We start from the raw sequence: 72,089 nt of genomic DNA, 5'->3' as shown, positions 1-72,089 counted from the left end.
GATAGCATCAATCGAGAAGCTGATAAACACAGCAGGAAAGAAAGGATTCGAGGAATATATTCCAATAGGGTTCAATGCAGAGGGGTGAGAAGAGGCACATGTGGAACCTAAAGTTAAACGTGGACCAATGATGCGAAATGGCCTGTATTTGTGTTGTAGACAAGGGGGTACGATTGAATGGCCTTGGCATGCCCCACTTGGTGAGGCGTCGAGGCCGGTAAATCTTGCGAGAGACCTCGCACGACTTGTGACGCTCAGAGCATCAAGCGAGATCTTCCAAGGTACACATATTTAAATGAACCATCAGGCTCATTTGAATATGTCGGCGCCCAATTCTCCCAAGGCCCAGGAGTGAATGCCCATGCCTGGGAGACCTTGCGCCATTTATTACTGGTCCACACAAATATGGACAGGGTGTAACAGCGCCAGGTCATTGGTGGCCCCAGGGTGGGAGGGCTCTGGGCAGGGTGGTACGCTGGCACGCCCGCTGGCACCCAGGAACTTGGCACAGCCAGCCTGGCATCTTGGCACTGCCACTCGGGCACACTGGCAGTGTATGTTTGGCACTACCAGGCTGCCGGGGTAGCAGTGCCCGGCTGGCAGGTTTCCCATGCCAGAGATCGGGCCCAGGGGTGTCCTGCCCTTCCAAATTGGGGTGAAGGGTGGGCTCAAGGACGCCCTAAGAGGTCACTTGCAGCAGTGGATGGGTCCGCAGGGTGTGGTAGGGTGTCCGAGGCGGATCGAGAGATAATAATCTTTATTAGTGTCACAAGTAGGCTCACATTAACACTGCAATGAAGTTACTGTGAAAAGCCCCTAGTCGCCACATTCCGGCGCCTGTTCGGGTACACAGAGGGAGAATTCAGAATGTCCAATTCAGCACGTCTTTCGGGACTTCTGGGAGGAAACCGGAGCACGGGGAGGAAACCCACGCAGATCGGTCGGCATTTAAAAATGGCGCCCCGATCGCTTCCTGCACTCCGAGCTCAGTTTGTCAGGCAGGAACTGAGGTAAGTGCAGCCCGCCAAGAACAACAAAACCTCAGAGTCCCGCTTGATAACAGGGTCGTTCTCAGCACTGTAGACCCTGAGAAAGATTCCACTATATCTACCCAAAACAAGACTCTGTTTTTTGTGCGTTAAATCGTGCCGAAAATATATCTCATGGTAATACATCAAGGGTACTTATTTCCCATTTTTAGGTTGTCTTTTTTTTCATTCTCACTCTTTGCTCCACCGTGATTGGGTTCTCCGTTTGTTTCACAGTGATGAGGCGAAGGACAGTGGAGGGACAGAACCCCCAGCTCGAGCTGCAGTACGAGGCCGGGGAGAGCGGGTAGAGGATGGCAAGGAGGCATCCCAGGTAAGCAGCTGCGACGGGCGGCCAGCCCGAGACAGGAGAAGCTGGAGGGGAGCGGTGCCAGGCTGCGGGCTTGACTGCGGGGCCAGCCAGGGAGAGGACAGCCCAGTGGGCGGCGACACCAGACTCCAGGGCCCCAACCCCAGCTGGGAAGAACATCGGCAGGTCGGCGTCGAGGGAGGCCCAACCGGGCACTGCCAAGCCAGGCCGGGGAGAGAGAAAAGGAGCTGGGGCACTGCCATGCGAGGCTGGGGGGAGGACCAGGGAAGCTGGCTGGGACTCATCCCAGGTTGTGGAGAGGTAAGAGTCAGCAGCTATCAAATGGAACGGAAGAAATTGCATTTCTGTAGCACCTCACATGATTTGATGGTGTCCCACAGTGCTTTATGGCCAACGCATTGGGTTTGAAGTGTTTTCAATTTGCACATAGCATGATCCCGCAAAAGTACATTAATGACCAAATAAACTGTTTAGTGAACGGAGGGAATAATATTGGCCTGGATTCCGGGGGGGAGCACTCCTTGGGGGGCGGGGGGTGGTGCGGGGGGGACTCTTCTGGGAGGGAAACTATCCTGGGGTGGGGGGACTTTTCTGGAGGGGGGAGGGGGAACTGCCTGGGGTGGAACTCTCCTGGCGGTGGGTGGGCATAGAACCCTCCTGGGTGGGGGGGGGGTAGAACTCTCTTGTGGGGGTGGGGGGGTGAAACTCTCCTGGAGGTGTGGGGGGGGGACTCTGCTGGGGGGGGGGGGGTAGAACTCTCTTGGGGGGGTGGGGCGTGGAACTCTCCTGGGCGGGTGGGGGTAGAATCCTCCTGGGGCGGGGGGTAGAACTCTCTTGTGGGGGTGGGGGGGTGAAACTCTCCTGGAGGGGTGAGGGGGATCTCTGCTTTGGAGGGGGGGCGGGACTCTCCAAGGGGGGGGCTATCTCTTGGCTCTTCGAAATAGGGGCACATGGTTTTTTTTCAGATCCAGCAGAGGGAGCAGACATTTTAACGTTTCACCTGAAAGGTCGCACCTCTGCCATTGCAGCACTCCCACAGTACTGTACTGGGGGAATGGCGGCTTAAACTTCATGTTCAAAAACAAACAAAAAGGGATGCATGAAAATAGATTAGACATTTTAATAGAAAAGGGAAACCAACAACCCTTTAGCAACACATAAGTAGTGAAAAGGTAGTCCAAGGAAGGGTGGGGATGATTAGCAGTCCTCAACAAAGGAAAGTCACCCAGTTTCGATGGGCTGCATCTCAAGTTACCCGGAAAAGTCCGAGTGGAAATTGCAGAGGCCACAATCTTCCAATCTCTTCGGAGATTGGCGTCATAAAACTAAAGTGTAAGTGTTACACTCCTGCGTGAAATGAGGGGATAAACCCAGCTACAGGCCGATCAACCTCATGTCGTTAGTGGGGAAACATTCAGGGACAATAATCCGGGACTAAATTAATCGGCATTTGGAAAATCACCGGCTAATTAATCAAAGGCGGCATGGGTTTGTTAAAGGCAAATTGTATTTGACTAATGTTTTGAAGGAGTAGAGAGTGCTGGTGGATGTGGCACAGCTGACGTTGGATAAGTGGAATGTCAAAGAGCGTTTGACAAGGCACAAGACCAACTATCAGACTGGTTAAGTGGAAAATGAGCTTTAACGTAGATAAATATGAGGGGAGGCCTTTGATCAGAGTAACAGAAACATCGCCAACACTTTCTAAAATAAGAAACTGAAAGGGACAACAGGGCAAAGGGGAAATTGGGCACAGGCTGAACCAATCACTGAAAGCAGCGTCGCACAGAAAGATTTTCAAGCATGTCACCTAAGGTCTTTGTGCTGACCAGAGGCCTGTAGGTGACCCTCCCTCCTCTGTCTGAATGACACTCAGCGTTGACTCCAGCAGAACGCCGGAGTTCAGAGGTCACAATCTCTCACACCACCGCCACCATTAGAGAGTTGAGCTGAAACCCACCCCCCACCCCCGGGTGGATTTACAAGAGAAATGAAGCAATAATTCCACATCGGAATGAGCCAGAATCCCATTGCAGCTGGGAATGCATTGCAGAGTCGGCCGCCTCTCAGTCCCCGAGGTGTTTCCATGTCGTAAATCTGTAGCCTTAGCTGTGATAAAGACCGAGGATGCGTTTCTCTATCCAGTGAATTCAATTAAAATTATCGACTTTTCTTTATATCTTCATTACATCTCTCTTCATCAATGTGAAGGTTGGTGGGTCAGTGAAATGGAATATTATACAACCCTTCACCTAGTGAACATGTCAAGCATTTCAAGATCAAGTGTAGAGTAGGCCATATCCAGTGCTCAATACTGTAGTGCCGTACTCAATAACAACTACGTCCAGAGAATGATGCAGAATTGACAACACAGAAAGAAGCCATTCACCAACCCACCCACCAGTGCTGCACACAAACCTCCTCCCATTCCTTTACATTTCACCTTTTCTGCATTTCCTTCTATTTCTTTCTCCCGCATGTATTTATCCAACTTCCCCGTGGGCAGCACAGTAGCATTGTGGATAGCACAATTGCTTCACAGCTCCAGGGTCCCAGGTTCGATTCCCGGCTTGGGTCACTGTCTGTGCGGAGTCTGCACATCCTCCCCGTGTGTGCGTGGGTTTCCTCCGGGTGCTCCGGTTTCCTTCCACAGTCCAAAGATGTGCAGGTTAGGTGGATTGGCCATGATAAATTGCCCTTAGTGTCCAAAAATTGCCCTTAGTGTTGGGTGGGGTTACTGGGTTGTGGGGATAGGGTGGAGGTGTTGACCTTGGGTCGGGTGCTCTTTCCAAGAGCCGGTGCAGACTCGATGGGCCGAATGGCCTCCTTCTGCACTGTAAATTCTATGACAATTCCATGAAATGCATCTATGCTGTTCACCTCAGCCAACCGCTGTGGTGATAGACACCGCATTCCCACCGCTCTCTGGGTAGAGGGGTTTCTTGTGCATTCATGATTGGATTGTGGGACCCACGGAGACGGTCCGGCAGATCTCCCCCGGGGGCTGGTGGAATAGGAGCCCCCCCCCCGCCGAGGGACAAAGGCCCACCAGCTAGGAGCTCATAGAATAACCTGTGAAAAGCCGGCCCGGATGGGGACTGGAATGGTCAGTAATCCCGGTTGGGACCTTTGTGCTGGAGGCCAGGTTGGGACCTTTTCCTTTGGCTAAAAACAAACTCACCTTCCCGAGTCTGCTCAGCTTTTACAAAGACTATCTTATATTTATGCCCCCTTGTTTTGGTCTCCCCCACAAGTGGAAATATCCTCGATAGATCTACTCTGTCAAACATTTTCACAATCTTCAGGACGTCAATTAGGTGACCTCTCAGCCTTCCCCTTTCTGAGAATAGCCGAGCCTGCTCAGCCTACCCCGAGAGTTAATAACTCCTTAGCTCTGGCCCCGTCCTTGGAAATCTTTATTGCACCTGATGTGTTGGGTAAGCTGGGTCTGCGAGGATTGCGTTTGCTGCAGCAGTGAGAGAGACAGGCTTCCAACACTTGAAGAAATACAACTCGATTTTATTGAACTCTTAACTATCATACATGCTTTAACTGTGGGTTGACACTATGCTGACTTGACTGGAGACCTGAGGCTAACCTGACCAGACTATCTCACTACCACATGGTGTGTGTTCTAGTTGCTGCTCACTAACTCTGACTGTCTCAGAGGCTGGATCCCGAGAGAGAGCGGGAAAACTAGTGCCCTCTGGCGTTATAGTGGTTGTGTCCTGTCTGGTGATTGGCTGCTGTGTTCTGTGTGTTCACTGGTCATCCTGTGTGTCAATCACTGCCTGTCTGTGCACCATCATATACCTGTGTGTATATAATGACAGCACCTTCCTGCGGTGCTTCAATATCCTTTTGCCAACATTGAGATCTGTGCACAGCACTCCAAGTGTGGCCTGACCAAGTTTAATATAACATCCCTGCCTTTCAATTATGCATCCCTAGAAATGAACGGCAGTATTTGCATTTTTAATGTTCATAAAGCCTTTAACGAGAGGAGAAAAGATTAAACCCTGAGCAGGGAGTAGAGAATCCCAGAAATCTCAAGGCTGGAATAGTCCAGAGGCTCGAGGGTGGCTCAGTTGTTAGCACTGCTGCCCCTCAGCACCAGGGGTTCGATTCCCTGCTGGGTCATTCTCTGTGCGGAGTCTGCCTGTGTCTGTGTGGGTTTCCCCCGGGTGCTTCGATTTCCTCCTACAGTCCAAAGACGTGCAGCTTATGTGGATTGGCCAGGATAAATTGCCCTTAGGGTCCAAAAAGGTTAGGTGGGGTTATAGGATTACGGGATAGGGTGGGTGGGCGCGATGGGCCAAGTGGCCTCCTTCTGCACTGTAGTGATTCTATAATTCCATCAGTCTGGCTCAAAGGCATCTTTTGGTTCCATCTGGTGTGTGTGCGGCCCAAGAAAGTACTTGCCTCTATTCTCCTTGGAGATCTATCTTACTTGTGTCTGCAACTTGCCTCAGTGAATAATTCAGATAGCCAGCTGACCAACGAGAGCTCTCTGCCCGCCAACTTCAAATACCCCAATCACATCTTCAGTCTTCTCATTTCCAAGAAAGGATTCCCATATCTTTGTCCATTCTCACATTCTGTATTTTCCAACCGCCCTGCATCATTTTAGCCACTCTCCTTTTGTACCTTTTCCAGCTCGACTCCACCCTTGCTGTAGTGTGGAGTTCAAAATGGTGCATGGTTCTCCAAATGTAGCCTCGCCAATGCCCAGTTGTACAATGACATGTTTACTGTCTTTGATCTACTCTTCATTCATCTTTTTCTGTTGAACACCATTCCTCATTTGGACAGCAGCCAGACATTAACTTCATGTGTTGACGGATCACTTTTTGTTTATTTGTTTCTGGGATGTGCGCAACATTGGCAAGGCCAGTATTTATTGCCCATCCCTAATTGCCCTTCAGAAGATGGTGGTGAGCTGACATCACTGCAGTCCATGTGGTGTAGGTACACCCACTGTGCTGTTAGGGAAGGAGTTCCAGGATTTTGCCCCAGCGACAGTGAAGGAACGGCCGATATATTTCTAAGTCAGGGTGGTGAGTGTCTTGGAGGGGAACCTCCAGGTGGTGGGGTTGCCAGGTATCTGCTGCCCTTGTGCTTCTAGATGGTAGTGGTTGTGGGTTTGGAAGGTGCTGATTAAGGAACCTTGGTGAGTTACTGCAGTACTTCTTGTAGATGGTACACACGGCTGCCACTGTTCGTCGGTGGTGGAGGATTTGAATGTTTGTGGAAGGGGGAGCAATCAAGCGAGACTGCTCTGTCTTCGATGTCAAGCTTCTGGAGTGTTGTCGGAGCTGCACTTATCCAGGCAAGTGGAGAGTATTCCATCACACTCCTGACTTGTGCCTTGTAGATGGTGGACAGGCTTTGGGGGGGACAGGAGGTGAGTTACTCACCACAGGATCCCCAGCCTCTGACCTGCTCTTGTAGCCACAGTATTTATATGGTCCCAAGACTTTTGTCCTGATTTTCTGAGTCAGTATTTTACATTAATTCTGGAATGTATTTATCTGTTATTTCTAACATTGAATGCCAGCCCTGCCTATCCATTTTTCTAAACAGTCTCGATGTTCCTGTAGCTTCTCTCTATCCTCCTCGGCATTAACTATGACAATTACTACTTTCCTGCTACTGCTCCTCTACGACTATTCCTATTACTACTCTATTACTAATACTACCACTGCCATTTTATTACTAACTAGTACTACTACTATGTTACCATCGACTACAACTACTCGGTGAGGGTTTTAGGGTTGGGGGAAGGTACAGAGTTAGGGAGAGGTGAAGGTTTTAGGGTTGGAAGAGGGTACAGAGTTAGGGAAAGGTGAGGGTTGTAGGGCTGGAGGAGGGTACAGAGTTAGAGAGAGGTGAGGGTTGTAGTGTTGGAGGAGGGTACTGAGTTAGGGAAAGGTGAGGGTTGTAGGGCTGGAGGAGGGTACTGAGTTAGGGAAAGGTGAGGGTTGTAGGGCTGGAGGAGGGTACAGAGTTAGGGAGGGGTGAGGGTTGTAGGGCTGGAGGAGGGTACTGAGTTAGGGAGGGGTGAGGGTTGTAGGGCTGGAGGAGGGTACTGAGTTAGGGAAAGGTGAGGGTTGTAGGGCTGGAGGAGGGTACTGAGTTAGGGAGGGGTGAGGGTTGTAGGGCTGGAGGAGGGTACTGAGTTAGGGAGAGGTGAGGGTTGTAGGGCTGGAGGAGGGTACTGAGTTAGGGAGAGGTGAGGGTTGTAGGGTTGGAGGAGGGTACAGAGTTTGGAAGAGGTGAGGGTTGTAGGGCTGGAGGAGGGTACAGAGTTAGGGAGAGGTGAGGGTTGTAGGGCTGGAGGAGGGTACAGAGTTTGGAAGAGGTGAGGGTTGTAGGGCTGGAGAAGGGTACAGAGAAAGGGAGAGGACAGGGTTGTAGGGCTGAGAAGGGGTACTGAGTTAGGGCAAGGTGGAGGGTTGTAGGATTGGAGAGGTACAGATGTAGGGAGAGGGTGAGGTTGTAGGCTGGAAGGAGGGTACAGAGTTAGGGAAAAGGTGAGGGGTTGTAGGGCGGGAGGAGGGGGTACTGAGTAGGGAAAGGTGAGGGGGTTGTAGGGCTGGAGGATGGGTACTGAGGTAGGGAGAGGTGGAGGGTTGATATGGTTTAGAGGAGGGTCTGAGTTAGGGGGAGGTGAGGGTTGAGGGCTGGAGGAGGGTATAAGTTAGGGAGAGGTGAGGGTTGTCGTGTTGGAGGAGGGTGCCTGAGTAGGGAAAGGTGAGGTTGTAGGGCTGGAGGAGGGTACTGAGTTAGAGAAGGTTGAGGGTTGTAGGGCTGGAGGAGGGTACTGAGTTAGGGAAAGGTGAGGGTTGTAGGGCTGGAGGAGGGTACAGAGTTAGGGAGAGGAGAGGGTTGTAGGGCTGGAGGAGGGTACTGAGTTAGGGAAAGGTGAGGGTTGTAGGGTTGGAGGAGGGTACAGAGTTAGGGAAAGGTGAGGGTTGTAGGGCTGGAGGAGGGTACAGAGTTAGGGAGAGGAGAGGGTTGTAGGGTTGGAGGAGGGTACTGAGTTAGGGAGAGGAGAGGGTTGTAGGGCTGGAGGAGGGTACTGAGTTAGGGAGAGGTGAGGGTTGTAGGGCTGGAGGAGGGTACTGAGTTAGGGAAAGGTGAGGGTTGTAGGGCTGGAGGAGGGTACTGAGTTAGGGAGAGGTGAGGGTTGTAGGGCTGGAGGAGGGTACTGAGTTAGGGAAAGGTGAGGGTTGTAGGGCTGGAGGAGGGTACAGAGTTAGGGAGAGGAGAGGGTTGTAGGCTCCTGGAGGTTAGAGACAGGGAGGGACATGATTGTAGCTGGAGGACGTTAAAGAGATAGGGAGGGGTGAAACTGGATGATGGGAATTTTGAATCTGAGGTGTTCAGCAACAGGAGCTGTTGTGTGTGAGCAGACTGACTAACACAGTGGACAGCAGCAAAGCTTCTGATGAGTTGAGTGAAGGATTAGAGAATGGCCAAGGGAACATTGGAATAGTTGAGTCTGGAGGTGGAAAAGGCATTGGTGAAGGTTTTAGTTGCCACTGAGTTGAAGGGGAGGGAGAGGCTTGCTCTGTCATGGAGGCTGAATGCCAAGTTTGCAATAATCTAGGTCCACGTGGATTCAGCAGACTGAATGGCCCCCTCTGTGCTTTAACCATTTCATGATTGAGACAATGGCCGGGGTGCGAGATGGGTAAGGAAACCAGCAAATAATATTTCACCTAACTTGTCGTGTATGGGATCATGCTGTGTAAAAAACTGACTGCTGGGTTCGCCTACATAATAACTGTATGATTTGTAAGTAGTTCACTCGATGTCTTGCAAACCTAACAAGATGTTGTATAAAAGATCACCGAGATCAGATTCCTGGCCTTGTCCAGATTGATTCTCACCTTGGTATCAAGTGGAAATTTGGGTCAGCAAGATACTTCTGTACATTGATCTCATTGTTGCTGAGTAAGAGTTAGCTAATTGATGAGAAAGATTAGTTATTTGGGAACTGGAGAGATTCCAGGCAGTGCCATTGCAATGCAAGCATCAATCAACTGAATAATGGATGAAGACGCACTGTTGGAGGGATGTGTTGCTGATGGATAATTGTGATGGTGGTGTAAAACAATCTTGTAGGCTGGAAAAACACGAGTGACCAGCGAAGCTGAAACATTGTCTTCCCTTTCCATGTTTTAGACTCTTCCTCTCTGGGAGCGTCGCCACGTAAGTTTCACACCTTCTCCTGCGATTTTTCAAGCTCTCCCTTCGCAGTTGTCAAGAGTTTTGGAATAACCTTCCTGAAGGCTGAGGATAAATCCCTCTCCCGCACACCATGAGGCACTGGTCAACCATCACCCTTTCCCCTGGTTCCTCTTGTCAATCTGGAAACATTGGTGACGGGGAGGTCTGTTGGGAGAGTCCTGTGATGGACAAAGAACCCGACAAGGCTGGGGACGTGTTGGCTTTTCCTCTTTTAACTGCGGGGAAGAGCATTGCAGCCAAATCTTAATCCTACTTCCCCTTGGCGTCCATACAGGCACGTTCCAGAAAGGATCACTGGATAGTGATTGACAACAAAAACCCTCACCAAACTTTCTTCAACAGCATCTTCCAAATCCGTCCCCTGTACTACCTAGACAAACGTGGGTAGCAGACACATGGGAACACCAACTTTGCAATTTCCCGTCCAAGGTGCACACTATCCCTGATTTGGAACTGTATCGCCGTTCCCGCACTATCGCTGCGTCAAAAATCCTGAAACCCCTTCCCTAACAGCACTGTGGGTTTACCCTTGCACCCCATTGGCTGCAGTGGTTCAAGGTGACCCCCCACCACCTTCTCAAGGGCAATTAAGAGACAGGAAATAAAATCAGATCTTGTCAATGATGGTCACGTCCCATGAATGAATAAAAAAGATGTAACCCTCACACCCACCCCACCCACATCCCATCCTGGCTGAGTAGAGTTGATATGGCACAGAGGAATCTTTAGATGAGGAAAAACCTAAAGTCCGTCTAGTTTATCTTTTACAATCTGGGAATCACGTAATGCAATGATAATGTTGACAAATCCTAACGATCTATCTCTATGAATTAGTCTACAGCTCTGATTAGGAATGAACCCAGCCTGTATGGCTCAAGTGCCATACTCGGTCCAATGTATTAACCAATGCCTTCCATAATTTTCTCCCATCTCCATTAAAATATCTTTTCCTTCCTGTCTATTCTGTCTCTCAGCCTCAGGCAACAGCAGTGGGTGGCTGCTCATACTACCAATAGGAGCCCGCTGCAATCGTCTTGGACCAGGGGCGAAGAAGGAGGATCATGTCCCAGATCACGAGGACTCTCAGGCTCTGAAGAACCTTCTTCTCAAGGCTGGAGGTGGAATATCGAGTGGGCTTCACTCCGAAAGCAGAGGCTGGGACAAAGGGAGGGCAGGGGAACTTCAGGCTCAACACTGACTCTTTGAGAACAAAAATAACCTTTAATTTCCTGTGTACAGGTTAAAAGTGTCACAATAAATGCTTCTCTCCGGATGGGAAAGCTGAAATAATACATTAACCACACACCATGCAAATTCAATCATTGATATCTTGTTTCCAGTGAAACCTGTAGCAATAGATATCTGAGCCCTTGTACAATAGATCAACCATTATTAATCATTACCATGTCAGGAACCTCCCTACTGAATAATCATACAGCACAGAAGGAGGCCATTTGGCCCATTGTGCGTATGCTAGCTCTTTAAAAGAGCTGTCGTCCCACTCCCTGCCCCCGCCCCATCCCATTCCCCAGAGCCCTGGGCATTTTTCCTTTTCAAGTATTTATCAATTCCCTTTTGAAAGTTACGGTTGAATTTCCTCCCCCCACCTTTCAGGCAACGCATTCCAGATTACAACAACTTGCTGTGTAAAAACAATTCTCCTCATTCCCCCCTCCTCTCTTCTCCACCAATCCGCCCCCCCTCCCCCCCCTCATCTTTCTTAGTCCATTATTTTAAATTGGTGTCTTCTGATTACTGCCTCCCCCTCCCCTCCGGCTGTTGTCAGGTTATTGAGCGAACCTACTAGTTTGTACAGCAATTATCTTTTGAAAACACAAATAACACAGGCCACTGATAGGACATGACGTTTGTTTTCAGCTTCCCACACAAGGTTCTGTCAGATTGAGAAGCGGGTGATTGAAGCAGAGGGTGATAACTTTTCAATTGTAATTTCCCTCCGTGACTGTCATTCCCACATTCTGGAATGCTCCCCCATATCAGCAGGAAATGGTCACTGGAATATTAAAGCGTGGCTGCCGATCGTTATTTTTATCGCAAGATATTTGGGGAATAAAAATCGGAGTAAGTACAGCCACCAGGGTGTCAGCTAATGAATTGGAGCCAGGGTTGGGATTCTGGCTAGACTCCGCCCAAACAGAATGGATATCGCCAGAGACTCAACAATCTCTAGCTGCGACTGACTGTAACAAACAGACACATGGCTGGGACTCCAGCGATGGGCAGGGTTTCCACCGAGTTGGGATGACTTAGTGATAGGAACTGGGCGACAGGGGCAAGCTGGGCCGAAGGGTCTGTTTCTATGACCGTTCATAAATGGTGGGCATGTCCCGATTCCAGGGTTTCCGTCCCCATTCCCAGATGTCTGATTTTCGGGAGTGCCTTTCAAGGATACGAGTTGATTCCATTGAGGAAATCATCATGTCCAGCCTCTCTGTACTTTTCAGGATTTTTAAAGAGCCGTGGTCCCCAGCCCCTCGGGAGGGGGGAGGGGGGGGGGGGGGAATCGTGAACCCCAGTCTGCATGAGGGTCGTTTTAGAAAAGTAAGGTCAATGTCCATCTCACGCCCCCTACACCAAGCTACACCCCCACCCTGTCCCCCTCTATAGCCCCTCATACCCACAATTCCTAGCTCCACTATCCACCCAGCCCCCATGGTCCCTCATAACCCCTGTTCCAAGTTGTGTCCCTTCGTCCACCCCTGACGGCCCCTCATTCCCCCAGGCCAAACTCTGCCCTTACACCCGTGCCCCCCCCCCCCCCCCCCCCCCCCCCCCCCACCCCTCACTTCCCCTGTGCCAACCTGTGGCAAATCCATGTCTATTCACCCACTATACATTGTGTGGAACCAACAAACCCTACAGTGACAAGAGTATGTATGAAAAAATAGCTATTAAAAAATTAATTTATTCGTAATGCTCTACTATGCTTAAAAATAGTAACTTGCTCAGAGGCACTATAGGTGTCAAGCATCCAGACTCTTTAAAGTGTTGATCAGAGAAACCAAAAGCCCTCTTACATACTTATCCTTGTCAAAATAAACATTGTGAGATTGACTGCAGATTTCAGAGAGCCTGAGCAATGTTTTCCCTAGTTCCCTCAGTGTAAAGGATGTCGGGTCTCTCAGCCAAGCATACATAATGAGGCTTGGCTCAGAGCCAAGGCATCCGTTACTATTGTCATTGGGGGTCGGAGGTGCCGTCCAATCCAATGGATGGGGCATGGAGCGTGTCGGTATGACAGGGTGTGTGAGGTGAGGGCTAGAGGGCCTTCCTGTTTCTCATTGGGATGACATCCCACAGCAATGTGGCAGTCCCTTCAAGTGGCCAGCTCCATAACTAGTGGCCCCCAAACCTTTCCTCAGCTCAACTGGCCCAACTCTAGCATTGGAGGGCGGGGGCAGGGCGACACAGGGTTATTCCCAGTTACTTCTCAGTAGCCCTGAGAGCCCGAAGGTCTGTCTGATCTTGACAAGCAGCTGGAGGAAGGGCCGATAGATATATAACATTATAGCCCAGAGTTTCTAACTACCCTCGGGGTTAGAGAGACCGGCGTTAGAGAGGCTGGGAGCAGAAGCAACTGCACCAAACAGAGACCACGCAATGATTATTATTTTCTTCAATTACCCCCTGCCTTCGGAACAAGGAACCATGGATGGTACCAAGATTCCAGTTGCCCCTGTGGTCCGCAGTTTGTGACGGCCCTCCATTAGAGTACTGCACCATCAGAGAGGGTGAGGGAGGCAGGCCAGCTTGTGACGGCCCTCCATTAGGGTACTGCACCATCAGCGAGGGTGCGAGAGGCAGGCCAGCTTACAAACACTCACTCACACATACTGAAAAAGACTTGGAAACTGACTCCAATATAGATGGACAGGCAGACAGAGACCGATCTTTACCGGGGTGAGATTTTTCCAGGCAAAGGTGAATGGAGCTTTAAACAAGCCAAGGCATAGCTTGATTTCACCAGGATGCCCACCTGGAAGCCGGTCTTATTGACAGGTTCGGCTCTCTGTCGGGCAGGGCACGCAGCAGCAGGAGGTATAACAGAGGCCCTTCCTGCTCTACATAGTAGAGATTGTGAGATGGGGGTTGAATGGGGCATTGGCGTGGGGAGGGGGGGGGGGGCATGAACCCAGGGGGTCAGGATGAGAGCGGCAGAATTGGGAGGGGGGTCTATATCTGTGGGAAGGTCCAATCGCCAGAAATAGGCGCCAGTGATAGCGGTGAGCCTCAGATCACAGGGAGGGGGCAAGGTTAGCTCAGGGGGCTGGCAGCACGTTCTCTTGCTCTTCCTGCCTCACAAGCAGTGCTGGTAAAGTTGTTAGCTTTTCCCCAAACTTGTGCTCACCTCGCTTTAGCTGCCATGTTTCCTGAGGCCGGGGCTGAACCTGGAAGAGAGATGAAATATAAGTCGCGCAGCCTTGTTAAACATTGAAAAGGCCAAATCCCCCATGGGTCACCCAGGCTTGCTTCTGTTTAATCTGAAAATGGACAGGTTGGAAGTTTGAAACACTTTTGCATCCCGCCTGACCACACCCAGACATTTTTGGGTGTTAAAAGTCTCCTCATCCAGGTGCAAACACACAATTAGAGAGGTGGGGGGGGGGGGGGGGGCTGTGTGTGCAGGGAGACTCTCTGGCAATGCAGTCAGAGAGAGATGGAAGTTTTCTCTCCAATGACTGGGTACAATCACTCTCCATCACTATTACAGATTCAGAGAATATCTACAAAATCAAAGCCTTCAAAGTATTTTGTGGAATTGTGATATACCAAAGTGGCAACGGTGAAACATATTGGAAACAAAAATCATTTCCCCTGAGAGCTGTAGTTTTGTCAAGTTGAATAATGTTTGTGAGGGGTGGGGGGGGGGGATTGATCCAAATTCGTTTTGTAAACGAGTCACGATATTTCTTTTTTGAATAATGGATGATGAAAAAATAATGCTGGAAGCAAAAAAAATGGCATAAAATATCATAGTGATCTCATCAGAGTCCAGACTGCAATCTTCAATCATGTACTTGTTTCAGTTTCCATCACAAAAGTATTTAGATTACTTTCACAATAAAATATGGTCTGTCCTGAAAGAAAATCAGACTTATTGATTATTTTCCTTGGTCTTGTTTGACCGTCTTAAATTTCTTTGTGTCCCTTCCTGACTTTCTCATCACATCTGGAAGTTTAGGGTTGGACAGTTCAGGGTCAGTTCGATTCCCTCACCGCACTGAGCCATTCGGGGCTTTAGCCAGTGTGACGCCGTTGTGTCTGCCGCTGAGTTAGGGACAGGGCAAGACTTCCACTCACACACACAGCAAATTATTCCAGCAGTCTATTTACTCAGCCCAGCCGAGTCAGTGTCGACAATGGACCACAGCAAACCGTCTGCAAAATCTCTGCGACGACAGCAGACGGAACCCGTGAACACAACACCAGCAACATCCCCTGAGCAGCCCTGGATTATTTCCCCAGGAGAATGTCTTGAGTGGAGAATAGTCACAAACAAATTCTGCGCGTTAAGAATCAATCTTCCACAGCAATTTGCTTTTATCTTAAGAATCTATCTTTGTCAGTGACAGCAGCGTGATGTTTTGGCAATCGATGGGGAAAGGGGTGGCCCACACATCTTCATTCATTCAGGGTGGCACGGTAGCACAGCGGTTAGCACTGTTGTTTCACAGCGCCAGGATCCCAGGTTCGATTCCCGCTTGGGTCACTGTCTCTGCGGAGTCTGCACGTTCTCCCCGTGTCTGCGTGGGTTTCCTCCGGGTGCTCCGGTTTCCTCCCACAAGTCCCGAAAGACGTGCTGTTAGGTGAATTGGACATTCTGAATTCTCCCTCTGTGTACCCGAACAGGCACCGGAATGTGGCGACTAGAGGATTTTCACCGTAACTTCATTGCAGTGTTAATGTAAGCCTACTTGTGACAATAATAAAGATTATTATTACATCACATGCAATGCACTACGGAAAGGGCAGTGTGTACATCTTTTCCACTTTTAGGAAAGAAATGACTGACTTCAGGAAAGATTGGAGGGCGGGGTTTTCTGCCTTCTCGTTAATGGGGTTTCCCAGTCCCGTGGGACCCTTGGCAGGTTCTCCAGCAGTGGGGATGGCAAGCCATGCAAAGGCCCGTAGGTTTCAACAAGGCCAAAGTTCCTGCGTGGTGGCCAATATCTGACCATAAAATGGCTCTCAAGATATTGAGGGAAATCAACATCAGTGGAGAAATGGTGCTGGGAAAATTGATGGGATTGAAGGCGGATAAATTCCCAGGGCCTGAGAATCTGCATCCCAGAGTGCTTAAGGAGGTGGCTCTGGAAATAGTGGATGCATTGGTGGTCATCTTCCGGGATTCTATAGACGCTGGAACTGACCCTGCACATTGGAGGGTAGCTCACGTCACTGATATTCAAAAAGGGAGGTAGAGAGAAAGCTGGGAATTATAGACCAGTAAGCCTAACATCGGTAGTGCAGAAAATGCTTGAATCCATTATCAAGGACTTTATAGCGGAACATTTAGAAAGCAGTGGCAGGTGTTATGGGCCAGGGTTTAGAGAACCCCAAAGTGTATCATGGAGATCACCTGACCCACAACTTTTACTAGATTGTGATATGGGGAGCACACGGCCCACTGTACAGGTGTGGTGCAGCAGAAATGGAAAAGTATTTTTTAAAGCAAAACAATGTTTATTCTATGAACTCAAGTTAACCTTTTTAAAACATACAGTGAATATCTTAGCAACCATAAATTCAAATACAACCCCCAAAGAATACAACACTAAGTAATCCTTAAGCTATCCTTTCAATATCCATAAGACTTAAAAAACAAAGTTTTAACAGAAGCACATCAGGTTAAAGTCACTACTGAGAGCAGTTATTAGTTTTAAATCACCAAAGGATCGATTTACAGTTTTTAGATTACAGAGAAAGAGACTAATACCCCCTCTGGCTATGTCTGCAGCTTTGAAAATGAAACTAAAACACACCCTGCAGCAAACAGCCTAAAATGAAAGTAAAAAGCTGACAGACAGCCCAGCTCCACCCACTCTCTGACATCACTGCAGTAGTAAACACCCATTTCTTAAAGGTACTCTCACTACAGATATTTATATACATACCCATTTATAAACACCCATTTCTTAAAGGTACTCTCAAATGACACAGGATTAGTCAGAGTCAGCATGGATTTATGAAAGGAGAATCATGCTTGACAAATCTGTTGGAATTCGTTGACAGTTGACAAGGGGGAGCCAGTCGATCTGGTATATTTGGACTTTCAGAAGGTGTTTGACAAAGTCCCACATAAGAGATTATTGTGAAAAATTAAAGCACATGGAATTGGGGGAAATATATTGAGGTTGATAGAAAGCTGGTTGGCAGAGAGGAAACAAAGAGTAGGGATTAATGGGTCTATTTCAAATTGGCAGGCAGTAACTAGTGGGGTACCACAGGGATCAGTGCTGGGACCCCAGCTGTTCACAATATATATTAATGATTTGGATGAGGGAACAAAATCATCTCAAAGTTTGCAGATGATACCAAGTTGGGTGGGAGGGTGAATTGTGATGAGGATGCAGGGATCCTACAGCAAGATCTGGGCAGGTTGGGCGAGTGGGCAAACCAATGGCAGATGCAGTATAATTTGGATAAGTGTGAGGTTATTCACTTTGGAAGCAAAAACAGGAAAGCAGATTACTACCTGAATGGTTGTGCACCATTCGCTGAAGGTAAGCATGCCGGTGCAGCAGGCATTAAAGAAGGCTAATAGAATGTTGGCCTTCATTGCAAGAGGTTTTGAGTATAGAAGCAGGGATGTGTTGCTGCAATTGTACAGGGCCTTGATGAGGCCACACCTGGAGTATTGTGTGCAGTTTTGGTCTCCTTCTCTGAGGAAGGATGTTCTTGCTCTCGAGGGAGTGCAGTGAAGGTTTACCAAACTGATTCCAGGGATGGCGGGACTGTCATATGAGGCGTGATTGACTAGTTTGGGATTGTTCTCGCTGGAGTTCAGAAGAATGAGGGGGGGAACTCATAGAGACTTATAAAATTCTAACAGGACTAGACAGGATAGATGCAGGGAAGATGTTACTAATGATGGGTATGTCCAGAAGCAGGGGTCACAGTCTGAGGATTCAGGGTAAACCATTTCGGACAGATATAAGGAGACAAAGAGTGGTGAGCCTGTGGAATTCATTGCCACAGGAAGTAGTTGATGCTAAAATATTGAATATATTCAAGAGGCGGCTGGATATAGCACTTGAGGAGAATGGGATCAAAGGCTATGGGGAGAAAGCAGGATTAGGCTATTGAGTTGGATGATCAGCCATGATCGTGATGAATGGCGGAGCAGGCTCGAAGGGCCAAAAGGCCTCCTGCTGCTCCTATCTTCTAAGTATCTATGTATCTATGTATCTTTATCTTGGGGAGGGTGGGAAGGAAGGATATATTGGCCTATTTGTGGTGCAGTGCAGATTCTCAATAATGATAACTGGGCTAAAAGGACTAAGTTCTGAACACATGTAGCATAGAACAGGCTTGAATTCCCTTGAGTAATGAAAATGAAGGGCTGATTTCATTGAGGTGGAAGAGATGACTAATAGAGTTTACAAAGTGGAGATCGAGAGGAACTATCATTTCCAGTGAGGTGGGTCCAGAACAACCAGACATGGGCTTAAAATTAGAGCTAGACTGTTCAGGGGGTAATGTCAAGAAGCATTTCTTCAAAGTGAAGTGGAAATCCAGAACGCTCTTCCCCCCAGAAGGCGGTCGAAGCTGGAGATCAATTGAAAATTGCAAAACTGAGATCGATAGATTTTTGTTCGGGTAAAGGTGTTACGGGTTGTGGAACCAGGTGAGTAAATGGAGTTCAGACACAGATCAGCCATGATCTAATTGAAGACCAGAAAAGGTTCGCTCTGGGGAGAATTCACGTGTTTCCATCATGTGACCTCTTAAGTAGCCACATTGTTCACATCATCACAGGGCCACTCAGTCCACATCTTCCCTGTTTAAGTCGGGACACCGGTGGAACTAGGATGTAACTGGGTGCACCACATTAATTGTGTACAAACCATTTTATAACCTACGGTTTGAACAGGCTAACAATACGTAACTATTTACACAGGGTGGAACACAGATTAAGGTGTTGCGGCTGGTACACAGCCCATCGCGTCTCCTTTCTCAGCCCCTGTTTGCCGTGTACAGAAGAAAGGCAAAGCCCAGTTTTGGACTAATTCGTCACATAGACCTGGAACCTCATATTTGGTTTGGTCACATGTCCTGAACCTGTGATTGGGCCCCTTGGCTGTGCTCTGGGTGTCCTCAGTGTGGATGATGTGTGGAATTCCATTGGTATGTCCAGTTGGTGCACAGCTTGAAGTGTAGACGTCTGGAGTGGCTTCCATTTTCACTCCCTTGGGGGCCTGTGTTGTAGACTGAGTGGGTCGGGTTACTGTGGCTTCTGCTGGTGCTGGTTCTGATATCTGTAATAGGTGACATCGGTTTTTTACATAGGTGAGTACCGTCCAAAGGCACTGTTTGGGGCATACCAACGACAACTTGTCAGGGCCGCATGTGTCTGGATCGTTTGACCAGCTATGAGAGGGCCGAGTCTGTGAGCATTGTGATCATAGCGCAGTTTCCCTCTTCGTCAGCATTCCATTAGGGCATCACTCACGTTGGTTTCGAGTTTGGGGTGCCACAGATCCTTGGCAGTAGGAATTGTAGTTGTGGTGTGTCTGGAGAGTAGTCGTTGTGCTGACCAGGAATGTTCCGCATCCTGAGGGGTACAGCACAGTAACCTGGTGATCCCAGGCACATATCTGTAAAAGGTGCACGTCCGGGTGTACCGCCCGTTCCACCAGACCGCTGGGCTGTGGGTATCGGGGGCCGCTCGTGATATGCTCAATGTCCCGTGCGTGTGTACAAAGATTCTAAATTCAGTGTCGATGAATTGGCGAGTGCTCCCTGTCTGAGGGATGCCGTGTGTGGCAAAGTGTCTTGAGCTTGATGATGATCATTTTGTCCGTCATGTTTGGCAGGTAGCAGAGTTCAAACAAACCCAGAATGAGGCCGAGGACCGTGTGTAAATGCAATGGTTCTTTTTTCCTTTGATGTGGTTTGAGGGCATTGCACAGTGCACACCTGGAGACTTCTTTCTCTGTGTCGGGATACATGGAGATCAGTATAATGATTCCTTGGCCCTGTATCTGGCCATTGGCAACTCACAGCACCCCTGGTGAAGCTATTGGGTGTAGTACCTCTGAAGAGAAACAGGGATGGCAAATCGCTGGAAACGCAGCATCCGTCCACCCTGTACAGTTAGTCCATCTCTGCTGGTGAAGAATGTGCTGAGATCCTGGGGAAGCTCTGTTGAGGACTCCTCATGATGATGTTGTGCCATTGTCTGCATGTGATGTCTGCCTGTAAAGCACCTTTAAGGTACGACAGGGCGGCACCGATATTGCCATGATGTCGATGTATTCCTCACAATCTGCCTGATCTGGAGTAGTTGTGAATAATTTGATTTGAATTTTAGAATTGATTTGTTTTATATTTATTGGCACCTGTACTGAGGTAGAATGAAAAGTATTGTTCTGCATACAGTTCAGGCAGATCGTTCCATACATTTAAACAAACATAGGACGTATATATAAATACACAATATAAATACATAGACACAGACATCGGGTGAAGCATACGGAGTGTAGTACTGCTCAGTAGAGAAGATGTGTGAAAAGATCAGATCAGTCCATAAGAGGGTCATTTAGGAGACTGGTAACAGTGGGGAAGAAGCTGTTTTTGAAGCTGTTAGTGCGTGTACTCAGACTTTAGTATCTCCTGCCCGATGGAAGAGGTTCAAACAGCGAATAACCCGGGTGGGAGGGGTCTTTGATTATGCTGCCTGTCGTATTCAATATTTTCCCCGCTTCTTGACTGTGATAGAGAAATTCAAACAGCATTCATTAGGTAAGCAAAACTGAACTTTATTTACGAATTAGAACTGACTGCTAGCAGTAATGGCAGAAACTTGAAGTCGGAAGGCAGTCAAATACAAACTGCTGAGTCCGTCCCAAGTCTGCGATAGTACAGAAGAATAAGGCGATTTTTATACATTATACGATCAAGATAACATGAATACAACTTGGTCAGGAATTTAATCGAAAGTAAAACATAAGTAATAATCGTTACAATGGCGTCACCTTGCTGACCTTTAGGGGAATGGAGTTTCATATCATTATCTTGTCTTTATTTTAAGAACGGGACAAATTTGTTTACGAACAAGAAGAGACAGCTTTTTAGCTTGGTATTTATTGAGACTGCTTCTAGGTTCATGACGAACAAGCATTATCTTAGAATTTCAGAGTCACCCAGTTCTCAGGTCATGTTGACCTCGGCTGTATCTGTGTATTTTGTATCTGTGTCTTAGGTTAAATTCAATTGTACCAAGAAGACTTGACTAGTTTTCCCATCATGCCATTATTTGCTTCACACAATACCGCGGCCATTTTCCCAAGGCAGAGTCAATAGATGGGAGGCTGGTTCATGTGATGGACTAGGCTGTGTTCACAACTCTCTGTAGTTTCTGATGGAATATTATGTTCTTCACTGGCAGACAAATGGGATGGGATTCACTCAGCCCGGGGGCCGGGCCGGAGAATCCCCGCGACTGGTACGAATCGCGCCACTCCGCCCCGACGCCGGGACGAGATTCTCCGCAGAGCAGAGAATTGACGGCATTGGCACCGGCACGGTTGGCGCAGCGGCAGTCGGGGGCCGCTCGTGGTTGGCGTGGCACCCGTCGTTGGCCAGTCTACGCGGCCCCCCCCCCCCCCGCCAATTCTCGGCCCGGGATGGGCCAAGCAGCAGTCGCATAAAAGCTGAGTCCCGCCGGCGCCGTTCACACCTGCTCTCAGCCGGCGGGACCTTGGCGTGGAAGGGTCCGGGGGCGGCCTGTTGGGGGGGGCGGATCCAACCCAGGGCAGGGCCTCTGCTGTGGCCTGGCCCGTGATCGGGGCCCACCGATCGGCGGGCCGGCCTCTATGGCTGGGGGCCTCCTTTCTTCCTCGCCGGCCCCTGTAGCCGTGCGCCATGTTGCGCGGGGCCGGCGCGGAGAAGGGAGCCACTGCGCATGCGGGGACCCCGCGCCACCCAGGTCATGCCAGGATCGGCAGCTGGAGCGGCGTGGATCGCTCCAGCGTTGTGCTGTAGGCCCTGTAGGGGCCAGAATTGCTGATCCTGAGGCCGCGTTGACGCCGTTGAGAAACGCGACGGCGTTTCCGACGGCGTCAACACTTAGCCTCAGGATCACAGAATCCCGCCCCAGGTTCTCAAACGCTTTTCGAATTATTTCGGCATTCGTTTTTCCCTCCTCCATTTGAAACACAAATGACTCAAACTTCGCGACAGCCTCAGGGTCCACCAGATTTAGTAAGGTGTATCTTTTTTGATTTAATCGATAATACAGCACCGCAATAGGCCACTCCGTTTTAAACTTGGCTCAGCTGCCCGCAGTATTTTCATCAAATACGAGCAGATGGATGTGGCAAAGTCCTTGTGCCACGCTGCCAACTCCTGACGCCATATTGATGTACCATCGATTGCACGCGAGGCGAGTGATTTACCAAAGTCTGGCTTTAATTGACTAGAACACAGCTCTGCGATCGTCTACAGTGGAAAGGGAAGATCGTCAGGCGTCTGAGCATTTATATCTCGTTAATAGAGGCGTGGTTAACTCAGCCTCTCAGCCAATCGGTCGAGAGGCACATGACCGACCAGGGCCAATGGTAAGCCGACGTTCTGGCCCAATGGCAGACGAGTATGCAGATCATATCACCACACATGTCAAAGTGCTGGGTTCCCAAAGACTGGTGACAAAGGCACACTGTGACAATTATATTGTGAAGCTAATTGTCTCATTAAAGACAGGTGATGGTTATTGGTTTAATGTCCAAAAGAGTACAAATGGACAGAGCTGATACAGTTGCTGTGGGGATTTAATATGGAGTTTGTATCGCTTGAGCTGGAAGCACAATAAACATGCTGACAGTAAAAGGACACGTTGCTGTATTATTCCTCCACCATATACCAACATTTAATAATAACACAAAGACTTATAACAAACAATAATTTGTTCATTAGCTGAGCAGCTATTCCATGCTTCTCCTCTGTCCGCGCTCCGGGGAGAGCTCCTGCACCTCCGTCACATGACCTCTTAAGTAACCACCTCATCACATGGCCACTCGGCCTGCATTATGTTCCTAAAATTAAAGAAACAAGATTCTGTCACATTTAGTACATTGTAAACATTGTCCATTGGGCAGCCTTGTGGCTCAGTGGGCAGTGTCATGCCTCTGAGCCAGATGCCCTGAGTTCGAGTCCTACCCCAGGACGAGTTGGTGAAGGAAGATGCGTTCATGCAGATTGAGTGCGTCAATCTGCAAATCCTTCCAAACACACCAATGGCTGGCGGTAAGAGCGGGAGAGACTTCTGGTCAGCCATGTTGAGGAAAGAAAGTGAAGCCTCTACCATAGCTCCAGACTCCAACGTTCCTGTAAAAGTACATGTTGCCTTGTTGGTTGTGGGGGGGGTGGGGTTACACACTGAATTATGTTTACATTTGTATTTGTATCTTTTGTTGTTATAAAACCATAAATGCCTTAATAAAATGTTTATTAAAAAATAAGTGCATGTTGCCACAGCAACTTGGATTCCCTGAGATAACAGTGACTCAACACCACCATGGTGAATGTATGAAAAGGACAATAATATTCAGGGATAAGGAATTTTGGTCATAAAATGCACCAAATGGGATAGTGGTCAGGCTTGAGGAGCTGACTGACATCCTCATGTTTCTATTAGACTGGGGACACATCAAGGACAATCCTTGTCCCCACAGTGTGCACACAGTAAGAATGAACATCATCCATTTTCATCACAAACGTCTGACAAGGTGTAAATCGTGGCCATCACTCATACACATGAAACAATATGTTCCAAGTACACAGCTTTGATTACTACAAGCATTCAGCAAGGAACAATTAGCCTTGTTAATTCACTTGCATGTTCCATCTTCATATTAATTAGAATCCCAGAGTGCAGAATGATAAAAGTGGCCCTTGAATAGGAAACAATGCAATTTTCTCCCTACCACTGTTATATTATGGGAGGCTCATAATCAAATGGCTGTGTCTGACTCGAAAGGCCTGATCACGTCATGAGTCCGAGTTTCAAATTAGTTTGGGGTGGGCACTTTTGGTTTTAGTCATGACTCTGTGAGAGGCAATCTACACTTTCTCCCCGTGTGTGCGTGGGTTTCCTCTGGGAGCTCCGGTTTCCTCCCATGGTCCAAACATGTGCAGGTTAGGGGATTTGGCTAGGCTAAATTGCTCTTAGTGTCCAAAATAAAAGGTTAGGTGGTGTTAGGGGGATAGGGTGGAGGTGTGGGGATAAGGTGGAGGTGTGGGCCAGTACAGCGCTGGAGCAGTTCTTGCTGCTCCAGCCTCTCTTCCCGGTGCCAAATGTGAGCCGCGCCCACCTGCGCGTGCGCCAGGGACTTCTTCAGCACGCCGGCCCCGACTCAACAAGGCGTCGGGGTTCAGGGGCCGGCCACGCAGCAAAGTAGGCCCGGGGGCTGAGAGGCCGGCCCGCTGATCGGTGGGCCCTGATCATGGGCCAGACCCCATTGGAGGCCCCACCCCCCCGCCCCGGTGAAGGAGCGCTTATCCCCACCCCACAGGCCGCCCCCCCCCCCCCCCCCCGACCGTTCACGCAGAGTTCCCGCCGGCAGCGACCAGGGGTGAATGCGTCAGTGCAAATGGCGCCGATTCTCCGCAACTTGGAGAATCGGGCACCGGCGTCCGGCCCGGCGCAGGGAGAATCACGCCCAGCGTTCTTTCCAAGGGCCGGTGCAGACTTGATGGGCGTGGGCGCATGGCGACTCTCTGCGAGCGAGCTCTCCCAGACCCTTTTCTTTGATCTCTTCTCACCGTTCTGACTTACAAAAACTCTTTTCCACTTCATATATAATTACTCATGTATTTGCTTCCTTTGGCCCCTTGGTCCACACTGTAACCAATCACTGTTTGTCGATATACTATTTGTCAATGTTCTCTGTTGATTATTCTTTTTGTCTACTGTGTACGTACTGTGTACGTTCCCTCGGACGCAGAAAAACACTTTTCACTGTACTTCGGTACATGTGACAATAAATCAAATCAAATCAAATCAATGAACCGTTCATCTATTGTGAATGTAAAAGATTTCCATGGTAAATTTTGAAATTTTGATGCACATCAAGTAGAGGCAGGACTGCCCAGGCGAGGCAGCAGTCGGAGGTTGGCTGGATCCCAGGACCCAGCTGGACCCCAGTCAGAGTTTACCCGGAACTAATGCAGATGATAAAGTGTGGCTGTGATATTCAGAGGGAGATGTCAGCGACTCTCCAGCAGGTCCATAGCCGATTGGAGGAGTCCCAGAGACTACGGGCACAGGGGATGTCACCAACAATGCGTGGCATCGAGGCCAACACTGCTAGCGTGGCGACCGCAGTGGAGAGCTTGGTGTACGATGCGGGCACCATGAATGGAGGTGTCCAAGGCATAGCTCAGTCAGTGCTGGCCATGACTGAGAGCCTCGGTAAACTGCCCGAGTAGATGGGGGATGTGACCCAGAACCAGGCGGACCTTGATGAAGTTCTGCGGGACATATACCCGGTCTCAGATGGGAATGGCCGAGGGTCTGTGAAGCTTGTCCCGGTCACAGGTGGGCATTGCCGTGGCATTGACGAGCATCACCATCGGGCAGACATTGGTGAACTGGCAGGGCTGGCAGAGCCAGATGGCACAGGGGTAGCCTGGGCGCAGCCCCGTTGCCCCTCCATCCTAAGGTAAATCCCAGGGCCCTAAGGGCACCGCCCGGGGGCAGGTGATGTGAACTAACCTGGACCCATCCCATGGAGTGGCGATGGCGCCCACCGCTCCCCTGGGTTCCACCACTCTGACGAGGCTGCGTCTCGCAGGCAGCACCTGGAACAGTGTGGCACGGCGGGGCATGTGCCTCCGGCAAGTGTGCCATGGCTCTCCGGCCCCAGAGCCCCCAGAGGACGCCCATGGAAGGCCATGGAATGAGGTTCGCAGCTGCTTCGACCGCTGATGTGCATCCTGGGGAAACATCTAGATGTAATGGTGGAACAAGGAGGGCTAAACAAGGTGAGGATCAAGAGCCTGGGGGGGGAGGGGGGGTGGGGGGGGGGGAGGTGGATGGAGTGGGGTGGCACCTTCGGGAGAATGGGGAAGTGGTGTACCCATGATAGCGACACATTAAAAAGCCTTCACCACAGCCGGTATTATGCCTCTGGCTCCTTGTTTAGTGATGCAAACGCTGTGCCCCATCCCCCCCCCGGACATGGTGATGATGCACTCCCCCTCCCCACCCGACTCACTCTGCCCACATGCAACCGGCCGCAGCGGGGGCCCCTGCTCACTGGGCCCCACCCCCTGCACCCCAGACACACAAACATAATGTTGCCAACCCCGCCGCGGACATGTGCCCGGGGCTGGGGCCCATCCCCTAGGTGTTCAGCGTGCCGGTTGAATTGCGAACATTTTGCCGTCCGGCGCAGATCTCCTTTGCGGCCTCTCCCGCTAGTCACCAGCGTTCTTGCTCGAGAGCAATGAAGCTAATGAATCGGGCCCTACACTTAGAAACCTTTAGGTCAAACTACGCCCCATAGCTTTCTGCAACTGTTTAAAAATGTGTAATTGTAGTGATGGCATGCGGCTGCGAGGCTTTGAAGTTGGCACATAATATTTCAATAGATTTCTATCCCATACTGGGAAATCCGCCTGTAATGTTTAATCACTTTCCACAGCTGACAAGTGACCTTTTCAAATGCATAGCGAGCCTCTAAGGTTTGATAATGGAGACATTCTCTTTGTCATTACAGAAATGTCGGCTCTGCTGGTCAATGGAAACCCGACCCCCCCCCCCCCGACCCCCGCGCCCACCCCCCCCGACCCCCGCGCCCAGTTAACCCTGCGCACAATGACATTTTAATAAATGTTTGAACACATTCTGAGATATTCTGAGCCGCTGTACATCTAACAGGGCAACATTTTTCTTTCAAATAGACAACTGCTTTTACCTTGTTCTCCCTCTCGGCTCAAAGAAAAGTGGAGATAGAACTCAATTTCCATTTAACAAAATGAGAACAGGAGGCTATTCGGCCCTCAAACCTGTCCTGCCATTCACTTAGATCTTAGCTGAGCTGTTGTGATGAATGGAGGAGATTGTTAGATATTGTACTTTGCTTTTTGTTATAGTAATGTTATTAAAAACCATGGGTTCATATACATGCAGGCAGCATGTCTGCTAAAGCTGTGATTAAGGTGTTGCAAAGGTGAGGTAATTATTGGTTTTAACCATTTACCTGTTTACAAAGAGATGGCTAATGAAACATTGTTTTGATTCTGGAGGATCTCGGGTGTAGATAATTTTTGAGGGATTGAGTTTAGTCTTCGCTAAGCAAGGTCATGGTACATCTTAGTGACTGGAGAATGCCTTATACATGGGATAGATGACGTCATTAATGGGAGGAGCCAGGCCTGTCTGTAGTTTGGCAGTCTGCTCTGGAATTTTAAGTTGAACAGAAGAATTTTCAGGTTGTTCCTGAAAGGGTCTCTCTCCAAAGGTCTACACAAAGAAGCAAGTAACCTTGAATGTGAACGTTATTTATAAGTGGCATTTGAACTGTATTGGGTTGCTTAATTGGAATATATAATGGCAGGTGTAGACGGTAAGTTACAATATTTTCCTTCTATTTAAAAACTGCTAATTGTAAATCGATTTATTTGCAATTATTGTGGCTAATTCTGTGTTTAAATTAAAGTTTGTTTTATCACAACAGACCTAACGCTGATCCCAATTTTGCCCTGATGCCCGATTCTCTGTCCCATCAGCATCGCATATCGTGTGTCCCAGGACAGAGAATTCCGCCCCGTGTCTTTTTGACAACAGAATCCATGGACCACTTCACCAGGAGTTGCAGAGAAAGGATCCGTGCTGTGATTTTTCAACCGCAGACCGAGCAGACTGAATTGTTGAGAAAATTCTGCTCGACAAACCCAAAACGTATACCATCGAAGAACTACTCAAGGATGGACATCAGTATTCAGAGCACCTTCATATCGACAAAGCATCCATGTCCAGGTATAACCCCAACTCTGACACACTCACTATTCTTTCTCAAACCCTGACAATAATAAGGTAAACAGAAAGAGAGAATGAGGGTAAACATGTGAATAAAACTGAAGGGTAAAGTTAAAAAGTAAAAGGGAATTATTGACAAATTGGCGGGACCCCTGACAGCCACTCTTTCTTTGTTTAAATGTTTTTATTGAAGTTTTCCATTTTATACACTGCCCAGTCAACAAGTGTGTCGGTTACACTATACAAGACATTTCTCTTGGTGTCGGCCCACCTTCTCCCACCCCCCCATTTCACTTTCAGTGTTTCTCTGGGGGTTCTGTTTCTCGTGGCCTTGCTCTGGGGCCCCTGGAATCTGTTTCCGCTGTGTTCTGGCCTCTCCCTCCTCTCTCTCTCTGGCCTCCCCCTCCTCTCTCTCTCTGGCCTCCCCCTCCTCTCTCTCTGTGGTGAGATAACCACTGTAGTTATGTGTACTGCAGTAGGAGGATGTATGCCTGTACCTGTAATACAGGTTCCTCCGGTCAGCCCCTGCCGGCTAGCTCCGCCCACAGGGAGCTTGTGTATAAATGTATGAGAGCTGCTCAGACCCTCAGTCTACAGTTGCGGATGGAGGGACAACATCGTACAGCAATAAAGCCTCTATTGAACCAGTCTCTCGGCTTTGAGTATAATTGTTAGCGCCACAATTTATTGCTGTACGATTTCCCAGTCACCATGGACATCAGAGTCAAGCCTGACCGTCTGCAGCTGGATCCACATTCGCCTCACGCCAGAAAAGACTTTGATCACTGGCTCGCAGTCTTAGAGGCCTACATCTCTTCAGCACACCCTCCCCCGACGGAGGCTCAGAAAAAGCAACTCCTGTACTCCAGACTTAGCTCCAGCGTCTTTCCGCTCATTCGAGATGCGACTGACTACACCACAGCTATGGAACTGCTCAAGGAGAACTATGCACCATCGACGAACACCCTGTTTGCGAGGCATCAACTTTCTACTCGCGTCCAGCAGCCGGGTGAGTCGATTGAGGACTTCTGGAGGGCCCTTATACCTCTGGTACGAGACTGCGACTGCCAGGCCCTCACAGCCGCGGAACATTCGGACTTACTCATGCGCGATGCCTTCGTTACAGGCATTGCATCGGACCCCATCCGGCAACGACTGCTGGAAGGGGTCGCCCCCGACCTCGCGGCCGCAAAGGCCCTGGCGCTCTCCATGACGGCCGCCTCCCGTAGTGCGCACACTTACTCCGCTAGCCACTCGGCCCACCCGTTCTACCCTTCGTGGACCCCGCAAACGGCTCCCCAGGCCCATCCGTCCCACCCCTCGTGGACCCCGCAAACGGCCCCCCCAGCAGCCGCCCCCGCGCACTATGCCTGCGCTGCCCGCCGCACCGCACCCCCTGGGGGTCCCCACTGTTACTTCTGCGGCCAACAGAAGCACCCTCGCCAACGCTGCCCGGCCCGCACAGCGACCTGCAAAGCTTGTGGAAAGAAAGGCCACTTTGCAGCGGTGTGTCAGTCCCGGACGGTCGCCGCTATCGCGCCGCCGGTCCCCACGCCTCAGCCGCTCCCTCAATGGGCCCCGGCGTCCGCTTCCCCTGACCCCACGTGCGATCAGTGGGCGCCGCCATCTTTTGCCGCCCCCGCCATGTGCGCCCCATGGGCGCCGCCATCTTCATCCACCACAGCCATGTGCGTTCCATGGGCGCCGCCATTTTGTTCCGACCCCATAACGTGCGCGCCATGGACGCCGCCATTTTACCCACAGGTACTGCGGATGCCGCCATCTCGTCTCCAGGGGCCGCCATCACGGGACACGGGTCGCTACCGCTCCTCGTCGGACTCATCTGACTCAACCGCCCACCAACCACTGCTCGCCTCCGTTACGCTCGACCAGTCCCGTCCTCGCAACCTGGCACCCTCTTTCACATCAGTGCTGGTCAACGGCCATGTGACCTCCTGCCTCATCGACTCCGGGAGCACCGAGAGCTTCGTCCACCCGGACACGGTAAGGCGCTATTCCCTTGCGATCCATCCCGCCGACCGGCAGATCTCCCTTGCCTCCGGTTCCCACTCTGTCCCGATCTGGGGTTTCTGCCTGGTTAAACTCACTGTACAGGGTGTGGAATTCGACCGTTTCCGTCTGTACATTCTCCCCGACCTCTGCACTTCACTCCTACTAGGCCTGGATTTCCAGTGCAATCTCCAGAGCCTCACCCTCAAATTCGGTGGACCCCTACCTCCCCTCACCGTTTGCGGCCTCGCGACCCTCAAGGTCGAGCCCCCCTCCCTCTTTGCCAATCTGACTGTGGATTGCAAGCCCGTCACCACCAGGAGCAGACGGTACAGCACCCAGGACAAGGCCTTCATCAGGTCCGAAGTCCAGCGGCTGCTTCGGGAGGGTATCATCGAGGCCAGCAACAGCCCTTGGAGAGCCCAGGAGGTAGTGGTTAAGACCGGGGAGAAGCACAGGATGGTCGTGGACTACAGCCAGACCATCAACCGGTACACGCAGCTCGACGCGTACCCCCTCCCCCGCATTTCTGATATGGTCAATCAGATTGCACAGTACCGGGTCTTCTCTACTATTGACCTGAAATCCGCCTACCACCAGCTCCCCATCCGTAAATCGGACCGTCCCTACACTGCCTTCGAGGCAGACGGTCGTCTGTACCAATTTCTGAGGGTTCCCTTCGGCGTCACGAATGGGGTCTCGGTCTTTCAGCGAGAAATGGACCGAATGGTTGACCGGTACGGATTGCAGGCCACCTTCCCGTACCTCGACAATGTCACCATCTGCGGCCATGACCAGCAGGACCATGATGCCAACCTTTATAAATTCCTCCACACCGCATCTCTCCTTAATCTCACGTACAACAAGGAGAAATGCGTGTTCCGCACAGACCGCTTAGCCATCCTTGGCTACGTAGTCCAAAACGGACTACTGGGGCCCGATCCCGACCGCATGCGCCCCCTCATGGAGCTCCCAATTCCCCACTGCCCCAAGGCCCTCAAACGCTGCCTTGGGTTTTTCTCTTATTACGCCCAGTGGGTCCCGCAATACGCAGACAAGGCCCGGCCACTTATCCAGTCCACACATTTTCCCCTCTCGGCCGAGGCACAACAGGCCTTCGCCTGCATTCGATCTGACATAGCCAGGGCGGGGATGCACGCAGTAGACGAGACACTGCCTTTCCAAGTAGAGAGCGACGCTTCAGATGTTGCCCTTGCCGCCACGCTGAATCAGGCCGGCAGACCCATGGCATTCTTTTCACGCACCCTCCACGCCTCCGAAATTCGGCATTCCTCTGTCGAAAAGGAGGCCCAGGCAATCGTTGAAGCGGTGCGGCACTGGAGGCATTACCTGGCCGGCAGGAAATTCACTCTCCTCACTGACCAACGGTCGGTAGCCTTCATATTCAACAACATGCAGCGGGGCAAGATCAAGAATGACAAAATCTTGCGGTGGAGAATCGAGCTCTCCACCTTTAACTACGAGATCTTGTATCGCCCCGGCAAGCTCAACGAGCCCCCAGACGCCCTCTCCCGAGGTATATGTGCCAGTGCACAAGTGAACCAGCTCCGTGCCTTGCACGACAGCCTTTGCCATCCGGGGGTCACCCGCTTGTACCATCTGATCAAAGCCCGCAATCTGCCCTACTCCGTCGAGGAAGTACGGACAGTCACCAGAGACTGCCAGATCTGTGCGGAGTGCAAGCCGCACTTCTACCGGCCAGATTGCGCGCGCCTGGTGAAAGCATCCCGCCCCTTTGAACGCCTCAGCGTGGACTTCAAAGGGCCCCTTCCCTCTACCGACCGCAACACCTACATCCTTAGTGTGGTCGATGAATTTTCTAGGTTCCCCTTTGCCATCCCATGCCCAGATATGACGTCTGCCACCGTCATCAAGGCCCTGGATTCCATTTTCGCCCTGTTCGGTTTCCCCGACTATATCCACAGTGACAGGGGATCATCATTCATGAGCGATGAGCTGCGTCAGTTCCTGCTCAGCAGGGGTATTGCCTCCAGCAGGACGACCAGCTACAACCCCCGGGGAAACGGGCAGGTAGAGAGGGAGAACGGGACGGTATGGAGGGCCGTCCAGCTGGCCCTACGGTCCAGGAACCTCCCAGCCGCTCGCTGGCAGCAGGTCCTCCCTGACGCGCTCCATTCCATTCGGTCGCTACTGTGCACCGCAACTAACAGTACACCCCATGAACGCGTTTTTGCCTTCCCTAGGAAGTCCACATCCGGAGTGTCGCTCCCGACTTGGCTCACAACTCCGGGCCCAGTCCTTCTCCATAGGCATGTACGGCACCACAAGGCGGAATCCCTGGTGGACAAAGTACGCCTTCTCCACGCCAACCCTCAGTATGCCTACGTGGAGTTCCCCGACGGCCGCCAGGACACAGTCTCGCTCCGGGACCTGGCTCCCTCAGGTGCCGATCCCATGCCCACACCCCTTCCTGCGCCAACCCCAGCGCCCCCCTATTCGTCCCCATCAGGTCCATCCCTCATCCCCCTGCCCACCCTGGAGGACATGGAAGATTTCGGCTTGCTCTCGGAGTCATCCCGCCAGCAGCCAGCACCAACACTGCCAGCACCTGCACCATCGGGGCCATCACCGCCTGTGCCGACGTCACCACCACAGCTACGCCGATCACAGCGGAACGTCCGACCACCGATTCGGCTCAACCTGTAACCTGCTCACCGGATGGACTCTTGATTATCCTTGTTGGACCCTCTTGTAAATAGCATCCTTTGTATTAGAAGTTACATGTCACCCCCGCCGGACTCATTTTTTACAGGGGGTGAATGTGGTGAGATAACCACTGTAGTTATGTGTACTGCAGTAGGGGGATGTATGCCTGTACCTGTAATACAGGTTCGTCCGGTCAGCCCCTGCCGGCTAGCTCCGCCCACAGGGAGCTTGTGTATAAATATGTATGAGAGCTGCTCAGACCCTCAGTCTACAGTTGCGGATGGAGGGACAACATCGTACAGCAATAAAGCCTCTATTGTACTAGTCTCTCGGCTTTGAGTATAATTGTTAGCGCCACACTCTCTCTGGCCTCCCCTTCCTCTCTCTCTCTGGCCTCCCCCTCCTCTCTCTCTCTGGCCTCCCCCTCCTCTCTCTCTCTGGCCTCCCCCTCCTCTCTCTCTCTCTGGCCTCCCCCTCCTCTCTCTCTCTCTGGCCTCCCCCTCCTCTCTCTCTCTGGCCTCCCCCTCCACTCTCTCTCTGGCCTCCCCCTCCTCTCTCTCTCTGGCCTCTCCCCTCCCCTGTCTGTTTTGTGCAGGCTTGTATTCTTCTGTGTGCCCCCCCCCCCCACCCCACCACCTTCCCCTCTCTCTATTGGTCATTCACCTGAGCTCGTGTTTGAAACAAACCTGTTGGACTTTAACCTGGTGTTGTAAGACTTCTTACTATTGGTTGTTGGCCTCGAACACCTCCTGGAACCAGCTGGTGAATGGCCTCCATGCTTTGTGGAATGCCTCCCCTGATCCTCGGATAGCCAATGTGATCTTCTCCAGGTGGAGAAATTCCGAGAGGTCAGCGAGTCAGTTTGCAGCTGTGGGTGGTGCTGCCGATCGGCGGCCCAGCAGGATTCTCCGGCGGGCGATTAGAGAAGCCAAGGCAAGGGTATCGGCCCCCTTCCCCACGAATAGTTCTGACTGGTCCAGTACCCCGAAGACTGGCACGCTCGGGCACCGCTCCACCCTTACCCTTACCACCTTGGATATCACCTCGAAGAATGCTGGCCAGAACCCGACGAGTCCGGGGCATGCCCAGAACCTGTGGGTGTGGTTGGCCGGGCCTCCCTGGCACCTTTCACATTTGCCCTCCACCTCCGGGAAGAACCTGTTCATTGGGGAACTTGTCAGGTGCTCTGTGACCCACTTTCAGCTGCCTGAGGCTAAGCTTTGGGCATGAGGAGATGGAGGTGGAGCTGACCCTTTTCAGTGCTTCGCTCCTGAGTCCCCACTGTGGGCGGGATTCTCTGATCCTGAGGCTAAGTGCTGACGCCGTCATAAACGCCATCACGTTTCCCGACAGCGTCAATATGGCCTCAGGATCAGCAATTCTGGCCCCGACAGGGGGCCAGTACGGCACTGGCGTTACCTACGCCACTCCAGCTGCTGATCCCGGCATCAACTGGGCGCTGTGGGGTCCACGCTTGCGCAGTGGCACCGGCGCCAACACGTGCATGCTCAGTGTCTCCCTTCTCCGCACCGGCCCCGATGCAACATGGCGCAGGGCTACAGGGGCCAGCACGGAAGAAAGGAGGCCCCCAGCCCGAGGCTGGCCCGTTGGGCCCCGATCACGGGCCAGGCCACAGCGGAGCCCCCCCCCCCCCCCCCAGGGTTTGGACCCCCCCCCCCCCCCCCCCCCCCCCCCCCCCCCCCCGCCACAGGCCACCTCCAGACCCTTCCACGCCGTGGTCCCGCTGGGTAAGACTACACATGGAAGGCGCCGGCGGGACGCAAGTTGTTTGTTACGGCCGCCCAGCTGAGAATCGGCGGGGGGGGGGGGGCCGCGTAAAGAGGCCCCAACCATCGCCGCGCCGACCACACTACTGCCAATGGCGCTGATTCTCCGCTCTGCATCGGGGCGCCATGGCGCGATTCGCACCAGTCACGGCGATTCTCCGGTCCGGCCCTGGGCTGAGAGAATCCCGCCCTCTATTTCCAACCCTAGCCCTTCCTCCCATTTTCCCGGAGTTTCATCCAGTGGGGAGCGTGTCCTTCCCAGTAGTTGTCCGTACAGATCCCCGCAGTTTCCCTCCCCAAATTGTCCGCGTCCAGTAACTCCTCTAACATTGTGTGTCTCGTTAGTTGCATATTTCTGCTTTTTGCTATACTTTTTGTTATATTTCTGTAAAAAATTCCAATAAAAATTATTTAAAAAAAAAAAAACATTGTGTGTCTCGGGATCCGTGGGTATTCTGTTGTCTCCTTTCTGGGAAAGTTATTAACCTGTAGGTGTTGGAGTTTGCTTCCGATAGCGAGCTCCAGTCTCTCCATCAGTACCTCTAAGGTCGCTAGCCTGTCCTCTGTGTAAAACTCCCTAACAGTCAGTGTCCCCCGTCCTGTCCCCATGTTTTAACGGTCAATAAGGGTGGGACCTGTACGAGAGGTAAATGGCTTTTGCACTATGTTTATGGTTTCATGTATATTGTTTATTTTGTTGTTGTTACAATACCAAAAATACCTCAATAAAATGTTTATTTAAAAAAAAAAGATTTAGGACTTCCGGTGGCAGCGATGACGTAGGAAGCCGCACATTTGGGAGCTCCCGATTCAAATGGACTTTTCGGCTCTTTTTAGAGCCCAAAACGGAATTTTTTCGACGTCTCCCGGTGGGAGAAGGTGTGATGATCAACTTTCTCCACATTTAATGCCTCGAACTCGGAGTGGAAAGGGGGAAAAAACGGCAGCAGCTCCCCAGAAAAAACGGGGGAAGGATTCCAAAATGGCGGCCGGCGGAGCACCAGAGGAGTGGAAGCTGTGGGCCCAGGAGCAACAAGCTGCTCTCCTGCGCTGTTTTGCAGATTTTAAGGCTGAGGTACTGAGCTCTCTGCAGGAAATGAATAAAAAGCTTTCGGAGATTCAGGCGACCCAGGGTGCTGCCATCCAGGCGTTGCAGGCGCAGGCCGCTGAACGAGAGGAGGAGGCCGTGGTCCTCGTGAGTAAGGTGGAGGGGCACAAGGCACTCCATAAGAAGTGGCAGGACCGCTTCGAGGAGCTTGATCTCCACATGAGGCGGAAGAATCTGAGGATCTTGGGCCTTGCGGAGGGGCTGGAGGGGTCGGATCTGGCAACCTACGTGGCCATGATGCTGAACTCGCTAGTGGGGGCAGGATCTTTCCATCTGCCCCTGGAGCTGGAGGGAGCCCACAGGGTACTGGCCAGGAGGCCTAAGGAGAATGAACCCCCGCGTGCGGTGCTGGTGAGGTTCCACCGGTTCAGTGATCGGGAGTGTGTGCTGCGCTGGGCCAAGAAGGTGAAGAGCAGCAACTGGGAGAATGGGGTAGTACGGATCTACCAGGATTGGAGTGCGGAGGTGGCTAAGCGGCGGTCCGGGTTTAATCGGACGAAGGAGGTGCTCTATAAGAAGAAAATATAGTTTGGAATGTTGCAGCCTGCGCGCTTGTGGGTAACTTATTTGGAGCGGCATTATTATTTTGATTCCCCGGAGGAGGCGTGGGCCTTCGTGCGGACGGAGAGGCTGGACTCGAACTAGGGGTTGGGGGTTGCGGGGTCGGTTGTAATGTTTTATTTCTGGTTTCTGCTGTTGCTGTGTTTTTTCTGTACTTTTGTAATTTTGATATGGTTATTTATTGGGGTGTTGTTCTGTTTTCTGTTGGGGGGCATTGTTTGAGTTTTGTATTTTGCGGGGGGGGGGTTGGGGGGTTTGTTGTATTCTATGTCGGGTTGGGGGTATGGAGTGGGGCTGGTATTTGGGAGCTGCGTCAGAAGGGTGTGGTGGGGCAGTGCGAAAGCGCGGGCTTTCCTCTGGATTCCCGCGCTGCGGGGCTGGGGGGTGGAGATGATGACGGGGGGCGGGGCCTTAACTGGTTCCTCCCCGCGCTGGAGCGGTGCCTGGAGGAGTGACAGGATGGGGGATGATCCCACTTTGGGAGGGGTCGGGTTTTGGCGGGGGTTTCCGGGGTCAGCAGAAGTTAGCTGACCCACGGAAGTACAATGGAGGACGGTTCGCGGCTAGGAGGGTTCCTAGCCTGGGGGGGAGGGAGGGGGGGAAAGGGGAATACCGGGTTGCTGCTGGCAGGGTTAGGAAGGAGCTGGTGTGGGCCGAGGGGACAGAGGTGAGGTGTTGTCGCTGTGGGGACTGGGTCGGACGGGGGGGTGCTGGCCTGAGGTGGGCAGTCGATGGGCTATGGCTAGTCGACGGGGGAGGGGTGCGGGACGCCCTCTGATCCGGTTGGTCACCTGGAATGCGAGAGGATTGAATGGGCCAGTGAAGCAGTCGAGGGTACTGGCTCATCTGAGGGGGCTAAAGGCAGATGTGGCTATGCTTCAGGAGACCCACCTGAAGGTGGAGGACCAGGTCCGCCTGAGGAAGGGATGGGTGGGGCAGGTTTTCCACTCTGGGTTGGATGTGAAGAACCGGGGAGTGGCGATTCTGGTGGGGAATAATGTGTCGTTTGAGGCATCTGAGGTGGTGGCGGATAAGGGGGGGTAGGTTTGTTATGGTAAGGGGCAGGCTACAATGAGAGAAGGTGGTACTTGTTAGTGTATATGCCCCAAATTGGGACGATGCAGGCTTTATGAGGCGTATGCTGGGACGGGTCCCGGATCTAGAGGCGGAAGGTCTGATTATGGGGGGGGACTTCAATACGGTGTTTGATCCTTCACTGGATCGGTCCAGTTCAAGGACGGGTAGGAGGCCGGCGGTGGCCAAGGTGCTGAGGGGGTTTATGGACCAGATGGGAGTGGTGGACCCATGGAGGTTTGTGAGGCCGAGGGCACGGGAGTACTCTTTCTTCTCCCATGTACATAGGGTCTATTCTCGGATAGACTGAGTAGGGGACTGATTCCGAGAGTGGAGGAGGCCGAATATTCGGCCATTGCAATCTCCGACCACGCTCCGCATTGGATGGAGTTGGAGATGGGGGAGGTGCGGGACCAGCGTCCATTGTGGCGGTTGGATGTGGGGTTGTTGGCGGAGGAGGAGGTGTGCAGGAGGGTCCGGGCAAGGATTGAGGGGTACCTCGAGGTGAATGATGAGGGGGAGGTCTGGGTGGGGATGGTCTGGGAAGCCCTGAAGGCAGTGATTCGTGGGAAGCTGATATCCATCCGGGCACACAGGGAGAGGAGCGAGAGGAGTGAGAGGGATAGACTGGTGGGGAAGATGCTGGAGGTAGATGGGAGGTATGCAGAGGCACCAGAGGAGGGATTGTTGGGGGAGAGGCGCAGCCTACAGGCTAAATTTGATTTGTTGACCACTAGAAAGGCGGAGGCACAGTGGAGGAAGGCACAAGGGGCAGTGTATGAACATGGTGAAAAGGCGAGTAGGATGCTGGCTCATCAGCTGCGTAAGCGGGATGCGGCTAAGGAAATTGCTGGAGTGAGAGATAAGAGTGGGAATGTGGTGTGGAAGGGGGTAGAGGTGAATGAGGTCTTCAAGGACTTTTACGGGGAACTGTACCGGTCGGAACCAATGGTAGAGAGGAGGGGAATGGAGAGGTTTCTCGACGGGCTATCTTTCCCGAAGGTGCAGGAGGAGCAGGTGGAGGGGTTGGGGGCGCCGATTGAGCTGGAGGAGCTGGTTAAGGGGATCGGGCAGATGCAGTCAGGGAAGGCGCCGAGGCCGGATGGGTTCCTGGTGGAGTTTTATAAAAAGTTTGTGGACCTAGTGCGCCCCCTGCTGGTGTGGACACTTAATGAGGCGTGGGAAGGGGGGACTTTGCCCCCGACGATGTCGTGGGCGCTGATTTCTTTCATCTTAAAGAGGGACAAGGACCCCCAGCAGTGTGGTTTATACAGGCCCATATCTCTCCTTAATGTGGATGCCAAGGTGCTGGCAAAGATCCTGGCCACCAGGATAGAGGACTGTGTGCCAGGCGTTGTACATGAGGACCAGACAGGTTTTGTTAAGGGAAGGCAGCTGAACACGAATGTGCGGAGGTTGTTGAATGTCATCATGATGCCGGCGATTGAGGGGGCGGCTGAGATAGTGGTGGCGCTGGATGCGGAGAAGGCCTTCGATAGAGTGGAGTGGGGGTACTTATGGGAGGTGTTGGGGAGGTTTGGATTTGGTGAAGGGTTTATTAGATGGGTGAGGCTGCTATATGAGGCCCCGATGGCGTGTGTGGCCACGAATGGGAGGAGGTCGGAGTACTTCCGGCTTTACCGAGGGACCAGGCAGGGTTGCCCCCTGTCCCCCCTGTTGTTTGCACTGGCAATCGAACCGCTGGTGATGGCGTTGAGGGATTCAGGAAGGTGGAGGGGTTTGGTGCGAGGTGGGGAGGAACATAGGGTGTCGTTGTATGCCGATGACCTGTTACTGTATGTGGCGGACCCGGTGGGAGGGATGCCGGGGGTGATGGAGCTGCTAGCTGAGTTTGGGACCTTTTCAGGCTATAAACTAAATCTAGGCAAGAGTGAGGTGTTTGTGGTGCACCCTGGGGACCAGGAGGAGGGAATTGGTAGGCTCCCGCTTAGGAGGGCAGGGGAGAGCTTTAGGTACCTGGGGATCCAGGTGGCCAGGGACTGGGGGACTCTTCACAAGCAGGGCAGCAGGGTAGCATGGTGGTTAGCATAAATGCTTCACAGCTCCAGGGTCCCAGGTTCGATTCCCGGCTGGGTCACTGTCTGTGTGGAGTCTGCACGTCCTCCCCCTGTGTGCGTGGGTTTCCTCCGGGTGCTCCGGTTTCCTCCCACAGTCCAAAGATGTGCGGGTTAGGTGGATTGGCCATGCTAAATTGCCCGTAGTGTCCTAATAAAAGTAAGGTTAAGGGGGGGGGTTATTGGGTTACGGGTATAGGGTAGATATGTGGGTTTGAGTAGGGTGATCATGGCTCGGCACAACATTGAGGGCCGAAGGGCCTGTTCTGTGCTGTAATGTTCTATGTTCTATGTTCTAAGCGTAATTTCACCAGGCTTGTGGATCAGATGGAGGAGGAGTTCAAGAGGTGGGACATGCTGCCATTGTCGTTGGCGGGGAGGGTGCAGTCCGTCAAAATGACGGTGCTTCCGAGGTTCTTGTTCCTCTTTCAGTGCCTGCCCATCTTCATCCCCAGGGCCTTCTTTAGGATGGTGACTAGCAGTATTTTGAGCTTTGTGTGGGCGCACGGGACTCCGAGAGTGAAGAGGGTTTTCCTGGAGCGAGGGAGGGATAGAGGCAGGCTGGCGCTGCCCAACCTTTTGGGGTACTATTGGGCGGCCAATGTGTCAATGGTGCGTAAATGGGTGATGGGGGGGGGGGGGGGCGGCATGGAAAAGAATGGAGATGGCGTCTTGTAGAGGTACGAGCCTGGGTGCCCTGGTAACGGCGCCGTTGCCGCTCTCCCCTAAGAGGTATACCACGAGCCCGGTGGTGGCGGCGACCCTAAGAATCTGGGAACAGTGGAGACGACATAGCGGGGAAACAGGGGGCTCGGTGGAGGCTCCATTAGGTGGAAATCATCGGTTCATCCCGGAGAACACTGATGGGGGATTTAGGGGGTGGTTTAGCGTGGGCATCAGTAAATTGAGGGACCTGTTTATTGGCGAGAGGTTTGCGGGCCTGGGGGAATTGGAAGATAAATTTGGGCTCCCCCAAGGGAACATGTTCAGATACTTGCAGGTAAAGGCGTTTGCTAGGCGACAGGTGGAGGAATTTCCTTTGCTGCCCTGGCGGGGGGCGATGGACAGAGTGTTTTTGGGGGTGTGGGTCGGAGAGGGGAAGGTGTCTGACATTTATAAGGTAATGCAGGAGGTAGAGGAGTCGTCGTGGAGGAGCTGAAGGCTAAATGGGAGGGGGAACTAGGGAAGCAGATAGAAGATGGGACTTGGGCGGATGCCTTGGAGTGGGTCAACTCTCCCTCTTCATGTGTGAGGCTTAGTCTCATCCAATTTAAGGTGCTGCACCGGGCCCACATGTCCGGGACTAGGATGAGTAGGTTCTTTGGGGGTGAGGACAGGTGCACCAGGTGTTCAGGGAGCCCAGCGAATCATGCCCTTATGTTCTGGGCATGCCCGGCACTGGAAGAATTCTGGAAGGGGGTGGCGGGGACGGTGTCGTGGGTGGTTGGGTCCAGGGTCAAACCAGGTTGGGGCCTCGCGATGTTTGGAGTTGTGGTGGAGCCGGGAGTGCAGGAGGCGAAAGAAGCCGGTGTTTTGGCCTTTGCGTCCCTAGTAGCCCGGCGGAGGATCTTGATGCAGCGGAAGGATGCGAGGCCCCCAAGTGTGGAGACCTGGATCAGTGACCTGGCGGAATTTATAAAATTGGAGAGGGTCAAATTTGCTCTGAGAGGATCAATACAAGGGTTCTATAAATGGTGGCAGCCTTTTCTGGACTTTCTGGCTCAAAGATAGGTATCTTGGTCAATAACAGCAGCAACTCGGGGGCGGGGGGGGGTTCTTTATTATTGTTTCTATTTTTTCTATGGTTATTTAACTTAATATTGTGTTAATTTAAGTTGTTGTTAATATGTTTTGTTGTTCATTGAGGATGGGCGAATGTTTATGACTGTTATCATTATTGTTATTGTTGGTATTTTATTGCGGTTCGTTGTTATATAAATACAAAAATTTTCAATAAAAATTATTTTTTTTTAAAAATAAAAGATTTAAGATTATTGTTTTGTACTAGATCTGACGCTTTCAAATCTTACATGAAATTCGATTTTAATTTTACCACTTTCTCCTGGAGGATCTATTAGTATGAGACTGCTAATTAAACCTGCCTTTTTTTATTTGATTTATTATTGTCACATGTATTAGTATACAGTGAAAAGTATTGTTTCTTGCATGCTGTACAAACAATGCATACCGTACATAGGGAAGGAAGGAGAGACTGCAGAATATAATGTTACAGTTATAGCAAGGTGTAGAGAAAAGATCAACTTAATATGAGATAGGTCCATTCAAAAGTCTGATGGCAGTAGGGAAGAAGCTGTTCTTGAGTCTGTTGGTACGTGACCTCAAACTTTGGTATCTTTTTCCTGACGGAAGAAGGTGGAAGAGAGCATGTCCGGGGCGCGTGGGGCCCTTAATTATGCTGGTTGCCTTTCCGAGGCAGCGGGAATTATAGATAGAGTCAATGGATGGGAGGCTGGTTTGTGTGATGGACATTCACGACCTTTTGTAGTTTCCTGCGGTCTTGGGCAGAGCAGGCTCCATACCAAGCTGTGATACAACCAGAAAGAATGCTTTCAATGATGCATCTGTAGAGGTTGGTGAGGGTTGTAGCTGACATGCCAAATTTCCTCAGTCTTCTGAGAAAGTAGAGTCGTTGGCGCCCTTTCTTAACTATAGTGACGGCCTGGGGGGGACCAGGACAGGCTGTTGGTGATCGGTACACCTAAAAACTTGAAGCTCTCGACCCTTTCTACTTTGTTCCCATTGATGTAGACAGGGGCATGTTCTCCGCATGCCCATGCCCCATGCAAACCATCTGGTTTGCAGCACCAGATTGGAAATAGCTTTATCCCTAGTTAATTACACAATATATTGCTCCAGGAAACTGTCATGATGGTATTCTACAAACCCACCTTCCAGGCTAAGGGGGTGGGGGGGTGGGGGGTGGGGGGGGGGGGGGGGGGGTAGTTCCTGGCGGGTTAATTTTATCAGTATTGCTGAGCCAACAAAGCTCTGTGCTAACCTGGCCATGTTCTCCAGGTGAAGGGCAGCCACTGACCGAACGACCTTCTGTCTGGTGAGCTGGTCGTGCCCTCCTGGTGGGCCATACATCTGCGACAAAATTGGAAAATGGCGAACATTGTGACTGACAGCTGGGGAGGCAGTCGCTGATGGCCGTGAGCTGGTTGATTGTTTGGAAAACCACGGGAAGAGGTGCGCAGAAACAGAAAGCTCAGCTGGCCGAGAAAGTTGCCACCCAGGTCGATAGGGTTGTGAAGAAGGCCTATGGTGTGTTGGCCTTTATTGGTAGAGGGATTGAGTTCCGGAGCCATGAGGTCATGTTGCAGCTGTACAAAACTCTGGTACGGCCGCATTTGGAGTATTGCGTACAGTTCTGGTCGCCTCATTATAGGAAGGACGTGGAAGCTTTGGAACGGGTGCAGAGGAGATTTACCAGGATGTTGCCTGGTATGGAGGGAAAATCTTATGAGGAAAGGCTGATGGACTTGAGGTTGTTTTCGTTAGAGAGAAGAAGGTTAAGAGGTGACTTAATAGAGGCATACAAAATGATCAGAGGGTTAGATAGGGTGGACAGTGAGAGCCTTCTCCCGCGGATGGAGGTGGCTAGAACGAGGGGACATAGCCTTAAATTGAGGGGTAATAGATATAGGACAGACGTCAGAGGTAGGTTTTGTACGCAAAGAGTGGTGAGGCCGTGGAATGCCCTACCTGCAACAGTAGTGAACTCGCCAACATTGAGGGCATTTAAAAGTTTATTGGATAAGCATATGGTTGATAATGGCATAGTGTAGGTTAGATGGCCTTTAGTTTTTGACTTCCCATGTCGGTGCAACATCGTGGGCCGAAGGGCCTGTACTGCGCTGTATTGTTCTATGTTCTATGTTCTAAGAGGGTTCGGAGAAAACAGAGGCCAGTGCAGCCGATCAGTTGCTCTTCAGGGAAGAACGAGGCCCTGGAAGGAATTTTAATGAAACAATCTGGGAAGTGATGCTTCCAGGAAAGGGGCAGATTTTTATCTGAATCACGTTTTCTGCCCTGAATGCATTCGCGTGTGCTGCGCCTGAGTTACACGATCGAGGCAGAAACAGGCTGTGCATGAAATATGGGCAAGGTGAAGTGAAATTTCATTCTGCGCAGCCCAGACTTGGGCCTCGTCAATAATTTGTTATTACAGTTCTCTTGGAGCTTGTCGGAGAAATGAAAGGTTATTGCACAGGGGAATTGAAGAACATCGAACAAAATTAAACATTCTACGTATGGAGAAGTGGCAGCACAGAGTGCTGGCTCACACTTCATAACAGATTGTGTTCCCAGTGGACTCTGTGTCAATATCCTGCTGCGACATAACCTCATTTTCATCAAGTCCTGTGGGTCATCGTCCCTTCCCTCGCTGGCCTGCGTCAGCTCCCGTGCGGTCCTGCAGTGTTTTGAATTTAAAGGGGGCGATTTTCCCAAATGGAGCCCGAGTGTTTGAACGCCGTCGCGTTTCACGATGGCGCGAAACGGGCCCGTGGACGGCCGATTCTGTCCGCCACAGGGGGCCAGAACGACGCTGGAGCGGTTCACGCCGCACCAGTCTCCCCTTCCAGTGCCAAATGGGCTCGCGCCAACCTGCGCATGCACGGGGGACTTGTTTAGCGCGCCAGCCCCGACTCAACATGGCGTCGGTGTTCAGGAGCTGGCCACGCTGGAAAGTAGGCCCTGGGGGGGAGAGGCCGGCCCGCCGATCGGTGGCCCCCCATCGCGGGCCAGACCCCATTGGAGACCCCCCCCCCTGGTGGAGGATCGCTTTTCCCCGTCCCACAGACCGCCCCCCCCCCCCCCCCCCCCCCCCGACCGTTCCCGCCAGAAGCGACCAGGAGTGAACAGCGCCGGCTGGACTCTGTCGTATCCGCACGGCCGCTCGGCCCATACGGGCCGGAGGACAGGCGGCCCCGCCGATTCCAGCGGCCCGCGGCCCTAAGCTGTGGAATTCTCTCCCTAAACTTTGCCACTTCTCTACCTCTCTTCCTTCCTTTAAGGTTCTCCTTAAAATCGATCTCCTTATCCAGGCTGTTCGTCATCTGGCCCAACATTTCCTTATGTTAATCCGTGGCAAACTTGGTTTGATAGCATTGCTGTGAAGGACCTTAAGGTTTTTTTAGGATGCTACGTAAATACAAGTTGTTGTTGTGCCCATACTAAAGCCAACAAGGAATAAGATAGATAAATCTGTCCAACACTTGACTGACCTGGGGTGTGGGCCACATGCTCTCTTACATCACTGTATGGCTAGTAATGTACCCAGTCCCAAATTAACCCTTTATGTACCGGACCCATATAATACCTCCCCTAATTCTATCCCCAATGTATTCTAAATGATTATAGTTTACTTTATGTCTTAAATTGTAATTACTCTGATACATTTACATTGTCATTGCTACATTAGCACTACCCCGTGTCCCCATCTCCCCCCCACTTTAAGTCCAAGAATTCAAAGGACCAGGTGGTTGCCCATATCTCGTTCACATCGCTGTCAGAGACGTTGGAGACTCCTTCACTGCTGGTTTGTCCTGTAGCTTTGGAGGTTGGTATGGCATCAGGGCACGTTCCTCAGAGTCTCCCCATTGCACAGAGAGGGCGGGCAATATAGTGATGAGGTGGAGACCCCTCCTGACTCTGCCCTCTGCGGGGTCAACCAGATTGGAGTGAGGTTGGCCCTCGTCCTTTCAAATGGCAGAACCTTCTCTCTCTCTCTCTCTCTCTCTGTCGTAAATCCATTCCTTGTCACCTTTTTTGTAATTGTGGCAAGTGTCTTGCGGAATCCTCTGAAGTGGTATGACTGCTGTCTTGCTTAGTACCAAACCTGGTATGACTTTTTCAGCCGGATTGGAAGGTGTGTGGAGATTACTGCCAATCAGGCGTTCAGATGGGGACAGACCGTATTGTAAACGGATGAACTTTTCGGTTAGCAGTGTTATGAGGAAGTCCTTGTTCTTTTTTTTTTAATATTTTTTTTTCCTCCTACTTTTTCACATTTTCTCCCAAATTTACGCCCAACAGTAAACAATAATCAGTAACTAATGTAATGTAATGTCAATCCCTATATCAATAACAATGATCTCATCACCCCACCATGTTCACATTAGCCCGCATGTTCACATAAACAAAGGACAAAAAGGAATCGGGAATCTCCCATCGTCACCATCAACACATACAGTCCCCTCCCAACCTCCCCAGCCCCAACCCCCCCTAATGTACGATGTGATCCAATTCTCGAAAGTGCAGAATGAATAACGCCCATGAATTGTAGAACCCCTCAGTTCAAATTTGACCTTTTCAAGCGTTAAGAATTCCAGCAGGTCCCCCCATCACGCCAGGGCACAGGGTGGAGAGGTTGATCTCCATCCCAACAGGATCCGCCTTCTGGCGATCAACGAGGCGAAGGCTACAACATTTCTCCAGTCCCCCTGTTGTCAGCACCTCCTCCAGCAAAGTGGAAGCCGGCTCTACTGGGAAGCTCTGTATCTCCTTTCTGGCAAAGTCTCGAACCTGCTTGTATCTAAATATTTCCCCCAGCTCCAGCCCATACTTCGCTCCCAGCTCCTTCAATCCTGCAAAACGACCCCCAAGAAATAAATCTTTTATTGTCCTAATTCCTTTCTCCTCCCATCTCCGAAAATTTCTAGCCCACTTCCCTGGCTCAAATCTGTGGTTCCCCCGAATCGGCATTTCCCTTTAACCCTGCCCCCAACCCGAAGTGCTGTCGAAACTGCCTCCAAATTCTCAACGAAGCTATTACTACCGGACTCCCTGAGTATCTCCCCGGGGCAGTCGGGAGCGGCTCTGTCGCTAACGCCTTCGATCCCGACCCCCTACCCAAATTCTCCTCCATTCTAACCCACTGGGAGTCAACCCCTCTGGCCCAGCTCCGCACCTTCTCCACATTCGCTCCCCAGTAATAATACATCAGGTTCGGAAGACCCAAACCCTCTGCCTGCCTTCCTCTCTGTCGTAGCACCTTTTTAATTTTGGCCACCTTACCCTCCCCATATGAACGAGGTAATCATCCCTTCAACCTCTCGAAAGATTCCTTTGGCAGGAAAATCGGCAGGCATTGAAAAATGAACAGGAATCGCAGTAGAACATTCATTTTAACCCCCTGTACCGGACCCGCCAGTGACAGAAGGAGACCATCCCATCTTAGTCCCTGTTCTTTTTTAGGAGGGCTTCTACTGTACATACTCCTCCTTCAGCCTCCCATTTGACAGTGGATACCTCAGGGAGCGGGTGCAGTGGATGTTGTGGCAAAGTCTTTGAATAACTAGTTTGAAGATTGTCAGCTAATGTCAGGCACGATTTCGTCCAAGATTCCACGGCTTGTGAACATCTATTTTATGCCTTAATTACGGCCTCTGTGGTGGTCCTATGTAGCTGCTTCAGCTCAACTCACCTGGAGAAGTAGTCCCCCGATAGGAACCATTTGCTGTTGAAGATGAACAGGCCTCTCCCAGGGGGCTGTCTTTGGTCCTGCCTGTACAACGCACACATCTGCATTGGTGTCTTCAATCGCCTTGGAAATGCCTGGCCACCACACAGAAGATTGGGCCCGTACTCTACTCCTGCCGATCCCCAGCTGCTCCAGGTGTATTTGTTGAAGGATCTCTGGCTGTAGGGAGACTGGGATGACCAGACGCTCATCGTAAACCAGGAGGTCATCTATAATCAGAAAGATTTTTTGTTTTGCGAAGCAGGTTTTCATGGTTCCTCTGTTTAGTCTCTGCTGAGGCCATCCTTGTTGGCAGTATCTGCGGATGTGGACACATTCCTCATCATGCAATCTGTTGGGGTTTGCTTCTGATATTGCCTTGGGAGTACACTTACAGTTATTCGATGCGATTGACATCCTGATTTGTTGGGAGGCCCTCTGTAGCCCTCGACAGCGTGCCTGTTATGGTCTGGTTTTTACCTTGGACGTTATAGACGAACCGCATGAGGACAGATAAACCTCTGGATTCTGGGAGGCATTGTTACAGATGCCTGGTCGGCCCTCAGCAAAGACTAAGATACTGAGCCAGACACGTAACGTTTTTAAAGTTTTAATGCAGTGCGGGAAGATCGATTCATTCCAGGAGTCATTATATAAGAGATAGGGCTTGGTTATTTTATAAACATACTTTATTAAAACAAAAGAAAAGAAAACTTTTACTCCAACTCTAACACAAACATATTATATGCAGTTTCTTAACCTTAACACACAAGTTTCCATTAAACAACACTGCACATAAACCTGCAGCTCTTGTTCCACTGTCACAGACAAAAAGCAATATTTGCATCTACGAAGCAACTTTTCTTTTGATGGGACATTGGTTCAGAATCTGTTTCCAAAACCTGCCTCAGTGGCAACTTCCATGACTTCTCTTCCGGGTTTCCACAGGATTTCCTTCTCTGTAACCATTCACAACAGCATTTCCTGTCTCTCTAAGCTCCACCCAGCCCCTCAAACAAAGGTTCTCCCCTGAGGTGGTCATACTTGAATCCATTGTCACTATCTAAACTGTCTGGTTTCCTACTTCCATTTCTACAAAAGAACCGAGCTATGCTATTCGTATGCAACTAGAATCACAGAATCTTACAATGTGCTAAAGGAGGCCATTCAGCCCATCAAGTCTGCACCAGCCCTTGGAAAGAGCACCCTACCTAAGCCCACACCTCCACCCTATCCCTGTAACCCAGTAACCCCACCCAAATGTTTTGGACACTAAGGGCAATTTAGCATGGCCAATCCACCTAACCTTCGCATCTTTGGACTGTGGGAGGAAATCAGAGCACCCGGATTCCAGTCCGTCACTCATTCCAGGGTATCTGTTATTCTATATATAACACCCCAGAACCCCTCGATTAGATTCCAGTCTGTAACTCACTCCCGGGTATCTGTTATTCTATATATAAACCACCCAAACCCCTCGATTAGATTCCAGTCTGTAACTCACTCCCGGGTATCTGTTATTCTATATATAACACTCCTGAACCCCTCGATTAGATTCCAGTCTGTAACTCACTCCCGGGTATCTGTTATTCTATATATAAACCCCCTGAACCCCTCGATTAGATTCCAGTCTGTAACTCACTCCCGGGTATCTGTTATTCTCTATATAAACCACCCCAAACCCCTCGATTAGATTCCAGTCTGTAACTCACTCCCGGGTATCTGTTATTGTGTTTATAAACTACCCAAACCCCTCAATTAGATTTCAGTCTGTAACTCACTCCCGGGTATCTGTTATTCTATATAGAAACCACCCGAACCCCTTGATTAGATTCCAGTCTGTAACTCACTCCCGGGTATCTGTTATTCTATATAGAAACCACCCAAACCCCTCGATTAGATTCCAGTCCGTAACTCACTCCTGTGTATCTGTTATTCTATATATAAACCCCAAACCCCTCGATTAGATTCCAGTCTGTAACTCACTCCCGGGTATCTGTTATTCTATATAGAAACCACCCGAACCCCTTGATTAGATTCCAGTCTGTAACTCACTCCCGGGTATCTGTTATTCTATATAGAAACCACCCAAACCCCTCGATTAGATTCCAGTCCGTAACTCACTCCTGTGTATCTGTTATTCTATATATAAACCCCAAACCCCTCGATTAGATTCCAGTCTGTAACTCACTCCCGGGTATCTGTTATTCTATACATAAATCACCCCGAACCCCTCGATTAGATTCCAGTCTGTAACTCACTCCCGGGTATCTGTTATTCTATATATAAACCACTCCGAACCCCTCGATTAGATTCCAGTCTGTAACTCACTCCCAGGTATCTGTTATTCTATATATAAACCACCCAAACCCCTCGATTAGATTCCAGTCTGTAACTCACTCCCGGGTATCTGTTATTCTATATATAAACCACCCTGAACCCCTCGATTAGATTCCAGTCTGTAACTCACTCCCAGGTATCTGTTATTCTATATATAAACCATCCCGAACCCCTCGATTAGATTCCAGTCTGTAACTCACTCCCGGGTATCTGTTATTCTATATATAAACCCCCCAAACCCCTCGATTAGATTCTAGTCTGTAACTCACTCCCGGGTATCTGTTATTCTATATATAAACCACCCAAACCCCTCGATTAGATTCCCGTCTGTAACTCACTCCCGGGTATCTGTTATTCTATTTATAAACCACCCCAAACCCCTCGATTAGATTCCAGTCTGTAACTCACTCCCGGGTGTCTGTTATTCTATCTATAAACCACTCCGAACCCCTCGATTAGATTCCAGTCTGTAACTAACTCCCGGGTATCTGTTATTCTATGTATAAAACACCCAAAGATTCTCTTGGCTTCCGACCTTCACTCTTTGATGTTGAATCTTTACGTTACAGGTCTGCCACCTATTGGTCTGTTACCAGAATGCCAATTGCTAACCCAATGGTCTTTGTGGTCTGTCATCTTTGCTGTCTTATGTTCTTATTATTCCGTGCCAGAGTAAATGATTTGTGACCTTCACTGATGCACAAATAACAGGAATGTGTGTGTAAGCAATTGATCTTTCCCATGCTTACACGATCAAATATACTAATTGCTCCTTTCCTGAATTTCTTTGTCAGACAGAAAGTGAAAAACGTGTGTTCTTTGTTCCGAATCTATAAAATTTTGGCATCTGGTCTTCAATACTTTGATTTGACTTGAAACAGATCTGTAATTGCAGTAAGGGAGTTAGATGCTGACCTGGCACATGCCTCCTGCAGCCTTGCAACCTTGCTGGATATTGGCATTCCTGCAAATCTGGCCACACGCTCATCCCCATTATTATCACTCCACCATTGGCTACACCACCTTTGTAGAATTTACAGTGCAGAAGGAGGCAATTCGGCCCATCGAGTCTGCACAAGCCCTTACCCTCGTCAAACCCATGGATCTGCCATATCCCCGTAACCCAGTAAGCCCCACTTACCATTTTCTGGACACTAAGGGCAATTTAGCATGGCCAATCCACCTAACCCGCACATCTTTGGACTGTGGGAGGAAACCGGAGCACCCGGAGGAAACCCACGCACACACGGGGAGAACGTGCAAATGCCGCACAGACTGCCGGGAGTTGAACCTGGGGCCCTGGAGCTGTGGAGCAACTGTGCTAACCACTATGCTACTGTGCTGCCCTTCAGCAGTCTCTACCTTGTCTCTTCAACTCTCTCCCTAAATCTCCCAACCTCTCTACTCCTTTCAGACTCACGTTAAAACCTACCCCTGGCTGGTCACCTGTCCTGAGTGACTGAGTGTCAATTTGTGTCTGAATTGCACTCCTGCTTGACTCCATTGAAGGCGCAGGGGGCCGGACTCTCTGCTGGCGGGATTCTCCGTTTTGCCGGCTCCCAGGGGTTTCCCGACGGCGTGGGGCTGCCCCACAGTGGGAAACCCCATTGACCGGCCGGCGTAATGGAGAATCCCGCTGGCGAGCCGAGGCAGAAATGTGGCGCGGCGGGGCGGACAATCCAGCCCAGGATCTTATTGAGTTTCTGTCGATGTTTCCGTATTAAGACTCTCTGAACGTCTATTGGTTGCCAGATTTCATGACCCTGCTGAATAATAATAATAATCTTTATTACAGTCACAAGTAGGCTACATTAACACTGCAATGAAGTTACTGTGAAAGGCCCCTAGTCGCCACACTCCGGCGCCTGTTCGGGTACACGGAGGGAGAATTCAGGCTGTCCAATTCACCTAACCTGCATATCTTTGGACTGTGGGAGGAAACCGGAGCACCCGAAGGAAACCCACGCAGACACAGGGAGAACGTGCAGACAGTGACCCAAGGTGGGAATTGAACCTGGGATCCTGGAGCTATGAAGCAACAGTGCTAATCACTGTGCTACCGTGCCGTATAAACTGTCATCAATTGATTGATTCTGCATTTACTCTGCACCTGAGCAGACGTTGGAAGTCGAAGTGGGGGTGCTGCTGACCCTGACAATCCAGGCTGCAGAATAACATCTCATGTTATAAAACCTCGCTCTAAAACACATCCTACTCGGGGGGGGGGGGGGGGGGAGTCTCATCTTCACTCTGTAAACGAGAACTTCTTGGAGAAAGGAGATGAGATCAAGAGCACTCAGATTAGTTTAATAGTTGACTTGAGTCAGCGCCCAACACCTAAATTCTGATTGTTGGCAGGGGAACGAATAACTTGATCGAACGTTACAATCTGGGCAAGACAGTCAATGGGAAATGCGATGGTTGGTGCTGATTGGTTGGCAGTGTGAGGCACAGAATGAACTTACTGGAGGGTAGATTGGCACAGGGTTGCAGATCTCATTGCGAGCCTGGGGTGGAAATGCCACTTTGCCTATACCCAAATGTCAACCATCACTTAGCAAATAAAAATATTCCAGATATGGGGCGGGAGTTTTCGAAAACCGACGGGGCCGGCAGCTCCGGCGCGAAGGGGTGGCATGAACCACTTCGGCGTTGGGCCACCCCAAAGGTGCGGAATCCTCCGCACCTTAAGGGGCTAGGCCAGCACCGGACTGGATTGCGCCCCGCCAGCTGGCATGGAAGGGGCTTGGTGCCACGCCAACCGGCTCCTTGATGCCATACTCGGTCAAATGCTGCCTTGATGTCAAAGGGCAGTCACTCTCACCTCACTTCTGGCATTCAGCTCTTCTGTCCATGTTTGAACCAAGGTTGTATTGAGGTCAGGAGCTTAGTGACCATGGCAGAACCCAAACTGAGCGTCCGTGAGCAGGTTATTGCTGAGGAAGCGCTGTTGATGACCCCTTCCATAACCTTGTTGTTGATGGAGAGTAGACTGATAGGGCGGTAATAGGCTGGGTTGGATTTGTCCTGATTCTTGTGGACAGGAAACACCCGGGCTATTTTCCACATAGTTGGGTAGATGCCAGTGTTGTAGCTGTACTGGAACAGCTTGGCTAGGGGTGCGGCACGTTCCGGAGCACAAGTCTTCAGTGCTATTGCTGGAATATTGTCAGGGTCAGTAGCCTTTGCAGTATCCAGTGCCTTCAGCCATTTATTGATATCACGTGGAATGAATCGCATTGGCTGAAGACTGACATCTGTGATGCTGGGGACCTCCTTAGCAGACTGAGATGGACCATCCACTCGACAATTCTAGCTGAAGATTGTTGCGAATGCCTGAGCCTCATCTTTTGAATTGATGTGCTGGGCTCCTCCATCATTGGGGATGGGGACATTTGTGGAGCCTCCTCCTCCAGTGAGTTGTTTAATTGCCCACCATCATTCACGGCTGGATGTGGCAGGACTGCAGAGCTTAGGCCTGATGTGTTTGTTGTGGAATCGCTTAGCCCTGTCTATCACTTGCAGCCTATGCTGTTTGGCACTTAAGTAGTCCTATGTTGTAGTTTCACCAGGTTGACATGGGGTGGGGGGGGGGGGGGGGGGGGGGGGGGGGTAGTACCAGAGACTTGAGTCCTCACCCGCTCTGAGATCGCAGGGTTGACCTAGGAGAGAGCAGTCACCGACAGCGAGGTTGGCCTCCATCGCAGAGGTGCAGTTCCACTGCCCCGTCACCCAGATGACTTGTCCCAAGTGATTGTTCATGTCAGACAAAGTGATCCTTCCCTTTCACTCACCACCAAGTCCATTCTCTCGCAGGATCTGATGCGGCTGGGCCATTCGGAGTCATCCCCCCCCCCCCAACCACCCAAGAGACAACCACGGAGGAGAACTCCAAGGAGATCACCATTGAGGTGTCACAGCTCTCACCCCCACCCTCCAGCAGCACAGACACACACCTCGGTGGGTGACATTAACGGATAGGCTTCTGGGGCACAATCTGTTGAGCACCACACAGTTGCACCACATCAGGTAGAGGCAGGAACATCCATGGGAGACAATAGTCGGAGGTCTGCTGGATCCCAGGATTCAGATGGTTCCAGTCCTTAGAAACACTCTCATAACACACAGGCCAATTCCTCATTAGCAATAGTTTTCAGCTGTGAAGCTAGGGGCTGCTCACAGTCAAAGGGAGTTGAAGTGGCTTTCAGCACAGAACCAAGAGCAGGGCTTTGACCTGGGAGTGTTTGGTGCGACAGACAGGCAGCAGCTCTAATTGTTCCTGTTACGGGTATCCACAATATTTAAAGATGGCTTGAAGGCCTCACAGACAAGAACTCCCTCACCCACCCCCCTCCCGCTCGAGGCCAGAGACGACCCCCGACCCGGAACATTAAGTAAATAAGCAAAGACCTGGGAAATGGAATATAACGTGGAAAAATGTTCAGTTTGGCAAGAAAACTAAAAATGAATCATATTGTCTAAATGGTGACGGATTGCAGAGCTTTGAGATGCAGAGGGATCTGGACGTCCGAGTGCATGAATGCAAATGGCTAAAAGACCATAAGAAACAGGAGCAGACTTAGGTCATTCGGCCCATCGAGTGTGCTCTGCCATTCAATCATGACTGATATGTTTCTCATCCCCATTCTCCTGCCTTCTCCCCATAACCCCTATCCCCTTGTTAATCAAGAATCTGGGGGCGTGCGAGCCGGCGGAAGAACATAGAACATAGAACAGTACAGCACAGAACAGGCCCTTCGGCCCTCAATGTTGTGCCGAGCCATGATCACCCTACTCAAACCCACGCATCCACCCTATACCCGTAACCCAACAACCCCCCCCTTAACCTTACTTTTATTAGGACACTACAGGCAATTTAGCATGGCCAATCCACCTAACCCGCACATCTTTGGACTGTGGGAGGAAACCGGAGCACCCGGAGGAAACCCACGCAGACACGGGGAGGACGTGCAGACTCCACACAGACAGTGACCCAAGCCGGAATCGAACCTGGGACCCTGGAGTTGTGAAGCATTTATGCTAACCACCATGCTACCCTGCTGCCCCAAAAGTTGGGGGAAGTTGGGGAATATTTTGCGGGCCGGGTCCGCGGGCGGCCGCCCGCCATGTAGCACAGCGCGGCCGCTGCAGGTCGCCGCCATGCGCATGCGCGCCCCGGCATTTCTCCAGGCTGTATTGGCAGCTAGAGCTGGGAGCTCTATGCCGCCTGGCTGCTCGCCTCCCCCCCCCCCCCCCCCCGGAACAGGGAATCGGTGGCCGTTTTGCGCCAGTTTTCCTGCGTTTTGACACCGCCGCGGGGACTTAGTCTCCAGAACGAAGAATCCAGCCCTGTGCCTCAGCTGCCTAGATCCGTGTTTTGGAATTCCCTCTCTCAATGTGACCGCCTCTCTCTTTAAGACATCCTTCCTTGGGATGTTGGTTAAGAGCTCGCTCTGGAGGAATCTTTGTCACGATAAACATGATGAAATTTAAATTGCTTGTACAGAAGGACTCACTTGAGAACTAATAAGCTGGCACCGTCTTTACAATCTGAGATGTTGAGTGCCAAGGGTCGATAGAAGAGTTATTAAAAGCTGATTGCAACTCGAGAGACATTTACTCTCTTAATGAGACTGGAAGTCCCTTCCCATGGAGGGTAATAATTGGAATATTTCTTTGATGGGAAGATGTGCTCAGGCTTGCGGCAATAAATATTTATGTGGTTGAAACTAGTCTAAAGTGTGTTGACTCAATAACTAACTTAAGGAGACTAATATTGATTGACAAGATGGCAATTAAGATTGGAATCAGCAGAGAGACTTGTTTCTGTGCACAGTCTGTATGTTCTCATTCCAGACTGAACTTCCCCCATTGGACATCCCAAAATAAAGTGATTGATGAATGTGGAAACGTGCCCATTTTTATAGAGCAGGCGTAGCCCTCGGATTACCACGGGACGTTGCCTCTCTTTAAGGTAGAGTTTCTTGTTCTTCCCTGTGTCTCTCTCTTTCCCAGCCTGCGTGGATGTGCCTCTGACTCTATCCTGATTGAAGGATTCCATTTCCTCCCATCGCACCAGAGAGAAATGTTTCCTCACGGTTTTTCCCCCCTGGCATGGTCATTGCGACCTTGCGCTCTGCAACCAGTGCACAGGCGTGGTGCGCTGGGTAACTCTCTCAGACGATTGTGGCTCCATGCCCCAATTTATGGACATAAGTAGAATGTCCAATTCACCTAACAGCACGTCTTTCAGGACTTGTGGGAGGCAACCGGAGCGCCCGGAGGAAACCCACGCAGACACGGGGAAAACGTGCAGACACCGCACAGATAGTGACCCAAGCCGGGAATCGAACCTGGGACCCTGGCACTGTGAAGCAACAGTGCTAACCGCTGTGCTACTGTGCCGCCCATAGATTTAGACCATTAGCACCAGATTGGAGACTAGGAAGTGCAAACAGCTGCCTTTATTCAAAAATAGGGGCAGACATCTCATATCCAAAACCATTGCATTGCCTTGGGGTCAGTACTGAGGGAGTGCCGCACTGTCAGGGGGTCAGTACTGAGGGAGTGCTGCACTGTCAGAGGGTCAGTACTGAGGGAGTGCCGCACTGTCAGAGGGTCAGTACTGAGGGAGTGCTGCACTGTCAGAGGGTCAGTACTGTGGGAGTGCTGCACTGTCAGAGGGTCAGTACTGAGGGAGTGCCGCACTGTCAGAGGGTCAGTACTGAGGGAGTGCCGCACTGTCAGAGGGTCAGTACTGAGGGAGTGTCGCGCTGTCAGAGGGTCAGTACTGAGGGAGTGCCGCACTGTCAGAGGGTCAGTGCTGAGGGAGTGCTGCACTGTCAGAGGGTCAGTACTGAGGGAGTGCTGCACTGTCAGAGCGTCAGTACTGAGGGAGTGCCGCACTGTCAGGGGGTCAGTACTGAGGGAGTGCCGCACTGTCAGAGGGTCAGTACTGAGGGAGTGCTGCACTGTCAGAGCGTCAGTACTGAGGGAGTACTGCACTGTCAGAGCGTCAGTACTGAGGGAGTGCCGCACTGTCAGGGGGTCAGTACTGAGGGAGTGCTGCACTGTCAGAGGGTCAGTACTGTGGGAGTGCTGCACTGTCAGAGGGTCAGTACTGAGGGAGTGCTGCACTGTCAGAGGGTCAGTACTGAGGGAGTGCTGCACTGTCAGAGGGTCAGTGCTGAGGGAGTGCTGCACTGTCAGAGGGTCAGTACTGACGGAGTGCCGCACTGTCAGAGGGTCAATACTGAGGGAGTGCTGCACTGTCAGCGGGACAGTACTGAGGGAGCGCCGCACTGTCAGAGGGTCAGTAATGAGGGAGCGCTGCACTGTCAGAGGGTCAGTACTGAGGGAGTGCTGCACTGTCAGAGGGTCAGTACTGAGGGAGCGCCGCACTGTCAGAGGGTCAGTACTGAGGGAGCGCCGCATTGTCAGAGGGTCAGTACTGAGGGAGTGCCGCACTGTCAGAGGGTCAGTACTGAGGGAGTGCCGCACTGTCAGAGGGTCAGTATTGAGGGAGTGCCGCACTGTCAGAGGGTCAGTATTGAGGGAGTGCCGCACTGTCAGAGGGTCAGTACTGAGGGAGTGCTGCACTGTCAGAGGGTCAGTACTGAGGGAGTGCTGCACTGTCAGAGGGTCAGTACTGAGGGATTGCCGCACTGTCAGAGGGTCAGTACTGAGGGAGTGCTGCACTGTCAGAGGGTCAGTACTGAGGGAGTGTTGCACTGTCAGAGGGTCAGTACTGAGGGAGTGCCGCACTGTCAGAGGGTCAGTACTGAGGGAGTACTGTACTGTCAGAGGGTCAGTACTGAGGGAGTGCTGCACTGTCAGAGGGTCAGTACTGAGGGAATGCCGCACTGTCAGAGGGTCAGTACTGAGGGAGTGCCGCACTGTCAGAGGGTCAGTACTGAGGGAGTGCCGCACTGTCAGAGCGTCAGTACTGAGGGAGTGCCGCACTGTCAGAAGGTCAGTACTGAGGCAGTGCCGCACTGTCAGAGGGTCAGTACTGAGGGAGTGCTGCACTGTCAGAGGGTCAGTACAGAGGGAGTGCTGCACTGTCAGAGGGTCAGTACTGAGGGAGTGCCGCACTGTCAGAGGGTCAGTACTGAGGGAGTGCTGCATTGTCAGAGGGTCAGTACTGAGGGGGTGCCGCACTGTCAGAGAGTCAATACTGAGGGAATGCTGCACTGTCAGAGGGTCAGTACTGAGGGAGTGCTGCACTGTCAGTGGGTCAGTACTGAGCGAGTGCCGCACTGTGGGAGGGTCAGTACTGAGGGAGTGCTGCACTGTCAGAGGGTGAGTACTGAGGGAGTGCTGCACTGTCAGAGGGTGAGTACTGAGGGAGTGCTGCACTGTCAGAGGGTCAGTACTGAGGGAATGCCGCACTGTCAGGGTCAGTACTGAGGGAGTGCCGCACTGTCAGAGGGTCTGTATTGAGGGAGTGCCGCACTGTCAGAGGGTCTGTATTGAGGGAGTGCCGCACTGTCGGAGGGTCAGTACTGAGGGAGTGCCACATTGTCAGAGGGTCAGTACTGAGGGAGTGCTGCACTGTTAGAGGGTCAGTACTGAGTGAGTGCTGCACTGTCAGTGGGTCAGTACTGAGGGAGTGCCGCACTGTCAGAGGGTCAGTACTGAGGGAGTGCTGCTCTGTCAGAGGGTCAGTACTGAGGGAGTGCTGCACTGTCAGAGGGTCAGTACTGAGGGAGTGCTGCACTGTCAGAGGGTCAGTACTGAGGGAATGCCGCACTGTCAGAGGGTCAGTACTGAGGGAGTGCCGCACTGTCAGAGGGTCAGTATTGAGGGAGTGCCGCACTGTCAGAGGGTCAGTACTGAGGGAGTGCTGCATTGTCAGAGGGTCAGTACTGAGGGGGTGCCGCACTGTCAGAGAGTCAATACTGAGGGAATGCTGCACTGTCAGAGGGTCAGTACTGAGGGAGTGCTGCACTGTCAGTGGGTCAGTACTGAGCGAGTGCCGCACTGTGGGAGGGTCAGTACTGAGGGAGTGCTGCACTGTCAGAGGGTGAGTACTGAGGGAGTGCTGCACTGTCAGAGGGTGAGTACTGAGGGAGTGCTGCACTGTCAGAGGGTCAGTACTGAGGGAATGCCGCACTGTCAGGGTCAGTACTGAGGGAGTGCCGCACTGTCAGAGGGTCTGTATTGAGGGAGTGCCGCACTGTCAGAGGGTCTGTATTGAGGGAGTGCCGCACTGTCGGAGGGTCAGTACTGAGGGAGTGCCACATTGTCAGAGGGTCAGTACTGAGGGAGTGCTGCACTGTTAGAGGGTCAGTACTGAGTGAGTGCTGCACTGTCAGTGGGTCAGTACTGAGGGAGTGCCGCACTGTCAGAGGGTCAGTACTGAGGGAGTGCTGCTCTGTCAGAGGGTCAGTACTGAGGGAGTGCTGCACTGTCAGAGGGTCAGTACTGAGGGAGTGCTGCACTGTCAGAGGGTCAGTACTGAGGGAATGCCGCACTGTCAGAGGGTCAGTACTGAGGGAGTGCCGCACTGTCAGAGGGTCAGTATTGAGGGAGTGCCGCACTGTCAGAGGGTCAGTACTGAGGGAGTGCCGCACTGTCAGAAGGTCAGTACTGAGGCAGTGCCGCACTGTCAGAGGGTCAGTACTGAGGGAGTGTTGCACTGTCAGAGGGTCAGTACTGAGGGAGTGCTGCACTGTCAGAGGGTCAGTACTGAGGGAGAGCTGCACTGTCAGAGGGTCAGTACTGAGGGAGTGCTGCTCTGTCAGAGGGTCAGTACTGAGGGAGAGCTGCACTGTCAATGGGTCAGTACTGAGGGAGTGCTGCACTGTCAGAGGGTCAGTACTGAGGGAGTGCTGCACTGTCAGAGGGTCAGTACTGAGGGAGAGCTGCACTGTCAGAGGGTCAGTACTGAGGGAGTGCTGCACTGTCAGAGGGTCAGTACTGAGGGAGTACCGCACTATCAGAGGGTCAGTACTGAGGGAGTGCTGCACTGTCAGAGGGTCAGTACTGAGGGAGCGCCGCACTGTCAGAGGGTCAGTACTGAGGGAGTGCCGCACTGTCAGAGGGTCAGTACTGAGGGAGTGCTGCACTGTCAGAGGGTCAGTACTGAGGGAGTGCCGCACTGTCAGAGGGTCAGTACTGAGGGAGTGCCGCACTGTCAGAGGGTCAGTACTGAGGGAGTGCTGCACTGTCCGAGGGTCAGTACTGAGGGAGTGCTGCACTGTCAGAGGGAAAACCTTTGGATGAGGTGTTAAAGCAAAGCCCCATTTGCCATCTGAGGTGTATGTATAAGACTCCTAGGCACCACTTCAAAGAATAGCCGGGAGTTATCCCCAGTGTTATAGCTATCTGTCAATCAACCACTTTTAATAGACTAAATTGCTGGTTATGGGATGCTGCTGTGCACCAATTGGCTGCAGGATTTCCTACATGGCAGTTGTGAGTGGAATTTGAAAATACTGTACTGGCTGTAAAACCCTCAGTGCTGGTCTGAGGTTGCAAAAAGGCAGTATAGAAATGCTTCTTCCAGCCTTCGTCACATACTGAGCTGCCTGTCTCATCCAGCTTGATGGGGGGGGGGGAACTCAGAGCTAGTAAAACTATTGAGGTTACTCAATAAAAACTAACGCAACCGTCAAAAGGGGTGGAAGTTATGTTCCAGTTTTATAAAGTATCAGTTAGGCCCCAACTCCCAGTATCTCATATCTTGTGTGTCCGTCTGTGTTTTGATAAGCATCAGCCGGCATTTGTTACAGCGTTGGGGATTAATTTAAAATTGTGTATTTACTTCACAAAACAAAGACTGCCTGGATACACAGATTTTTATTGTTCTTTTTTTCAGATTGCAAGAAGAGTTTGACAGATTGGTGACCTGACAATAATCACTATAAAACAGAACTGAATACAACCCAAAAAATCCATAATCTCGCTTGGCCCCATGTGTCAGGCACGAACTCCACATCCCTCCCATGAGGAATGATACACTCTCTTAAATATTTGATCAACTTTTGCACTTCTTGCAGCCAAGAATACATTCTCCACAAACTGGTCTCGGCTGCAGATTCTAGTTTCCGCCTGTGCCGCTTTCTCTTGGGCGTCCTATAAATCTTTCACTCTTTCTAGCTGCCTCCCTTTCTCTCTCTCCATCTCTTTAACCTCCATCTCGACACTGCTTTTCGTTTTTCTTCCTTGTCTCCATTCAGTAGGTGCCATGAAGAAATGTCTGGTTTTGTATGGTTGAACATTAAAAGTTTATTGATGCCGCATAGCTATGTACATACATACAGGGTACAGCATAAGCTATGGACTAACTCCATGCTTGCTTCTACACAGGTCTCGGTCCAATCCACAACTCTTTCTAGTCTCAGGTCATGTGTCTCTTTACATCACACTGTGGGTGGTACTGCTTCCCAGTCTCACATTAACCCTTGCTATGCAGATACCCTGATACCACACCACCTCCCAAGTCTTTGCCCCATGCATCTACATTACAATCATGCAACCCCCTTCTCCCCCCTCAAGTCTTTGACTTGAAAATTCTGAGGGTCTGGAGGCTTGACAATTCTTCCAGATCTGGTTCTGATCACATTTGCTGGAGTGGGAGGCTTTGCTGATTTGGGAAACCTTGTTGATTCAGAGTTTGCGTTGTAGTCAGTGTTTCTCTCGCTCCTTGAAGTTGGACTTCTCGTTGCCAAGTCCCCACCTGCTCTGCTCGGGGGCCACCAGCTTATCCTGTTCTTTCTGGAGAACGTGTTCACTCCGTTCATTCACGGTACGAACCCAGTTTTTCTTTTCCGTGTGGTCCGCTGTGATTTTGTGGTGTCTCTCCCTGTCACTTGGATGGTCCTAGAACATAGAACATAGAACAGTACAGCACAGAACAGGCCCTTCGGCCCTCGATGTTGTGCCGAGCAATGATCACCCTACTTAAACCTACGTAACCCGAATACCCGTAACCCAACAATCCCCCCCATTAACCTTACACGACGGACAATTTAGCATGGCCAATCCACCTAACCCGCACATCTTTGGACTGTGGGAGGAAACCGGAGCACCCGGAGGAAACCCACGCACACACGGGGAGGACGTGCAGACTCCACACACACAGTGACCCAGCCGGGAATCGAACCTGGGACCCTGGAGCTGTGAAGCATTGATGCTAACCACCATGCTACCGTGAGATCCTCATGGGCTAACCTTGCAGTTTGGATTTTCTCACGATGCAGTGTTCTTCAGGGTTTTTCTACGCCTCCTGAGGTGCCCTCTGGTGAGTTAATGGGCGCTGCTTCCTTGCCCCAGCATCACCTTGCCGCTTTGTGTATTGGCGGGAGGTTGTCGTGTTTGTGTTTACAGCTAGTGTGACAGTAACCGCTGGAGCCCAGGGTTAAGGCTCATTCTTCCATAGCTGGTGATTTTCCTGTGTGCCTTCCCCACTCGAGGTGAGTGGTGATTATCTGCAGGGTTTGGCTGCTCTGACCAAAGAGGGGCTTCTGCCCCTGCAGAGAAACGTGACAAACCGGCTCTGCAAAGAGTGAAAGTAATTCCGAGCTGAAGTCCCCATCGACCTTTATTGACCCCCATCAGCCTCGTGGAACTTGCAGTTCCATGTAGTTGGCGGCTGTTTGCACAGGTTTAAGGGCAAAACAGGCATCTCTGCTCCAGAGAGAACAGGATTAGTTTTAGATGGCATACATGACTTTGAATATCTGCTTGTTGACATTCAGGTTCAGATGGCCAGGGTCCTGATTCCAGGCCAGGGGCGTGGAGTGTTTGTTATTGGCAGCCAGAGGTCTCTCAGCCTCGGTTCCTTGTCCGAGGTGACCATAACATTGGCTCCAGTGTCTAATCTGAAGTTGGTGACCGTTTACTGACCATTTGGCTGCATTACAACAAAGAGATCCTTGACCTGACCCAAGAAGCTTGCTGTGTCTACCTGCTGTGGTACTTCAGTCTCATGGATTGTCACGGGATTCTCCACCAGTCTGGGTGTCTCAGCTTTCGTGTAGCTTTCCAAAGTGCCCCAGGAAGTTGCAGTTTGAACACTGCACTGAGGCTGCTGGATGTTCTTCTGCCTGTGAGGCCATTCTGCTCCGCATTGCTGACTTGGTTGTCCACCCTATTGTGGTCCTTGGATTGGAGTCTCTCTGCCCCATTGTTGTTTTACTAACTGGACAGTTGGGGTGCTCTGTATTGTGGCTTATTTTCTCCATGTAAGATGGATTGGTGCTTTGGGCAGATTTATGACTATTTGGATGGCCTTTTGTAGAGTCAGATCTTCCTTGGCCTGTAGCATGTGTGAAAGGGCGTCGGCCGCTATTCTGACAACAATTCTGTCCCTTATGAGTTCAGCCTTATGGATGCGATCCTCCAGCTTCCCAGCCACATGTTTCCCGGCTGCGGGAAGCCGCCGTGCCTTTCAGCAGGACTCTCTGCTCCCCACCATAAACAATGGGAATTCCAATTGAAGCCACCCCGCCCCACCGGGAAACCTGTAGGCTGGGGGGGGGGGGGGGGGTGCGCTGCCGGCGTGTGCCGAGAATCCCGCCCGCCACCAGCAAACGGCCGGAGAATTCTGGCCTCGGTCACAGCCTTCTGCCAATCTGTACAATTCATTTTTAAAAGAGTCAATGAGTTCTGCAGACTGTTGGGACACGTTTGTTACATTTCGCTCTCTCAACATTTTGTCACTTCTTAGATTAAAATATGTATCCAATGAGGCTAGAACGTCATCAAATTTATCTGAGGATTTGTTTATTACGTGCCACACAATAATATCATCGGCTATTGGACCGACTGAATAAAGTAGTGTGTTCATTTGCTCAGCTTCTGCCTTTCTGTCTAACTCTAAAGCTGTCATGCATCTTAAGAATCTTTTCCTCTGGATCCTCTTGCTCCCTCTGGAATGGAGTCGGATGTGACCTGGGGTCAGGTCTCCTTCTTCCACCTTCTCCTCAAATAGCAACTTACACAAGTTCCAAGATGTCTTCCTGCGGCCGCAGCTGTGGATCTTCCTCTGTGGAGGCTGCCCTGAACGAATAAAGAAGCTGCAAAGCTGTACCACCTCTTCTGCTTAATAAAGAGAAGTCGTGATTAAGAGTAGAGAGTGTCGGTAAGTTCTCTTCCATTACATCAAAGCCCCCCTGTCATCTGCCCTTGCACCTTGAATAGGGTGCCCCCTGGATCATGACGTCGAGTCAGAGATGGTTGGAGAAATTCGGCCTTCAGCCACCGTGGGAAGAATGGACACCTGTGTCTGACTTAAAATAGGCTTTGTGGCCATTGACTGATTTTCACGGTAACTTCACTGCAGTGTTCATGTAAGCCTGCCTGTGACAATAAGAAAGGTTATTGTAAAAAAATATCCACACTCCAGAAGGTATTCTTGCATTTTGCAACTTTTGTATCTTCCATTTCTGCTTGATCTAATTTATCCCCCTTCAAATTTTTGAGAAAGAGGTTTTGGGTTGCGGCATACAGCTTTAAAATGTCTCTGGGGGTCTGTGGTAGTATGACTAAGGGTATTACGGTACCTGGGAGTGCGAGCTGCCCATTGGCCCAAGTATCGTGTGCTTCTTATCCCTATTGGCAAAGAGGAAGGTAGCTCCGCCTACGAGGCAGGGTATAAGAACCCGTGTTCCCCTGCAGCCAGGCCGTTTCCTGTACGTCTGCTGCCGGGCTCACTTCTTGCTAATGAAGCCTTTCGTTTTGGACTTCACCTACGTTTCGTGTCCATTGATTGTGCATCAGGGGGCACAACACTGGGAGGTATGACTCGGGCCAATCTCGGCACCGGCAGGGTTTTTTTGATGCCACAACATCATCACTGGGTAGGATTACTCACGTGTCCCCCTGTCGGGGAACCCACTGCGGAGGGGGGGGGGGGGCTAAGCTGCAGAATGGCATAGGGTGTCCTTATATGCTGATGACTTGCTGTTATACGTGTCGGAACCGAGTGTGTCGATAGGGGGAATATTGGAGCTGCTTCGCGTGTTTGGGTCTTTCTCAGGGTACAAACTAAATCTAGACAAGAGTGGGCATTTTGTGGTGTCTCGGCCAGGAGAGGGGGCAGGGGTGAGGGCGGGGGAGGGGGGGGGGGGGGGCTGCCATTCCGTAGGGCAGGGACTCACTTTAGGTACCTGGGGGTGCAGGTTACCCGGGAGTGGGGGGGGGGGCTCCGCAGGTACAACATTTCTAGTTTGGTGGGGAGAGTGAAAGCTGATCTGGCGAGGTGGGATGGTCTCCCTCTGTCACTGGAAGGTCGGATACAGGCGGTTAAAATAAAGGCGTTGCCGCGATTTCTGTTTATCTTTCAATGCTTGCCAATTTTCCTGCCAAAGGCTTTTTTCAGAGCAATTTTCAGAGCAATTGAGGGAAGGATTACTGCGTTTATATGGGGAGGGAAGGTGACCAGAGTGAGAAAGGTGCTGCTACAGAGGGGAAGGCAGGAAGGGGGTTTGGGTCTTCCGAACCTGATGTATTACTGCTGGGCAGTGAATGTGGAGAAGGTGCGGAGCTGGGTCAGAGGGGTTGATTCCCAGTGGGTCAGAATGGAGGAGAGTTTGTGCAGGGGGTCAGGGCTGAAAGCACTAGCAACAGCGCCGCCCCCCCCCCCCCCCCGATGGCCCCGGGGTTCATTGAGAATTTGGAGGCAGTTTTGTCAATACTTCGGGTTGGGGGCAGGGTCAAGGGAAATGCCGATTCGGGGGAACCACAGATTTGAGCCAGGGAGGTGGGATGGAAATTTTCGGAAATGGAAGGAGAAGCGGATTAAGACACGGGAAGAATTGTTTCTTAGGGGTCGGTTTGCAGGATTGAAGGAGCTGGAAGCGAAGTATGGGCTGGAGCAGGGAGAAATGTTTAGATACATGCAGGTTCGAGATTTTGCCAGAAAGGAGATACAGAGCTTCCCGGTGGAGCCGGCTTCCACGTTGCTGGAGGAGGTGCTGACAACAGGGGGACTGGAGAAGGGGATAGTGTCAGCGGTTTACGGGGCTATTTTGGAAGAGGAGAAGGCACCACTGGAAGGGATCAAAGCAAAGTGGGAGGAAGAGTTGGGAGAGGATATGGAGGAGGGGTTCTGGTGTGATGTGCCCCGGAGAGTGAATGCCTCCACCTCGTGCGTGAGGTTGGGGCTGATACAGCTGAAGGTGGTGTATAGAGCGCACCTCACAAGGGCGAGGATGAGCCGGCTCTTTGAAGGAATAGAAGATGTGTGTGAACGTTGCGGCGGCCTGTGGGGGGGGGGGGGGGGGGGGGGGCTAACCATGTTCATATGATTTGGTCCTGTCCAAAGCTGGAGGATTACTGGAAGGAGGTTTTTAGGGTAATTTCTAAAGTGGTGCACGTGAAACTGGACCCGGGCCCTCGGGAGGCCATATTCGGGGTGTCGGACCAGCCGGGGTTGGAAATGGGTGCGGAGGCAGATGTTGTAGCCTTCGCCTCGTTGATCGACCGAAGGCGGATTCTGATAGGTTGGAGAGCAACCTCTCCACCCTGTGCCCTGGTGTGGCGGGGGGGGGACCTGCTGGAATTATTGACTCTTGAGAAGGTTAAGTTTGCTTCCGGTGGCAGCCATGGAGGAGTAGGTCGCACATTCGATAGCTCCCGCCTGAAACCGACTTTCAAACCTTTTTTCCCGGATTTTGTGGATTTTATGAAATAAATCGGTGGAGTTAGCATCGGTCAGGAGGATTTCCCCCCGGTGTATGGATAGCTGGACCAGAAGTGGCCATGTGAAGCAAAGTAGTCCCGATAGAGGGAAGCGAGTGGAGCTGACAGTGCCGTGAAGCGGTAAGGACCAGGGAGCGGCGGCTCACTGGCCAAAGGAGCAGCAGATGGAGCTTTTCAAGAGTTGCTTTGCCGAGCTAAAAAGGGATACGCTTAACCCGATGAAAGCATCGATCGACCAAATGGTCGCGAGTCAGGCGGACCAGCGGAAAGCGATCCAGGAGATCGAGTTAAAACTATCCAGCCAAGAGGAGGAGATAACTGAGCTGGAGCACAAGCTGGAGGTGCTAGAGGACCACCACAAGAAGATGCAGGAGAAGCTGGAGGAGCTGGAGAGCAGGACAGGAGGCAGAATTTAAGAATCGCTGGCCTTCCTGAAGGTATTGAGGGACCAGATGCGGGAGCATATGTGTCGGGTATGCTGGAGTCGCTGATGGGAGCGGGGGCTTTCCCTCGACGCCTGGAACTGGATGGAGCGCACAGAGCCCTTGCAAGGAAGCCCAAGGAAAAATGAGGGTCATAGTGGTTCATTTTCACCGTTTTTCAGAGAAGGAGCGGGTCCTGCGATGGGCCAAGAAGGAACGGAGCAGCAAGTGGGAGAACAGTGAGCAGCCCATCCATCAGGACCTGGGAGCGGAGCTGGCCAAGAGACGTGCTGGGTTCAACCGGGCAAAGGCAACCCTCTTTCAGAAGGGGGTGAAGTTTGGGGTATTATACCCAACGAGGCTGTGGGTAACGCATGAAGATCGACACTACTATTTCGAGTCGCCAGATGATGTTTGAACATTTATTAAAGAGAAGAAGTTGGACTCGAGTTAAAAGACACTTAAGCCTCGAAGATGGGATGTGGCGGTGGTTTGTAATTGTGCTCTGTTTTAAACAGGCTGTATTTAATCTTGGGCGAGAGCGTGGGCTGGAGGGATCATAGAATCGTAGAATTTACAGTGCAGAAGGGGGCCATTCGGCCCATCGAGTCTGCACCGGCCCTTTTTGAAAGAAATGAAAAAATTAAAATCGCTTATTGTCACGAGTAGGCTTCAATGAAGTTACTGTGAAAAGCCCCTAGTCGCCACATTCCGGCGCCTGTTTGGGGAGGCTGTTACGGGAGCACCCTACCCAAGCCCACACCTCCACCCTATCCCCATAACCCAGCAACCTGACCCAACACTAAGGGCAATTTTGGACACTAAGGGCAATTTATCATTGCCAATCCACCTAACCTGCACATTTTTGGACTGTGGGAGGAAACCGGAGCACCCGGAGGAAACCCACGCACACACGGGGAGAACGTGCAGACTCTGCACAGACAGTGAACCAAGCTGGGAATCGAACCTGGGACCCTGGAGCTGTGAAGCAATTGTGCTGTCCACTGTGCAACCGTGCTGGATAGTTGGAGAGCGCTTTGTTTCGCTGGGAATTGATACGGGGAGGGAGGGGGGCCCTGAAGTTAGCATTATCCTTGGGAGACTGGGTTTTGTTTTAAGTGAGTGTTTCTGTTCTGGTTTGTGGTTATGTTAATGTCTTCTCCTGTAAATAGGTTTTTTCTATGTGGGGAGAGGGGTCCGAACAATAAGGTGATAGTCTGATCGGCCCCAAGGGGTGGGTGTTATCGGGGTCAGCGTGTGTCAGCTGACTCTCGGAAGTGTAGTGGGGGGTGAGCTAGTGTTGAGTTGGTGTCTGACTTGGAAGATTAGGTTTCTGGTGTTATGGGGGGGGGGGGGGGGTAGGAGGGGTGTGGCTGCTTTGCTGGCAAGGGAAAAATTATTTTCAGGGAATAAAGGGGAGGTCGGGTACGGCTGCTGCTTAAGGGGGTGCTCGGGGAAGTGGGGGGGCGTGGGCTTGGGGCTGGCCTGAAAAGGATGATGGCTAGTCGGGGGGGGGGGGGGGGGGGGGGGTAGCCCCCCATCCAGGCTGATTACGTGAAACGTGAGAGGTCTGAATGGGCCAGTTAAGAGAGCAAGCATGTTGGCGCATTTAAATGGACTAAAGGCAGACGTGGCAATGCTTCAGGAGACACATCTAAAGGTCACAGACCAGATGAGATTAAGGAAGGGTTGGGTTAGTCAGGTGTTCCACTCAGGGCTGGACCCGGGGGGGGTAGCAATTTTGACCAGTAAGCGAGTGGCATTTGAGGCTGGGAGAATTGTGGCTGATAAGTGGGGCGGTATATAATGGTGAGTGGGAAGCTGGAGGGGGTCCGAGTGGTGCTTGTGAATGTCTACGCCCCGAACTGGGATGACATGGATTTTGTGAGGTGCGTGTTAGGCAAAATCCTGGACCTTGAGTCACACAACTTGATCATGGGGGGACTTCAATACAGTTATTTAACCTGAATTGGACCACTCAAAATCCAGGACAGGGAAGAGGCCGGCGGCGGCAAAGGAATTGAAGGGCTGGGGCGTAGACCCCTGGAGGTTCACATGGCCGAGGGTAAAGGAGTTTTCCTTTTTCTCCCACGTCCACAAAGTTTATTCCCAATTGACTTTTTTGTTCTGGGCAGGGCGTTGATCCCGAAGAGTGACGGGGACGGAATACTCGGATCTGCATCCCAGTCCGCCAAACACAGCCAGAAAGGCTGCACGGGGCAACATTACAATTGTCTACAGAAGTTCCAGGGTAGATTGAGGAAGATCAGGTGTGTTTTTTTGATAAACACTTGAGTTCTCCCCAGTGTTCTGGCCCATATTTATCCCTCAATCAACATCAACTTTGTTTTAGAATTCCAAGTAAGGGGCAATTAACGCGGCCAATCCACCGACCCCGCACATCTCTGGGTTGGTGGGGGTGGGGTTCACGCAGACACGGGGAGAGTGTGCAAATTCCACACGGACACTGACCCAGGGCCGGGGATTAAATCCAGATCCACAGCGCCGTGAGGCAGCAGTGCTAACCACTGCGCCACCGTGCCGCCCCCAATCAAGGTCACAAAAAAGATGGATTGTCGGGCTGTTATTTTATTGGTCTATTCTGGGAGCTTGCTGTGCACAGATTAGCTGCCGCTTTTCCTACATTACAGCAGTGACTACACTATCCCCGACACTGTCTGTGAAGAGCATTTTGGGACTTCTTGAGGTTATGTAAGGTTAAATAAGAAAGAACAAAATGAGGCCCAAGTTAGTGTGCCAAAAGATCAGCCTATGTGAGGCCTGAGGGGTTGTTATGACAGTGCTGTGCTACTTCAAAGTTGAAGAATTTCAAAGGCAGAGATGCTTCTCGGAATCTCCCTGACTTTATATAATCAGCCCCTTTTTGCAAATGTCACACTGCATCTGACTGGGGCTCACTGAGCACAGTGCTGGGGATTATTTGCATTCTGAACAATGCTGCCTGCTGCCAACATCTGCTTGTGCGTGTGGGATGTTGCTATAGTTTTTACAGCCAGCTTCGCTCAAAGCCCTTTGCTTCTTAACCCCATAAGTTCTTAAATGACCCAGTTGAAAATTCTCACTGTTTAATTCAAGCAGTACCCCCTCCTCTATCCCAGCTGCCCCACAAACCCCCGTGATTTCTGCTTCCTCCAATTCTGATCTCAGGCCCATCCCCGACATTCGTTACCCCACCATTGGCCTAACTCCAGCGACTTAGACCCGTGAAGCTCTGGAATTTCCTCCTCAAACCTCTCCACCTCTTTCAGACTCTCCTACATACCCATGTTCCACATCAGGGATGGTGTGTGGTTTGAAGCTGAACTTGGGGATGCCGCTGTTCCCATGTGCCCTTGTCCTTCTAGAGGTTAGAGGTCACCGTTGGGGAGAGAAATTCTTCATTCAAGAGATAATCTAGACATTCAGAAAAGAACCCTCGATTACAATCAAAGAAGGGGAAATCTTTTATCTGTTAAAATTGTCATTGTTTTTTTCTCGCCGTGTCTTTTGCAAATCTGCTTAAGTTTATAGACTTGAGGTGTTGAAGTAATACCGACAACAACTACATTTAGTTATATAGAGCTCTTACATAACAAAGCATTCCAAGGTGTGTCACAATAACACACAAGCAATAGGATCAGGAGTAGACCACACTGCCCAGCGAGCCAGCTCCGCCAATCTGAAAAGGTTCCATCAGACTGGAAAGCAACAAATATAACCCCTGTGTTGAGGGAGGGAGGGAGGCAGAAGACAGGGAACTATTCCCTTGACTTCTGTAGTAGGGAAGGTGTTAGAATCAATCATTAAAAAGTTGATAGCTGGGCACTTAGAAAACCCAAGGTAATTGGGGAGAGTCAGCATGGTTTGTGAAATTGTTTAGCCGATTTATTGGAGTTCCCTGAGGGAGTAACATATGCTGTGGACAAAGGGGAGCCTGTAGACGTACTGTACTTGGATTTCCAGCAGGCATTTCTTAAGGTGCCATATCAAAGGTTCTTGTGGAAAATAAAAGCTCATGGTGTAGAGGTAACATATTAGCATGGATAGCAGATTGGCTGACTGGAACACAGAGTTTGCATAAATGAGGCTTTACCTGATTGGCAGAATGTGACAAGTGAACTCCAGCAGGGATCTGTGCTGCGGTATCAACTTTTCACAATTTACATCAATGCCGTGGATGAGGGAAGCAAAGGCTAAATTTTCAGGTGATGCAAAAATTAGTAGGAAAGTATGTTGTGACGAAGACATAAGGGGCGGGATTCGCCATCCTGCCAGTTTTCTGGTCCGGCACGTCCCTGCCAGCGGAGGGATTCTCTATCCCGCCAGCTGGCCAATGGGGTTTCCCATTGTGGGCGGCCCCACGCCGTCAGGAAATCCCCGGGCGTGTGTGCGCTGTCGGCGCAACGGAGAATCCCTACAGTGGCGAATCCAGCTCAAGGGGTTTGAAGATGGATGTAAATAGGCGAAGAGAATGGGCAAAAATTTGGCAGATGGAGTGTAATGTGGGAAAATGTGAAGTTGTTCACTTTGGCAGGAAAAATAAAGAAGCAGAGTATGGCTTAGATGGAGAACGACTGCAGAATGCCGAGGTGCAGTGGGATCGAGGGATCCCTTGATTTCCTGAGACACCAAAAATCTGTACGAATCACTAAAAATCTACAGTGCAGGTACAACAGTAATTAAGAAGGCTAATGCAATAATATCCTTTATTGCAAGAGGATTTGAGCAGAAAAGCAAGCTTGCTATTCTTCAGTTTTACAGGGCATTAGTGAGACTGCATCTTGAATGCTAATAGAGTTTCAATTCTCTGTGGTAAAGCACTGTATTGTATCGCTACTTGCCTGGGCTTGTCCCTGCTGGCTCCGCCTGTGGCTCCTCCCCTCGGGCTCGGTATAAAGGTGGCTGGTCTCCGCCTCTGATCCAGTTCGGGATCAGGGGCCAGGAGGCTTTCTGTTCAGTGTATTAAAGCCTCAGTTACGTTCACCGCTCATCGTGTGTTCATTGATGGCATATCAGTCTCCTTATGTAAGGAAGGATGTAAACGCATTCAACGTGGTTCAGAGGAGGTTTACTGGATTGATAACTGGAATGAGCAGGCTGTGAGGAAAGTTTGGACAGACTGAGCTTGTTCCCACTGGAGGTTAGAAGAGTGAGGGGGTGACTTGATTGAAGTGTATAAGATCCTGAATGGTCTTGACAAGGTGGACGCGGAAAGGATGTTTCCTCTTGTGAGTCCAGTACCGGGGGCATTGTTTTAAAATTAGGGGCCGAATGGCCTACTTCTGCTCCTGTTTTGTATGTTCCTATTCAATACGATCATGGCTGATCTTGGGTTCCAATTCCACTTTCCTGCCTACTCCCCGTATCCTTTGATTTCCTGAGACACCAAACATCTGTCTTAAATGTTTCAGAGATGGAGCAACCATAGTCCTCTGGGGTAGAAAACCCTTTGAGTGGAGAGATTTCTCCTCATCTCAGTCCCAAACGATCAGCCTCATATCCTGAAACAGCCATTTTGCCATCTATCTAGCAGCATCACAAAAAAGGGGCCCAGCCAAGCTCATATCCAAACTCCAAAACCTAGGACTTGGCTCCTCCCTATGCAGCTCGGTCCTCAACTTCCTGACCCATAGGCCACAATCAGTAAGGATAAATAACAACACTTCCTCCATGATAGTCCTGAATACCGGGGCCTCGCTGTCTTGTTATGCTCTTGGCGTAGCATAAGCGGCTTCCTTGATGTGCACTCTGACAAAGGAAGGTTCAGACGTGGAGATAACTTCAACACGTTTATTAACCTATTTACAATTCTCCTACTCGGGTTCGCCTCTACTGTTAATCCTTCTATAGCTACTCAGACTGACGAACCAGTCTGCTACAATCCATGTGGTGGGTGTGATATCGAATCAACCCTGTGTCTCTACTCACTGACTGTCTCCACTGGAAAGAGGAAGATCATGTGTGCTGTGTCCTTTATATATGGGTTGGTGTAATGCCCTCCTGTGGTAGTGTCACCTCAGTGTGTATTGTGAATGCCCATTGGTCGT

Source organism: Scyliorhinus canicula, chromosome 16, assembly GCF_902713615.1.
Source record: "Scyliorhinus canicula chromosome 16, sScyCan1.1, whole genome shotgun sequence".
Lineage (NCBI taxonomy): Eukaryota > Metazoa > Chordata > Chondrichthyes > Carcharhiniformes > Scyliorhinidae > Scyliorhinus > Scyliorhinus canicula.
This window is presented reverse-complemented; position numbering follows the sequence as displayed.